The sequence below is a fragment of the Girardinichthys multiradiatus genome, chromosome Y (genome assembly GCF_021462225.1).
Source record: "Girardinichthys multiradiatus isolate DD_20200921_A chromosome Y, DD_fGirMul_XY1, whole genome shotgun sequence".
Lineage (NCBI taxonomy): Eukaryota > Metazoa > Chordata > Actinopteri > Cyprinodontiformes > Goodeidae > Girardinichthys > Girardinichthys multiradiatus.
Genome location: NC_061818.1, coordinates 39558631 through 39623559, shown reverse-complemented (window position 1 = coordinate 39623559; position 64929 = coordinate 39558631). Strand labels below are relative to the sequence as shown.

The 64929-nt window shown below is 43.6% G+C and overlaps 2 protein-coding genes and 1 long non-coding RNA gene across 5 annotated transcripts; 1 reads left to right on the top strand and 2 right to left on the bottom strand.

Annotated features, from left to right (window-relative positions):
• Positions 1–4917: 4917 nt before the first annotated feature.
• Positions 4918–48410, bottom strand: LOC124864133 (sodium channel protein type 4 subunit alpha B-like). Of its 3 annotated transcripts, none has more exons than XM_047358809.1 (31): positions 48302–48410; positions 23120–23303; positions 22888–23025; positions 22135–22253; positions 21397–21486; positions 20464–20592; positions 20226–20317; positions 18991–19242; positions 18839–18902; positions 18598–18739; positions 18074–18274; positions 17920–18001; positions 16887–17125; positions 16201–16272; positions 16013–16114; positions 15561–15917; positions 15271–15469; positions 14932–15170; positions 14764–14860; positions 12528–12682; positions 9781–9954; positions 9550–9672; positions 9173–9457; positions 9020–9073; positions 8679–8816; positions 8492–8596; positions 8111–8381; positions 7363–7984; positions 7134–7278; positions 6614–6691; positions 4918–6482 (listed from the first exon to the last, which is right to left on the bottom strand). In XM_047358809.1, the coding sequence occupies exons 2-31, from the start codon at positions 23249–23251 to the stop codon at positions 6081–6083; spliced, it is 5298 nt and encodes a 1765-aa protein (XP_047214765.1). In that variant the 5' UTR covers positions 23252–23303; positions 48302–48410; the 3' UTR covers positions 4918–6080. The 3 variants fall into 3 exon arrangements, with proteins under 3 accessions (XP_047214765.1, XP_047214763.1, XP_047214764.1); XM_047358807.1 differs by lacking the exon at positions 48302–48410 and adding an exon at positions 24501–24810; XM_047358808.1 differs by lacking the exon at positions 48302–48410 and adding an exon at positions 24501–24810 and having other exon boundaries at positions 17920–17998.
• Positions 48411–53767: 5357 nt separating this feature from the next.
• On the bottom strand, positions 53768–59225 carry LOC124863680 (E3 ubiquitin-protein ligase RNF25-like). Its single transcript, XM_047358111.1, has 10 exons — positions 58955–59225; positions 58669–58740; positions 58212–58308; positions 57795–57862; positions 57652–57721; positions 57494–57565; positions 57164–57310; positions 56992–57081; positions 56783–56920; positions 53768–54613 (listed from the first exon to the last, which is right to left on the bottom strand). The coding sequence occupies exons 1-10, from the start codon at positions 58969–58971 to the stop codon at positions 54002–54004; spliced, it is 1383 nt and encodes a 460-aa protein (XP_047214067.1). The 5' UTR covers positions 58972–59225; the 3' UTR covers positions 53768–54001.
• LOC124863682 lies at positions 58749–62390 on the top strand. The gene is made up of 2 exons (XR_007037187.1): positions 58749–58900; positions 61743–62390. It is a non-coding gene; the product is annotated as an uncharacterized LOC124863682 (long non-coding RNA).
• The last annotated feature ends 2539 nt before the right edge of the window (positions 62391–64929 follow it).

Here is a 64929-nt window from a genome sequence, read left to right as displayed (position 1 = left end):
CAGGCCTCTGCTTGGGGAGTGATATGTCCCGGGGTCTCGGGTCTCAGGGTCCATGGCTGGATCTGCTCGGGCGTAGACGGCTGCTGACGGGCCCTGTGGGTTCATTGCTGCAGCTTCCTGGGGCTTCTGCACTGTGGCTGCTAGGTGGTTGCTTGGAACTGTCCTCTGCTCTTCTCTGGGAGGTTTGCGGTAGCCCCGGCGATGATTTTCTTGGGGTTCCTGTGCTCTGGGGGGCCTTTGGATGTCTATGGCTCAGATATCCTCCATATCTGTCCTAGGTCCAGGTGTGCAGGCCTGGGGGTCCTCACACTCGCAATTCCATATTTTTATGGAGAAATCTTGTATACACAAGTGCCCTCACACTCAGACCCACAGGTATTTAGATTCAGGTGTTAAGAGATACAAAAATGTTCTATATTGAGCCGCATTTACCATTAAATACATTGTGCATTCATTAGTACTTAGCACTTTTTGGTAAAAGAGCTGGTAATATGAACGTTTCTGCAGGTGTAGAAGCAAGCAGGGAGTTATCTTGTATTCTCTTCATCCTTTTTTCTTTCTTCCATTCTTTTCTCCTTTTCTCCCCTTTCTGTTTTGCCCCCCCCCCTTTCTCTCTTTCGTGCTTTTTTTTGTTCGTTCGTTCGTTGTCTTCCGCTTATCCAGGACCGGGTCGCGGGGGCAGCAGACTCAGCAGAGACGCCCAGACGTCCCTCTCTCCAGACACCTCCTCCAGTTCCTCCAGGGGGAGCCCAAGGCGTTCCCTGGCCAGCCGCGAGACATAGTCCCTCCAGCGTGTCCTGGGCCATCCCCTGGGCCTCCTCCCGGTGGGACGTGCCTGGAACACATCCCGAGGAAGGCGTCCAGGAGGCATCCGGTATAGATGCCCGAGCCACCTCAACTGGCTCCTCTCGATGTGGAGGAGCAGCGGCTCTACTCCGAGCCCCTCCCGGATGGCCGAGCTCCTCACCCTATCTCTAAGGGAGTGCCCGGCCACCCTACGGAGGAAGCTTATTTCAGCCGCTTGTATCCGTGATCTCGTTCTTTCGGTCATGACCCAAAGTTCATGGCCATAGGTGAGGGTAGGAACGTAGACCGACCAGTAAATTGAGAGCTTTGCTTTTCGGCTCAGCTCTCTCTTCACCACAATGGACCGGCACAGCGCCCCCATTACTGTGGCAGCCGCACCGATCCGTCTGTCGATCTCCCGCTCCATTCTTCCCTCACTCGTGAACAAGACCCCGAGATACTTAAACTCCTCCACTTGAGGCAGGAACTCCCCTCCAACCTGAAGAGGACAAGCCACCCTTTTCCGGTCGACTACCATGGCCTCGGACTTGGAGGAGCTGATCCTCATCCCAGCCGCTTCACACTCGGCTGCGAACCGCCACAGCGCATGCTGTAGGTCTTGGCTAGAGGGGGCCAGCAGGACCACGTCATCCGCAAAAAGAAGAGACGAAATCCACTGGTCCCCAAACCAGACCCCCTCCGGCCCTTGGCTGCGTCTAGAAATCCTGTCCATAAAAGTTATGAACAGGACCGGCGACAAAGGGCAGCCCTGCCGGAGTCCAACATGCACTGGGAACAGGTCCGACTTAGTGCCGGCAATGCGGACCAAACTCCTGCTCCGCTCGTACAGGGACCGGATGGCCCCTAATAAAGGGCCCCCGATTCCATACTCCTGGAGCACCCCCCACAGGGCATCACGAGGGACACAGTCGAATGACTTCTCCAGGTCCACAAAACACATGTGAACCGGTTGGGCAAACTCCCATGAACCCTCGAGCACCCTGTAGAGGGTATAGAGCTGGTCCAGTGTTCCACGGCTGGGACGAAAACCACACTGTTCCTCCGGAAGCCGAGGTTCGACTATCGGTCGGACTCTCCTCTCCAATACCCTGGCGTAGGCCTTGCCAGGTAGGCTGAGGAGTGTGATCCCCCTGTAGTTGGAACACACCCTCCGGTCCCCCTTCTTATAAAGGGGGACCACCACCCCAGTCTGCCAGTCCAGAGGCACTGTCCCCGACCGCCACGCAATGTTGAAGAGGCGTGTCAACCATGACAGCCCTACAACATCCAGAGACTTGAGGTACTCAGGGCGGATCTCATCCACCCCCGAAGCCTTGCCACCACGGAGCTTTTTAACCACCTCTGTGACTTCAGCCTGGGTGATGAAAGAGTCCGTACCCCGAGTCCCCAGCCTCTGTTTCCACCACGGAATGCGTGATGGCAGGATTGAGGAGATCCTCGAAGTACTCCTTCCACCGCCCGATAATGTCCTCAGTCGAGGTCAGCAGTCTCCTGCCCCCACTATAAACAGTGTTGGCGAAGCACTGCTTCCCCCTCCTGAGGCGCCGGACGGTTTGCCAGAATCGCTTCGAGACCAACCGGTAGTCCTTCTCCATGGCCTCACCGAACTCTTCCCAGGTCCGGGTTTTTGCCTCTGCCACAGCCCGGGCCGCAGCACGCTTGGCCTCACGGTACCCGTCAGCCGCCTCAGGAGTCCCACAAGCCAACCACAGCCGATAGGACTCCTTCTTCAGCTTAACAGCATCCCTTACTGCCAGTGTCCACCACCGATTTCTGGGATTGCCGCCACGACAGGCACCGCAGACCTTACGGCCGCAGCTATGGGCAGCAGCATCGACAATAGATGCGGAGAACATGGTCCACTCGGACTCTATGTCTCCAACATCCCCCGGGATCTGGTCGAAGCTCTCCCGGAGGTGGGAGTTGAATACATCCCTGGCCGAGGGCTCCGCCAGGCGTTCCCAGCAGACCCTCACTATGCGCTTGGGCCTGCCAAGTCTGTCTGGCTTTCTCCTCCTCCAGCGGATCCAACTCACCACCAGGTGATGATCAGTGGACAGCTCAGCCCCTCTCTTCACCCGAGTGTCCAAAACATGCGGCCGAAGGTCTGATGATACGACAACAAAGTCGATCATCGACCTCCTGCCTAGGGTGTCCTGGTGCCAAGTGCACTGATGGACACCCTTATGTTTGAACATGGTGTTCATTATGGACAATCCGTGACTAGCACAGAAGTCCAATAACAAAACACCACTCGGATTCAGATCGGGGAGGCCATTCCTCCCGATCACGCCTCTCCAGGTGTCACTGTCGTTCCCCACGTGGGCGTTGAAGTCCCCCAGCAGAATAATGGAGTCCCCGGGAGGGGCACTATCCAGCACCCCCGACAGGGACGCCAAGAAGGCCGGGTACTCTGCACTACCACTCGGCCCGTAGGCTGAAATGATAGTCAGAGACCTCTCCCCAACCCGAAGGCGCAGGGATACGACCCTCTCATCCACTGGGGTAAACCCCAACACGAGACGGCTGAGCTGGGGGGCAACAAGCAAACCCACACCAGCCCGCCGCCTCTCCCCGTGGGCCACTCCAGAGTAGAAGAGAGTCCAACCCCTCTCAAGGAGATGGGTTCCAGAGCCCACGCTGTGCATGGAGGCGAGCCCGACTATTTCTAGTCGATATCTCTCGACCTCCCGCACAAGCTCAGGCTCCTTCCCCCCCAGCGAGGTGACATTCCACGTCCCTGAAGCCAGCCTAAGCATCCGGGGATCGGGCCGCTGAGGTCTCCACCTTCGTCCGCCACCCAATCCTCTTTGCACCGGTCCCTCACGGTTCACCCTGCAGGTGGTGGGCCCACTGGGGGATGGTCTCGCGTCTCTCGTTCGGGCTTGTCCCGGCCGGGTCCCGCGAGGAGCAACCCGGCCACCAGGCGCTCTCCGACGAGTCCCGACCCCAGGCCTGGCTCCAGGGTGGGACCCCGGCTCCGCCGTACCGGGCGACGTCACGTGCCTCGATATTTTGTTCTTCATGAGGGGTTCTTGAACCATTCTTTGTCTGACCCATCACCTAGAGCCTGTTTGCCATGGGAGACCCTACCAGGGGCATTTAGGCCCCAGACAACATAGCCTCTGGGATCATTTGAGCACTCAAACCCCTCCACCACGTTAAGGTGACGGTTTTTTTTGTTTTCAACTGAAATAATCCCACAGTAGTTTCTAATAAAAAGTTAAGTTAAAATTTCTTTTATAAATATCAAGCAGAACTTTAAAGTATTAGCCGTGAAAATAAGCTACTCTGCCGGACAGGACACGGTAAAAAAAAAAAAAAAAAGACCTGTTCCTTCCAGGTGCCAATGTTTATTTAAACATTCATAAATATCAACTGATAGCTGTGAAAAATGTGAGTTTTGTGACGTGACAATTAGAGACAGAGGTACCCATGTGGGATTAGATGTGTTTCTAACGTCCAACCAGATGCAACAATTTCATCATATTTGTTAAACTCCTATTTTAAAAATATGATCAACATTGCTTTTACTGTACCTGTGTTAAACTGCAGATTGTGTGTTTCTGGTAGAGGAGGTTCTCATGGTCTCCAGCTAGATACTGTTGGACCTCCAGAATAGCATGACCTCTGTAAACGTTTCCTCCACTGATTTATTGGGATGGGTTCCGGCCCAGTTGTGTTTGACAGAATCTTATCTTAAAACAGTAACTTTGGTCAACAATAAAGGGTTAATAAATAAACACTTGAGTTCAAGTAAGTGATTTATGACTTCATAGTAAATTAAGTCTTTGATAAATGAAACTGAAGTTTTCACCTCAGATGAAGACCTCCATGTTCTGTAAATAACCTTTGGTCTGTGAGTGAATAGTGCTATATAATTAAGCTTGCCTTGCCTCCCCTTACCTGTAGTGTGGAACCTGAAGGTAGAAAACCAACTAATCTGCTAATTGGTTGAAAAATGACGAGGTGGAGCACTTTTACTCTTATCAGTGCGTCTGTTTAAAGCAGAAACTGATGCAGAGAAGCAGGTGAGCAAAGCTAGCCTTGAACTCCATCACATACATGCACATAAAGGCGTTTCAACAAAATCTACAGAGATCATGCTCGTACAATCTGAAGCTTTAATTTTATACATGTTATTGCAAGTACAATATTTAAAATATACCAATTCATCCATTAACTCAACAATCACACGAAGCAACATTATTTCTTTTGAAAAAACACCTGTGATGACTTCCTGTACAGAACAAAATAACTGGTGTTTCATCTGAATACCAATCTGTGCATCGAGCAACGCTACATCACGGATACTTCTTAAAAAATACAAAGAAAGAAAGAATTTACTGCAGTTACACTTTTAATAGTACGTGTCTGATAAGATTTGGTTGAAACAGGACTAGCGCTGTTTAAACTTGTTCCATTTAGCCAAAAATCACTTTTACACCTGTGATGACATCACAGTTAGTTATCATCACCTGCAGAAAGAGAGACCTTGTTACCAGTCAGCTGGGTTATGACCCGGGTGATGAGGGAGGGTTTTCCTCTTACATGCAGGGCAGGGTGTTTGCTGGTGGAAGGAGGTGCTACCTTAAACCAGGTATGAACTGTCAGAGCTCTCTGAATTCATTACATCATTAACCGTTGATAAGATTAATGTGCAGACATACAGTCCTGAACTGAAGACAAACATCTACTAGTAAACGCTCAGCCTGGATCTCCCGGTGTTCAGCAGATAACTGGCTTTACTCGTTGATTTAAGACATTTTGATTCTCCATGACAGCAGCCTGGTTATATTTTCATGAGTCACGTGGTAAAAGTGGGCTTTCAGTGTTCTGTCTGATGGATCTGAGTGGTTCCTACAGCAACATGCTCCAACCGCTTGAAATGTCACATTATACAAACCTTCTCTGATTTGGTGTTTACTACTTCAGTCTCAGCAACCATGGGATCCTTCAGAGCTGCACCACATCAACATCCACCAATTAGAAGGAAAAAACGAAGGATAAGTGAAAATATATTTGATTTGAAATGGTGAGCAGTGAAGTGAAGCGCTGTTTGGGAACGTCATTATTATTTTTTTTTAATAAGAACCCAGAATCATTTTCTCTGTGGGTTTTCAAGTCAAACTGAGCATCTGAATGAAATTCTGCTAAACAGAGAAAACGTATCCGGGTTCAGGAGATGAAGGGATTGGGTTAGGCTCTGGACATGTCTTTGTGATGAAACCTTCATCTTCAGGGAAGCTGAAGCTAACAGAGGAGTCAGTCTGCTACATCTTTGACAAGAAACACTCCTGATTTGAGTTTGTCTGAGACTGAATCATCGACTCTGTCAGGCTCTCATCTTGTAGAAAGTTGCAGTCGCTGTGTGGAGGAGCAGAGTGGAGGAGAATGTCCCTCTGTGGCTCCACATGGATGCTCCGGCCTTCATCTGATGCAGCTGCAACTGTCTCGCTGTCTCCGTACAGCTGGTTCATTCGTTTACAGAGGAATCCTTCTGTCTCTGGTGGAGACAGATCGTCTTGCCGTCCCTCTGTCCTCTCTCTGTACTTGTAGGACGCTAGTTTGAGCACTCGCTGCAGGAGGTGTCTCCTGTAGGCTCTCTGGATCAATGTTGCAGCCAACTCCTCATGTTTCCTGCGCAAGGTGTTGCTGATTGGTTCATACAGCACCTGAAAAAAAGATGAACAACCAATACAGTTACTTTTATGATACATCAATTATATTTTGAAGGTTCATTTCTCCACATAAAAAACAGGTTAGATAAGTAAAGACTATAACAGAAATGAGATTAGGATAAAACCTTTGAGGGATTGCTGGCCATGAATTTCTCCTCTATGGTGGCCTTTAGAGCATCCATTGCCTCAGATTCACCCAAAACCTGGAAATATTTAAAATATACATGCAGAGGGTTGATATGATGCCATACACATTTCAGTTTCGCAAGTTTAGTGTAGTTTCATTTCATTGTCCAAAGGTTTTCATCCACAAATCCAGACAAGCACATCACATAAAAGTTAAAAGCTTGATATGGATGACATTGAGTGAAAAGGGGTTTTTGAACCCTTCTAACTTTACAAAAAATGAAATCACATTAAGGTCATCAAAGTGTGACCTAGCGAAGCCTCCAGACCTCAGTCCTGTAGAAAATTTATGGAGGAAGCTGGAGCTTTGGGTTGCCAAGTAGCAGCAAAGAAAGCTAAATGTTTTAGAGCTTCTCTACAGAGAAAAGGACTGAAATCTCTTCTGAGATGTCTGCCGACCTGCGGACAACCGAGACATCCATCTGTCTCCAAGAGAAAAGATAATATATGTGATGTTACCTCTGCAGTGAGGGCTAGCAGGATGTCCATACAGTGGATCTTGTCTCCTGGAACTAAAGGCAGATCCATTTGTATCAGTTTGATGGTATTGGGTTTGGGAATCCTCATGGGATCCTGTAGAGCATCACAGAGGTCTGACAGCTCACTGTGAAACACATCACATTCCAATCAGGTCAACGTGGACAGGAAGCCTTGGATCTTACGAGATCATTCACCTGCTGGGACTCACCTGTAGTGTATGAATTGCGAAGCTTGAGGGTCAAACTTCTCCCAGGTTTCATAGAACATATCAAAGTCATCCTCAGACAGTGGATCTGAGCTCTCTTCTGTGGCAACATTAAAGTTCTCCAGGATGATGGCAATGTACATGTTGACCACCACCAAAAAGGACATGATGATGTATGAGGTGAAGAAGACGATGCCCACTGCTGGGCTACCACAGTTTCCTTTGACAGGTGAGCCTGGGTTTTCAAAGTATGGATCACAGTCAGGAGGTGTGTTCATGATAGGATATAGCAGACCATCCCATCCAGCTGACGTAGTGATCATGAACATACAGATCATACTATTCCCAAAGCTCTCAAAGTTGAAGATGTCGTCAATCATGCCCTCCTTCTTCACGTAGGCAAAGTTAGACATGCCGAAGATGGAGAAAATGAACATGATGAGGAAGAGGAGCAGGCCAATGTTGAAGAGGGCAGGAAGTGACATCATTAAGGCAAATAACAGCGTTCGGATTCCCTTGGCTCCCCGAATGAGACGAAGGATCCGGCCAATGCGAGCCAATCGGATCACACGGAAGAGAGTGGGAGAAACAAAATACTTCTCGATTATGTCAGCAAGAAGAAGGCCTGAGAAGAGAGAGAACAAAGGAAGAAAGAAAGTTTTTCTTTCTCTGAACTGAAGGAAAATAGTTTAGGTTGCAAACACGTCTCTCGGTTATTTAAAACCATAAAAACCATCTGATTTTTCCTCACCAATGACGGACAGTATAACCACCACAAAATCAAATATGTTCCAGCCGACATTAAAGTAGTGCTTCCGCAGAGCGATCATCTTGAGGCAGCACTCTGTGGTGAAGATGATGATGAAGACGAGGTTGACCCAGTACAGAATGGCTTCCTTCTCCTGACTCTGTTCATCTGTTTCCACCATCATTGTCACCATGTTGAGGCAGATCAACACCATAATGAGGATATCAAAAAACTGTTTGGTCACAAGGTCAAAGACTAGACCCTGAAACTTGTTCTAGACAGAAACAGACATAAAAGTGTTTAAACCCAGTCCTGCTTATATCTGTCACACCAATATTTACAAGTTGGTTTTACTAAAGTTCTACAGAAGGTCAATGAACGTACTTTAGGTCGAGGAACAGGTTTCTGAGGCTTCTTTGAGCCCAGTTTCTTCATGGCATTGTAGTATTTCTTCTGTTCTTCAGTCATAAATAAATCTGTTCCTCCGAGGTAAACACCAATACATAAATATTAAATGAACGACAGAGAAACAGAAAATAACTCATTATGGGATAATTGAGAGGAAACTTATCTTTGCTTTCTGCTGGTTGAAATTGTCGATGATGACTCCGATGAAGAGGTTGAGGGTGAAGAAGGAGCCAAAGATGATGAAGCACACAAAGTACATGTACATATACAGGTTGTCCTCGTAATATGGCTGGGACTCCACCTAAACCAGTAAGGTTTAAACCAGGTAAACAGGGACAGGAGCGATCACAATATACCAGTAACAGTTTTACCATGTTTAACATGAGTTCCAGTTCTACTAAAACTTCTGGTTATAGTATTAGTATCAATAAAACCCCAAGTTCTAGCTCCACTAGAAGTAATAATACCGGTAACTGTACCAGTACCAGAACTAGAATTTCAGACCTGTCTGGAATCCACCGCTGAATACATGATGTTCATCCAGCCTTTAAACGTGGCCTAAAGAAGACAACATCGTCAATTTTATTTTTACAAATTTAAAGTCTTGTCTGGTCAGAAACCAGTAACCCAGTATCCTGTGTTGGCCTTCTGACTGACCACTTGTAGCAGTGATAGGTAGCCCATCCCTACGTTGTCGAAGTTGATCTTGCTGTTCTTCCAGTGGACCTCGGTGAAGTTTTGCTGAATCAGCTCGAAACACTCGGTCTTATTGTTGACTTGGTCAATGTGGAACACGTCCTCTGATGTTTTGTTGAAACAGTAATAAAACTTCCCTGCAAACAGGTTCACACCCATGATGCTAAAAATGAGCCAGAAGATCAAACAGACCAGCAGCACATTGAAGATCGAGGGTATGGCACCAACCAAGGCATTAACCACCACCTGCCGGCCGACAGATGCAGCAACAGTGAGTGAAATACCGAACCAACCAAAAACAGACGGTTGTCTGTCACTCTTTAAACTGCCTGTCTTACCCTCATGCCCTCAAAGCGAGACAAGGCCCTGAGAGGCCTTAGTGCTCTCAGAGTCCTCAGAGACTTGATGGCCCCCAGCTCAGAGTATCCCAGAATGTTTGCTGTCAGTGACACCAGAGACACCTGAAAAACAACTTCTGTAGATGAGCTACACCTGTTTGAAGATTCTCAGTGAAAATATTGAGTAATTATGTAGAAGTGCCTGCAGAGAAGGATTAATCAGGTTCTTACATCTACAATGAGGAAGTCCAGCCAGCACCAAGCGTTGGTGAAGTAGGTCTTGAAACCATAGGCAACCCACTTGAGAACCATCTCCACCACAAACACGTAAGTGAAAACCTGATCTGCATATTCCAGAATTATCTTGATGACCCGGCGCTGCTCAATGTAGATGTCCTCAAAAGCCTGTTAACAATATTTCAAATAAAAACCTGGGCAACTCTTTAGTGACAGTTTCAAATATAAAGCCTGGATAAACCTCCTTCATCTCAACTATGTTATGGTTTAATATTCACAACCTCCATCTGGTAGTGACAGAGATGGATGCTAAATGGATTACATATTTAAAATGTTGTCACAGCTAGAGCCTGATTATGAAAACATATCAAAGGTGAATTTTTACCATCAGGCCCATGTTCTCAGAATGGGCAACAAACCCCATTGAAAAGCCCAGATGAGGTAAACTATTGTAATTTTTTTACCTCTACAATGTCCCCAAAATGCAGTAAAATATATTAGCTTCCCTTCATTGGCTCCCTGTTAAATCCAGAATAGAATTTAAAATTCTCCTCCTCACATATAAAGCCCTTAATGATCTAGCTCCATCATACATCAGAGATCTGATTGGTCCATATGTTCCTAACAGAGCACTTTGTTCTCAGACTGCAGGTTTACTGGTGGTTCCTAGAGTCTCTAGAAGTAGAATGGGAGGCAGATCCTTTAGTTATCAGGCTCCTCTCCTGTGGAACCAGCTCCCAGTTTTAGTCCGTGAGGCAGACACCCTGTCTACTTTTAAGGCTAGGCTTAAAACTTTCCTTTTTGATAAAGCTTATAGTTAGAGTGGCTTAGTTTATCCTGAACTATCTGTGTAGTTATGCTGCTAGAAGCTTAAGCTGCTGGAGGACATAATGACCACTTTCACTTGCTCTGCTACATTCTCACACTACTCTCCAATTTTACATTATTTGCTGTTATTTCAGCTTTGACTTTATGTTTTCTCTCTGTTTTTTGTCGTTCTAGAAACTCCATCTGGCTTGGCTCTGTGTTTTACTGGGTCAGTAAAGGCTACAATTATTCATACCACTGGCAAATTTAGGTCTATAATAATCTTAATTTTACCAACGTGTTTTTTCGGAGTGAAAATAATATTAATGGTTTGGACTGACCTAGCAAGGTTCATAGCTTGAATCTTTGGAGGGAGCTAAAGATAAGGGTGATGTCAATTTGCCCTTTAACCCTAAAGACTATGAAAATTAACAATGACTTTCATATTGCCTAAAAATGCATTGCAGTTTTCATCAGGTTATGGAGTTGGATATAGTTTTGTATTTTACTATTACTAAGTTCACGGCCATAATGTGTATGAAGTGCTGACGGCAACTGCATATTCCATCTGCAATTACCATTTTTAAGCAAACATTTAGGAAAGTCAGATTCTAATCTGCTGGAAACTGGAACACTAGGTAGAGAACCTAAATGTTTTTCTAATTTATTTAATTTTATCCATAGCTCTGCAGGCTTGGAAAATGTTCATAGCAAACTTTATACACTGCCTGGCTAAACAAAAAGTGGCCACAAAAAAAAAGGTCACACACTCTAATATTTGGTTGAACCGCCTTTAGCTTTGATTACGGAATGCATGCGCTGTGGCATTGTTTCGATAAGCTTCTACAATGTCACAAGATTTATTTCCACCCAGTGCATTAATTTTTCACCAAGATCTTGCATTGATGATGGTAGAGTCTGACCGCTGCGGAAGGCCTTCTCCAGCACATCCCAAAGACTTAAATGGGGTTAAGGTCTGGAGTCTGTGGTGGCCAAGCCATGTGTGAGAATGTACAAGCCCACAGGCTTGTATAGTAGACACAAGGCATGATGGGTGCATCACTTCACCTGTCTCTCTTCTTACCCTGATGCCCCCACCACTTTGGACCAGGGTGAATCTGGACTCATCAGACCATATGACCTTCTTCCATTGCTCCAGAGTCCAATCTTTATTCTCCCTAGCAAATTTAAGCTTTTTTCCTGGTTATCCTCACTGATTAGTGGTTTCCCAATCCCTTGAGTTCCATTTGCATTGTGTGTGAAAATGCTCTTACTTTCACTATTAAACTATTAAACTTAGCCCGGAGTTCTAAGAAATGCGAAGCAACTAATTACACCAGTTGGGGTTAAATAACTTGTTGCCAGCTGAAACATAACCGCCCATGTAGTAGTTATCCAATGGAAGGCTCGTAACTATTTGCTTAGTTAAATCCAGGTGAAGACTTTTTTTTTTTTTTTGGCCAGGCAGTGTGTTTTCAAGGTGTTGCAATCCTGATTCCAACTGAGTAGTTATACTTGGCCCGGTCTATTACCCAAAAACATTCTTCCTGAATCACGTTTAAATTCAGAATAAAAGTCACAAGCCTACAGTTACCATAACACAGTTTCTCTGTTATTTATTTATCTATCATTCTCTCTGTTCAGAAGGGGTTAATAGAGTTAAATAATCTCACCTGTGCATGTTTAGCAGCTATGTTAGTAGTCACACTGTCAGCCATGTGTGTAGTCCACAGCTATCCATGCAACCATAAGATTAGTCTGCTGAGACCCGCTTCGTCCCATTGAACCAACTGACATTTGAACAAAATAAGTCTCAAAGTAAAACCCTGAGATGTTAAAGACATCATCACAACAGTAAAAGATTAAAGGAGATTATGGTCACAATTAGTGCTAAAATTACCGTATTCATAATCTTAAACATTGATCATGTTTACCAGCGCTCCACTGCTCAGCAGGATCATGAAGATGATGAACGTCTCAAAGTAGTTGTGCTCTACGATGGTGAAGCAAGTTTTCCTGAAATTATACCAGAACTTTCCTCTGTTCTGGGACATGTCTATATCCAGCCACGGACAGCGACTGTAACACTCTGAAATAAAACCATGAGCAAATAAGTCCAAACATAGTGGTGTTCATGGGACTGAATGATGTACAGTGGCTATAAGAGGTCTACACACCCCTGTTAAAATACCAGGTTTTTGTCTTGCAACAAAACTGAGACAATGATAAATCATTTTAGAGCGTTTACTTTGTACAATTCAACTGAAAATGAAGCATGTCTGTTTGAGGGGAGAAAAGCTGCAATAAGCTGTTGGCATAACTGTGCACTACCTTAAAGAAATTCTTCGTTGAACTGCTTTTGGTTTTATTTTTGAGCCTTGAGTCCTTTTGGGTCTGATTTCCAGTAAATAAAGTACAGTTGTCCTTGTAGGAACCTGTTGACATTTGGTCATTTAAATCTTTAAGCTAAAGCCATAGTTAGGAGAGACACTGCAAAGGATCAAAATAATTTCACTGGACAAAGGTATCTCTCAGGACAAGACCATAAATAAAAACATGATGAAGTGAAGGAAGTCAACAGTAATTGGGGTAGTGTGGAACAACAGGGAGATTACTTTAACTTAATGTTTCTCTATAACTGCTGATTAAAAGGAAACTGGTCAGGGAGGCTGCCATGACCTGAACAGCAACACGTGTGACAGCAACTTAAGTTCTCCATATGTCTGGACTAAGAAGGAGGGTCAGAGACAGAAGCAGGTATATTCCAAACCAAACTTTCGGTTCTGGCTAAAGTTTCCCAGAACTAGACACAAAATGACAGCACGCCAAGAAGAACACTATACCCAGAGTGAAACATGGTGGTGGCTGCATCATGATCTGCAGTTGCTGTTTCGTTACTAAAGCTTGTATGTAATATTTAACTGGAGGCATAACTGAAACACAAGAAAACGTATTCAGTCCTCTTTATTTGCCAATTCACAACAGATTTCATCTGAAGGCACTTTACGAAGTATATTTAATTGAATCGTACAGATTCCTACTCAGGTTGATCCATTCCAATTAATCCTTACTATCAGTGCAGCCAGATTCAGTTTATTATTCAAACTGATTAAACATTTTTCTATGTAAGGAAACCCAGCAGATTGCATCCAGTCGATCACTTGCAGCAGTCATTCCTGAAAGAGCATGTAGAGACAGTCACTTGCATTAACTTTGCAGCGATCTCTCATACTGAGAATGCATGTAGCAACAATGGAGAGGAAAACTCCCTGTTAATAGGAAAAAACCTCCAGCAGAACCAGAACCAGGATCAGAGTGAGCATATGTATGCTCTGTCTTACATCCCCAGTGGGTCATGGGAAATCGCTGCTTACACTGAGCCTGGGTCTGGTGAAGGATTTTCCTCTTAAAGGGTTCTTCCTCGGTATGAGAGATTGCTGCAAACCCAACAACACAATCCAAGCGACTGTCCACTGTCTCTACATGCTCGTCCAGGAGGAATGAAGGCTGGAAGTCACTGACTGGATGCAATCTGCTGGGTTTCCTTAGATAGAAAACGTTCTAACCAAACTGAATTTGACGGCATTTTTTGATAAATGGGATCAATTGGAATGGATGTACCTGACTTAGAATCTGTCTGGATGATTGGATTAAATGGACTTCTTGAAGCGACATGTGTCATGAAATGATGCTATAAAAATGAATTCAATTAAACTGAATCAGTGTACCCACGACCTGGTTAGCCCAGTCTACAGAATAAATGGCTGCTTTGAGGGGAGCAAGCCTAGAAACTGAGGGACAAATAACAGTAGAAGTATGCCCTGAACCACAATCTGAGATATTTGGAAAACGTTTACAGGTAGAGTGAGAAAATATTTCCAAGTCAAGATGATGACAGACTTCTGAAATTAAATCACGTTGCCTCCGTTTTTTTTTTATTTGATAACATTTTCCACTGATAGATTGATGGTTTCAGGGGTTTTAATTAAAAACAGAAAAGTACTCCAGAAGTGAAAATACAGAGACTCTGGAGATTCCAGAGTTTATTACATCTGAATATTTAGTAAATTTTTTACCCATGCTGTCAGAGTTTTGAACCCTTACTGGTCTTCAGGTAAAACTTAAATGATCACATTCTACATATTAGTTTTTTTCTGTCAGTGCACTTACTTTCTGTGCAACAGTCTTCAGGAGTGTCATCTTCTTCTTCTTCCTTTGGGACTTCAGGAAGTCTCTGCACGGTGCTGCAGACCGAACCCTCATCACCCTGAGCAAAAAAAGGACTTAGCATCCACAGCATATTTATTCAGGTCCTCAAACATTTACCAAAGATTGTACTTGATGGAGCTGTTCTTCTATATTATCCTCATCCTCCTCATCATCTTCATTATCAGGAATCTCAAAGTCAGACTCGGCCTCAGCAATGGGGACCTTGAGAGATGTGATGTTTTGGTAGTAGCTGCTCAGGTTGGAAACGTCAATTCTCGGGGTTTGGACTTGTACCATTGGCTGTTCTAAAGTTATGATTGTTAGAGCTAAAGCTTCCTTCGATTTACCGCCTTCCTCGCAGGTCACAGCTGAAAAGGTTTGTTTCAAATACAAAGACAAATTTAACTCTATTAAGACCAACATACAAACATTTATACATTAAATTTCTACATTAATATCTTCTCCCACCAGTTGTGTCTGCATTCACATTGTTCTTCTTTAACACCACAGTCCAGATATGTTTGAGGAACCAGGTCTTGGTCCAGGCTATAGCCCTGCTGATCCGGTTTATCGCAATCTGGAGATTGTTTTCTCCTTCGTCTTCTGGAGCAGAAAGATTGCCACCACTGAATGAGCTCAGCAACAAGGCCAGGAACAGATTCAGGACCTAAAACAAGGTCAGGAACATATTAATTTCTTGACGCTGTTAATGAATGAACCAAACATAGATTAGGAAGAGATTTTCTGCAGAGACTTACCACCAGGTTGCCAATCACCAGCACCATCATGAAGACAATCAGACACATAGACTGCCCTGCGACCTCCATACAGTCCCACATGGTCTCAATCCACTCGCCACAAAGAACCCTGAAGATGATGAGGAAGGCATGAAAGAAGTCGTTCATGTGCCAGCGAGGAAGCTCACAGTCGGATGAAATGCGACAGACGCAATCTTGGTAGCTCTTTCCAAACAGCTGCATCCCAACGACAGCGAAGATGAAGACAATAATGGCGAGTACCAGCGTTAAGTTTCCCAGCGCTCCCACAGAGTTCCCGATAATCTTTATCAACATGTTGAGAGTCGGCCATGATTTGGCCAGCTTAAAGACTCTCATCTGGACATGAAATGGTTAGATGAACAGAGACACATGAGGACAGAGGCATACAGAACTGAGGTCACAGTTTACTGGTGAGAACGTGAAGAACGAACCAATCTGAAGGACCGCAGCACAGACAGACCCTGAACGTTAGCCAGCCCCAGCTCCACAAGACTCATGGTGACAATGATGCTGTCAAAGATGTTCCAGCCCACCTGAAACCAGGACAACAAAAGCCTGTTACCATGGAAGCAGCCACCCAATCACATCTCTGTCAATATTCCTGAGATATAATCCTGACCTGGAAGTAATGATATGGATCCATTGCCAGAAGTTTGAGAACCATCTCGGCTGTAAAGATCCCTGTAAAGACCTGGGGTCAGATTTTAGACATCAGATGGTTACTCTGCTTCTTTAATACTACCCACACCAGCTTGTTACTCTAGCCTGCTACTGAAAGCTTCAATCCCAGCCTGTTACCTCAACCTGCCACCCAAACACAACATCCCAACCTGCTACCCTGGACAACCAGCTCAACCTATTACCCACACCTGCCACCCCAAGCTAACACTTATGCCCACAACCTCAACCTGGTACCAGAAGCTGCTACTCTTACCTGACAGCCCACCTTTTACCAAAACCACTATGTGCTGTAGAAATGGGTTAAACCTGCTGAAATATTAGTGCTGATTTAATGTGGGTGAACACATTTCATTATCAAACAGACATAGAGGTGTGTGTTAACCTGGGCTTGAGCTTTAAAGTAAGATGCAACCTATGTCTTACCCAGTCATATTTTGTGAGACACAACAGCAGCTTTTAAAGGCTGTTTGTGGTTCAAAGAACATTCTTCACTCTGCTTCAAAGTTAAATAAACTGGGGTAAATGCTACACCAAAATAAAATATCAACCTCAGTTTGGACTCGAAGGCATGTAAAAAGCTTCACTGCATGGACTCTGACTCAGTTTCTCTTCTCAGTTACTGACCAGATTTCCAATGCTGAGAAGCTCCTCGAACTCCTCAGTCATCGGATAATGCTCCATGGCCATGAAGACGGTGTTGAGGACAATGCAGATGGTGATGGTGAGGTCCACAAATGGATCCATGACAATAGTATAGAGAACTTTTTTCAGCCATCTCCAACAGCTGCAACAGTTCCACTTCAGGAAGATATCAGCAAACACATACCAGCATGGAGGACATGGTCTCTGGTCGTCATCAAAGTCTGAAACACAAGGCGGCTGAGTAAGGGGGCATTTCTGATTTATTACCACAGCTGCACAACAATTCTAAAGTATTTGGTTCCCAATGTTTGAATAATTAAGCACTAATTGTTTCTTTTATGGGCTGCACGGTGGCACTGTTGCCTTGCAGCAAGAAGGTCCTGGGTTTGATTCCCGGCTGGGGTTCTTTCTGCATGGAGTTTGCATGTTCTCCCCGTGCATGCGTGGGTTCTCACCGGGTACTCCGGCTTCCTCCCACAGTCCAAAGACATGCCTGTTAGGTTAATTGGTCAATCTAAATTGCCCTTAGGTGTATGAATGAGTGTGTGCGTGGTTGTATGTGTGTTGCCCTGCGATGGACTGGCAACCTGTCCAGGGTGTACCCCGCCTCTCGCCCATAGACTGCTGGAGATAGACACCAGCTTCCCCGTGACCCACTATGGAATAAGCAGTAGAAAATGACTGACTGACTGACTGTTTCTTTTATTTTTGTGAGACTCAGTTCATTTCATCTAAGGAATATTTGCAAAAAGATTTAAATGAAATCTAAATGAATAGAGCTAGTTTTAGAGTATTTGAGGAAACTGAATCAAATTCTTGATATCTCTGTAATCCCTCATCTTTACCAAGCATGAGGTGACAATAGAGAGGAACATCTCCTTTCTTTTAACAGGAAGAAACCTCCAGCAGAGCCAGAACAAGGCTCAGTATTAGCGACCATCCAACTACATGCCAGAAACCATAAAAGCACAGATCCAGAGTGAATAAGCCCAGTATCGTCAGTGTGTTGGTGTACCGTCCATCATAGTGTGCTCCTGTTCATGGCTCTGTGATGCAGAGTCTTCTTTTTCCAAGAGTGCTGCCCTGTTGGCCAACTGCTGTAAAGCAATAAACAAACATTCAGCTTTGGCCTGAAAGGTCATGAGAGGTTTGTTTCCATCACATCGTACCTCCTCTTCTCTCTTCTTCAGCGCCTCCAGGATCTGGGCGTACTCCTCTTCTTTTTGTTTGGCCTCAGCAATGTTAGCCTCGTTCTGCTCAGCGTACGCCATGGCAACCACCGCCAGGATGAGATTAATGAGGTAGAAGGAACCAAGGAAAATGATGACCACGAAGAAGATCATGTAGGTTTTGCCTGCTGCTCGCAGTGTCTACAGACATACACACAGGTGAGAGCGAGAAAGGTGTGAGGTGATGCTGCTTAGGCTCCGTAACGTACCTCTTGCACATTATCAGTAAACACTGGTTTAATTGTTTGAGTTTATTCTGTTTCCACAGTTTGTGTTTATGAATTAAATGAAAAACTACTTTGTTTATTTTCAAATTATAATTACATTATGATCACATGAATCTTTTACTGCAGTCTGACCGAAGCAGTTCTGATGGTCCCTCATCTCACCAAACATTTCAGCTGGTCTAACCTGAGGGATCAGCAAGTACTAGCCTTGGCATTAGGAAGCAATTCGGTACTGACCAGGTGGAACAGGTTTTCCCAGTAGTCCTGGGTCATGAGTCTGAACAGCGCCAGAAACGCCCAGCTGAAAGAGTCGTAGCTGGTATAACCGTAGTTTGGGTTTCTCCCGGTCTTCAGACACATGTAGCCATCTGGACAGGTTCTGAACACACCATGATCATCATTATCACCATCAATAATCATAATGATAATAATAACATTAATGATATTAATGAAAATAGTCATGTTTATTTGAAGGTACCCTGAATCAGAGCTGTTTCCACACAGCAAAGCATCAGGTTGACCAGGTAGGTAGTAGTAATTCTCTGTGAGACACAAAAACAGACTGATGTCGGTACCTGAGCATGTGAACAATTATGATTCGAGACGTAAAATACTTTAACATCCTGCTACCTGGGTCGTTAATGTGCATGTAGTAATCATAGTCAGTGCTGTTGTTTCCATAGAGACTGATGTTGGATGCTTCCTCTGATGTGTGGTTGTTGAGTGACTGTGGTGGGATCAGTACACATTTTTGTCTAAGGTTTCCCATGAAAAGCTGAAGACCAATCAGAGCAAAGACACTGAGACAAAACACGGTCAGAATCATGACGTCACGCAGCTTCTTCACTGATTGGATGAGAGCTCCGACAATCATCTTTAAACCTGCAAAGAAAGTTACAAACCAGTTACTGCCAATGTAAACCGTCAGTGTCACGATTAGTCGTCTATCAGGACATTCAGTCATGAGAGAAAGAAGGCAACAGTGGCACAGAAAAATCTTATCTATTCATTTCTTATTTTAAAACTGGATTACTGCAATATTTTATTCTCAGGTAGACCAAAAAGTCAATAAAACACCTATAACTTAAAGGTGATGCAGTAAGAGTTCTGAAAAGAACTAAAAGATTATTTTTTGTCCTAATTTAGCTCCTCTTCATTGGCCTCCTATTTAATTTAAAATTTCTGCAGGTTTATTGGTGGTTCCTAGAGTCTCTAGAAGTAGAATGGGAGGCAGATCCTTTAGTTATCAGGCTCCTCAACTATTCATTGTCCTCTGGAAACATTCTCCCTCCTGAGCTGTGAATCTCTGCAACTCCTCCAGAGTTACCAGTTATCTAATTAATGCTCTCCTTGCCCAGGCTGTCAGTTTAGGTGGACCTCCATGTCTTGGTAGGTCTGCCGTTGGTCCATCCTCTCTCCCTGTTCAGATGATGGATTGAACAGAGCTATGGGAGATGTTCAGAGTTTGGGATGTTGTTTTAGAATCTAACCCTGCTTTAAATTTCTCCACAACGTTCTCCCTGACCTGTGTGCTATATTCCCTGTTCTTCATGAAGCTGTTTGTTCTCTAATGTTCTCATACAAACCTCTGAGGCCATCACAAAGCAGCTGCATATTAGACTCAGATTCAATTGCACACCGCTGTAATTTTACATTTTAAGGGCAGATCAAAGCTTTAGGAACGACCTGTTTCTCTTTTAGCCTAAATGTAATGTAGACTGTGGTCCGAATCTTGAACAGAAGCCAAGAAGTTATGTTTGAGCTGCCTGGAACCAATCTCTCTTCCCTTCTAAGTCCTACTGGCCCCAACAAGATCCTGAATTCTACCACCGAACATGATTCTGTGATGAAACAGACATACTGACCAGGGATTACTGTGATCGTTTTCAGGGCTCGGAGAACTCTGAAAGTCCTCAGTGCAGAAACATTTCCCAAGTCAACAAACTCTGTCAGGTATCTGTAAAACGGACACATTCTTCATCATCCTTACATTTAGCTGCAGGCTTAGTATAAGACACAGCCATGAAATACAACTGGCTGATTTCAATAAAACAGTGAGATGAAATGCAGATGAAATGTTTTCAGGCATTGTTTGGTTATTACGCCATGCTGATGACCATGAAGTCCAGCCAGTTCCACGGATCTCTCAGGAAGGTGAAGTCTCCCACACAGAATCCTCTGGACAACACTTTGATGGTTGCCTCGAGCGTGTAGATCCCTGTGAACACGTATCTGTCCAGCAATAGGAAGACATGATCTGAGACAAGAACCCAACATCTTGATCATCAATTTACATGTTCCACAGAGGTCAGAGGTCACAGTGACCTCCTGCATTCGGTTTCAGTCAGGATGAACCAATATGAAAAAATGGATCAATATTGATACCTGATACTAATAATGTTGTAATGGTCAATAACCGATAATATAAACATATTATACATATTATCCTACCCTTTCAACACCGTGAGAAATTCATCACATCGCTGACATCACTTGTCTGTTTCAGTTAAACACCCACAATCCTGCGCTGCATCACTATCTTTGTCACATGACCAAACAAGATTCTTAATATTCGCCCAGTTTTACTTATCAGACCGATACCAATATTAGTGCCAATATATTGTGCATCCCTGGTTATTAAGTGTTGGTCACAAGCAGAAAACTATGGAAACCTTTTTTTAACTCTTAAAAAAAAGAAACAATTCCACGATTTCAGTCAGAATTATTTTCTCAATTTTGATTTATTTTGTATTTCTTAATTATGACTATTATATTGTATCATAATCATGGCTTTCAAAGTTTAACTTATCACTTCTCACCTAGTTTAGACTTTGTATCTCAAAGTTACGATTTTGAAAATTGTGATAATGACTTTGTTCTTCTTAATTATAAGTTATGACAAAAAGTTGATTTTCAAAGTGTTTTTTGCTCCCGAAACAGAAAAGGGCTTCTATAAACTGAGTCTGTGTTTCAGTGTCTTCATGCTTGGTTAGTGTGTGTGTGTGTGTGTGTGTGTGTGTGTGTGTGTGTGCTCACTCCACCGTCTTGCTCCATGCTGGAGGATCACTCATGGTCATGAACACACAGTTGGTCAGGATTGTCACCATGATGAAGAGACTGAATAAAGTTTTAGTTTTAAGGAAAACAGTCAGCTGATCAGTTTTCAGATCAATGACACTTTTAGCTGAAAATTAATCTGCAGGATCTTTCAATGGGTTCTGAATGCTGATTGGTTACACTAAGTCATATGGATTTCTTGGTTCTGGCTCTATTTTAGTTTTGTTCTGGGTCTGTTGTGGGTTTGTTATTACTCTTATCTGGTTCTGTTCTGGCTCCATTACAATAATGTTCTCATTCCCTTCTGGCTTTGCTCTGGCCATTTTCTGGTTTTGGTCTGGTTCTTTTCCAGCTTTGTTTTGGGGTTGTTCTTTCTTAGTTGTGGTTCTTTTCTGCCATTATCACATGCCTACAAACCCAGATCATCTCCACCTGCAGTGATGATGAATGTTTCAAAGGTAGAGTCAGCACAGTTGTGCTCTAAACATTTTAGTTGGTGTTGTTTGTCACAAGTTTACCACCTGTTGACAGAGGTTCTTCAGTTCTGAATAGGAAATGTGCCACTGTGGGATAACCGTTATTGCAGAGGTTGGTTTTTAAAAGGACGTGACCTCCATGTTACTGCTGTCTTCCTCCAGATGATTACAGAAAACTGGGAAGGTTCAGTTTGGCTTCTATAGAAAAGCTTCAGGAACAGAGTTACATGATAAAGGATATGAATGGATGAGGATCCTGATGGAGAAGATCCTCAGAGGGTTTAAAGGACTCAGCAGGTAACAGGCAGGATCAGCATTAAACCTGTAGATGATGTTTCCTTTACTGAGTATGATGAAGGTCTGCAGAGAAACAGATGAAAAGCAGGCAAATATGGATGGAGTCAAATATGTTTTCTCAGATGCTTTATAATAATTGTTTTTTTTTTTTTTTTTTACCTTATATTACTTTTTTAATCGAAACTTTTATTTTTATAAATCAACATGATTTTTTTCCAATTTTCACTTTTGATAACATCTGAGCAGCCTCGGTCTCAGTCGGGTTGACTGACCACCATCAGTGGTCATTATCGCGGTTTTAAAAACCAAATAAAGTGAGTTTAAACTCAATATCCTGATATAAATGTCTCAGAGTCTTTAACTATCACTTCTAAACAGCTGTGGGAGGGAAAAGACCATCAAACTTTAAACTTCTTGGTCAAAGCTTTACCAGTCAGTGGATGCACTGATGTGTGTCAGAAAACCACAGAAAAGCAGAAACATTGTGAATAATGGTTCCTGTTGGAAATCCACTGAAGGAGAAGGTGGGCCAGCATCTGTTTTAAAAGCGTCAGACTGTACTGATCACTGACAACAAACAGGGGTTTCTTGTTTTAAAGTCACCTTCCTCCAGTTGAACCTGGTACATCAGCAACAATTTAACCTGACATTGACTGATTGGAAGGTTGCACTGTCACATTTTAATGAAGAGGGACACCTTCTGTGATTGGTAGAAGGGGTCCAACTCCTCCAATGGGATGTTGAGAAACTCTGGGGGTGGGTCTCCATAAATAAAGGGCAGGGGCTTCCCAGCTTCCAGATCACTTGCTGGTTTAGGAAGATTTTCCTCTGCTATCTGTAAGAGAACAACCAATCAGACCAGGGTTACGGTCTGTTACTGTCATGTAGTGATTGATTGATTTTGTAATTGACAGCTGATCAATCAGTACCTCGATCTTCTGCTCCTTTCTGCTTTGCTGCTCTCTCTCTTCAGCTTCATGCCGTCGTTGAATTTCCTCCAGTGAAGCTGGTGTTAAACGTCTAAACACCTCCGCACCAACAGGGGGCAACAGAGGTGCCATATTGACATTTTGGAGTACCACCCTTGCTTCTGTGTTGCCTAGCAACCGTCTCCTGACAAAAAGAACAAAAAAAGGCTAAAATATCTGATAATGTGCATGTTAGTGCTGTTTTCCACACAACTGAACAAACAAAAGAACACAAAATCAAAATCTAAGTTCATCAACAAAAACATAAACACAGAAAGGAAGCTTTGATTGGTCCTACAGCAGCCAATAGGAGGGCTTGCTTTCAAACAGCTGATTTACAAAACAAAAAGCCCACTGCGGTCATCTTTGTCTGAATGACAGATAACACTGCTCCAGTTTTGGTGTATAAAGTACAGTTCTAGCGGGGTCCAGTTTTAGAGTGGTAAGACAAATTCTGGTATGGTCCGTCCAGTTCTGGTGTGGCAAGTTGTGTTCTGGTGTGGTCAGGCCAGGCCTACGATGGTCAGACCAGTTCTATTGTGGTGAGGGTAAGTCTGGAGTTGTCAGTCAAGTTCAGGTTTGGTCGGTCGTGTTCTGTTAAGATCAGACCGGTTCCGATGGGCTCACTTAGCCTGCTGCTGCATTGAAAGGTGATGAACTGGTTGGAAATCAGCCTCTTATTACCTTCATCTCCAACTGAGCAATCACCACACTCCACATTTGGTCTCCATATTCAACAGTCCGTTAAGTTATGGAAGCTTCAGTTATGGGTCAGAACCAGCTCTGTGAAGAATTATTGAGCCTCCACATAAGGATACATTTACTGAATTTATCTCAGAAAATTTAGTGGTAAAAATAAAAGTAATGAAGAAAAAGGCAAAAACTGCAGAACATCTTTAATTTCTGAGCCCAGAACTGATTAGGAACATTTTCCTGACAGGAGAACACAGGAGACATCTTCATGGCAGGAGAACAGAGAGGAACATTTTTCAGACAGAAGAGAGCAGAACAGAAGATGATGAAGAAAAGTGAGATGATAGGGTGAAACGGGATGGAATGAGATGTAGTTAGCTCCTCAACCGAAGTTTTATTTTTCTCAGCTGTAAGCATTTATTTTTATTATAGCTGGATTTAGTCAGTTACTGATTTCAGTTCAGTTGATCTCAGTCTCAAACAGAACAGGTTGATGACACTGAATGAGACATGACAAGAAATGAGAAGCAGTTTTCACTAACAGGATAATTTTTAGCTTTTCATATTTTCATAGATTACTGCAGTTCACACTGTTCTTTATTAGCTCATCTGTTGTGTTCCAGGAGATATTTGTTATGATCATACTTACAGGTGGGATGTTCTCAGTTGATTGGTTCTCTTTAGAACCGCTCCTCTCTCCTTGTTTCTCCTCCATAATTCAAAAAAAGATTTTCCTCTCTTCCTGGTGGCCATGGTTGTCTCTGCTCTCAGGTTCTACCTGTTTCTGGATGTCTTCACCTGACTAACCCTCTGTCTCTCTGTCCTGTTAAATCTAAAGGTTTGTTCTCTCTGCTGTAATCAGACTTGCTTGTTCACTGCAAGACTTTCTTGATTCTCTATAGCATTTATGCCCCCTCTTCACAGTGTAACACCCACTCGGACAAAAACAGAACAGAAAACAGAACAGAAAAGAGAACTTTGTTGGCTTTCATATAATTTGGGAAATAAAGATCTCTCTGTTTCAATGCCAGTGGTCACAGTGAGGATTGTTGATAGGAATTTTGTTTTTGTGGCCGAATGTGGAGTTTAAAGGCACTCCAGCTGCTCTTTGGAAATAACAGGAAATGATTAAAAGGTCAGACATTCTAGAGTTCTAGAGTTTCTGTTCTTTTGCTATATAGCAGACAATGTTCACTAAAAATGCCCTTCCTGCTGTTTTCTTCTCCCATCAAAAGCTAATGATCACAAACCCAGTGTCCTTTACTACCAAGCAGAATTAGTGGTTTATTAAAGAAGCTTTAGGTTCAGTATCTGAAAATGAAAACCTATCCTGCTTCAGAGCAGGTTAGATTTTTCTAAATTCGCATTTAGGACCATGCAGCACCATTATTCTGAGAAGAAGCCCGGCGTCGTCATCTGGCTCTAGAGACATAAGATGTCACCTCAGTGGCAGGTAAGGAGCTTGAGCTTGTTTGTATGATGAGCTATACCAGACAGATATAGTTGGGCTCCCCTCCATGCACATTCTGGACTCTGGAACCCAGCTTGTCAAGAGGGGCTTGGCTCTCTTCTACTCCAGAGATGCCTGGGTACAATCAGTGTGGGTATAATCACAAGTCCCCAGCTGAGTATCTTGGTGTTGACGTTCTCCTCAGTCTGAGGAAAGCTCCAACACGTGTTTTATTGAACTGGATAAATCTCACACCTGTGCTTCCCAAAACATTCTGTGAGTGTTGCTGCGAGAGTATTGGGAAGGAGCTGGCAGTCTGGAGTAGAGGGTGACACGGGAGTGGATTTTCTCTCCTGTCCCATCCCGCTCCCACAGAAAAATGTCTTGTCCCATCCCAATCCCAGGCCAGCATAATAAAAAAAAATCCTGTCCCGTTCCACTTCTGGTAAATTGACTCCCACTCCCGTCCCGCTCCCATTCAGAACGACTCCATCTCCTGTGACTCTCCCATTTTTGTTTTCTTCATTTAGTCTTTTGGTAATTTCTTTCTTTGAAGGACCAGTTAGGTCCCTGTTTTTAGCTGTAGTAAAGGCCAGTTAAAGTAAAAAGAATAATAATGAAGAAATAATAAAATATCAAACAAGGAAACAGGCCATGCCTATCTTAGTTGAATAAACAAAATGTACATAGTTGTATTTTACTCATTTATTAAGTGATTGTTTCCTTTGAACAATGACATCACTTTTATGTTTCAAGTTGCTGAAAAGAAAGAAAAATGCACCTAGTAAGAGAAATGTTCTTGTTGAACAAAAGTGCAAAAAGGCAAAACCTTCATAATTTAGAAACTGTACCTCAATGGTTCACAGCCCTGGTCCTCAGGGACCCCTTCCCTGCAAGTGTTAGATGTTTGTCTGCTCCAGAACACCTGATTTAAATTCTGACATGACCTCCTATACAGGCATCAAGAATGGAGGGTCAAACTGGACAAAATTAATACAATAAAATCATCATTAAATAAATAAATGTTGTGAATGTCCCATAATTCTCACGCAATAGTCTTTGCGTTTTCTCACAATACTTTGTGGGATAGTTTCCAAACCAGATAACTGCAAAAATGGAACAAACACTACACCCGTTTTGAGATTTATTGAGTTTTATTTTGAAATCGGCTTTAAATAAAATTATCTTCAAATCAGACTTAAAGACAGTTATTATCCACAAGCTGTCAAATTCTTGAACTCTGGACAATAATGCTGCATGAAACCACATCTGTGACACTTTGTTTGCTTATTACTGCTGCATGATGTGTACTTTTTTTTGTACACCATTAGTGTTTTTGTTTTTATCGTGATTTGAACGGTTCTTCTTATGCTAAGCATTTAATCGCATTGTTTAGTGCATGTTAACCTGCATATGACAAATAAACCATATCAATGACATATCAGTGCTGTTTGTTTTATGAGCAGTTTGTCATCTGTGCTGCTGTTCCAAAATGCCGAACGCAAAAGTATTGCATGGAGACGCAAAAGAAAAACAAAATCCCCCATGTCCCTTGGCGGGCTCCGTACCTTTCCCCTCTACTGTGGCAAAGGCTCTTAAATCTTTAGTGCAGCAGTTTTGTTGGTCAGATGAGACTTGACACATGATGATACTTTTCATTTGATGAATGAAGAGATGCAGGGTTGATTTAATCCAGAATCTGCCTTACAAGTGTCCCTTAATCACTGGTGAACTTGATTATGACTAAACACGTTTTACAAGCAGCATACTGTTAAAACCGCTACATTCAACTCTCCTGAAGTTCGGTAATATTTGCGACTTTCCTGTGAACTTGAACTGACGCAACTGGCCAACCTTCAGCTTAGACTGGGTGTGGTGAAGATGAAAATGACACTGATGGCTGATCAGCAGGAGCTGAGGCGTCCCAACAGGCCGACCCACAGTGGAGGCAGGAGCAGGAAAACCAAAGATCTCGGAGAGGATGCCCAAGAGGAACCTGAGGAAATGGGTCGCGAGGAAAAGCTGAGCCGCAGTAGCTGGAGGTTAGTCTGGGAAGGCTGAAACTGATGCTGGCATGTCTGGCTGATTTCCAGCGGAGACAGAAGCTGGAGTTTCTGCAGAACCCTCATAGACGGCTGAAGCAGGAGGTAAAGATGGTGACGGTGTTGGCACTAAGGTGTCTGGTTGACCTCCAGCTGAGACTGGTGCTGGATCGTCTTGCTGAACCCTAGCGGAGACAGAAGATGGAGTGTCTGAAAAATCCTCTGAGATTTGCTGAAGCAGGGGGTGAAGTTGGTGGCTAAACTGGTAACAGAGGTGGTACTGAAGCGGGCACTGAGGTGTCTGGTCAACCTCCAGCGGAGACAGGTGCTGTGGCTTCCAGCTGACCTCCAGCGGAGACTATTGCTGGAGCATCTAGCTGAACCCCAACGGAGAGAAAAGCTGGAGGATCAGCAGATCCCTCAGTGGAGTCAAGAACAGGAGCTGAGAAGGTTAAGGACGTAGGAGACTTGCCTGACGGCTGAGATGCAGGAGACTTGGAACCACTGAAACTCTGGGAAGCGGTGCGGGAACCGCTGAAACTCTGAGAGGTGGTACAGAAACCACTGAAGTAAGGGAATGCAGCCGGTGACTCCTAAAAAGCTGCTGGTGAGCCCTGAGATCTGCAACGGAGTCTTGAAAATCTGTGGTGGAGCCCTGGAGCTGGAGCGACCGGCTGACCTCCAGTGGAGACTGGAAGTGGAGCAACAGGCTGAACCCCAGCGAAGACTGGAGCTGGAGCGTTGGCAGATCCCTCCGAGAGGTCAAGAACAAGAACTAAGGCAGGTCGAACAGCAGCTAAACCCGACCGAATGCATGCAGGAGTGGATGGATGGCTCTGAGATCCACACACCGGAGGTAGTCCCTGAGGGTGATCATCTCATAACGCGCTGCTTGGTCCTTCTTTTGGCTGGTTCCCACTCTCAGTGTTGTGGGTTTGGTGGCAGGACCAAAACGCAGATCATGGCGAGGAGGCCGCATGGTGAGGAGAAGATGTTTTAATTTAAAAGCAACGACTTACAGGCAAGTAGACCAGGTGTACAGTCAGGAGACAAACAAACCATAAGGAGGAACTCGGGAACACAGCAAGTGTTGAAAACGTAAGGAACCAGCAGGGAAAAATAAAACTAGAGAGCTTATAAACTGAGGGAAGTGGAGTATGGACCAATGGGAGACAGGGAGGCAGGTAATTAAAGGAATCATGAAACAGGTGTGGACCAGGCTGCAGGGAACTGAGGAAATATGTTACTATGGAAACGGGAGCTAGGGAATGCAGACACTGGAAGGGAGAACTAAACTAAACTAGAGACAACTCTAGGGAAAGGAAACCTAAATATAAGCTAACATAAATATTAATTCTAAGAAGAACTAAACATGGGGAAACTAAGCATGGGGAAAAGCTAAACTAATGGAAAACAGACCTAAGGAAACCTATATGATATAAACCTAAAACACAAGGCTAAATCTGGAAGGAACACTAACTAGAGAAAGCAGGGACAAGAGGAACTATACTAAAGAGCAAGGCTGGGAAAGAACAACTAATCTTAAGGGGAATAAGCAACTGGGTGAATAATACCAAACGGGGGTCTAAGGCCAGAGGGGAAAAAGGAACTAATAAACTAGAAGAATGTAGTGGGGGTGGGAGGCTGCTGACCTCGACTGAGGACATTATCGGGCGGTGGAAGGAGTACTTCGAGGATCTCCTCAATCCTGCCATCACACATTCCGTGGTGGAAACAGAGGCTGGGGACTCGGGGTTGGACTCCTTCATCACCCAGGCTGAAGTCACCGAGGTGGTTAAAAAGCTCCGCGGTGGCAAGGCTTTGGGGGTGGATGAGATCCGCGCTGAGTACCTCAAATCTCTGGATGTTGTCGGGCTGTCATTGTTGACACGCCTCTTCAACATTGCGTGGGGACAGTGCCTCTGGACTGGCAGGCTGGGGTGGTGGTCCCCCTTCATAAGAAGGGGGACCGGAGGGTGAGTTCCAACTACAGGGAGATCACACTCCTCAGCCTCCCTGATAAGGCCTACGCCAGGGTATTGGAGAGGATAGTCAAACCTCGGCTTCAGGAGGAGCAGTGTGGTTTTCGTCCCGGCCGTGGAACACTGGACCAGCTCTATACCCTCTACAAGGTGCTCGAGGGTTCATGGGAGTTTGCCCAACCAGTTCACATGTGTTTTGTGGACCTGGAGAAGGCATTCGACTCTGTCCCTCGTGATGCCCTGTGGGGGGTGCTCCAGGAGTATGGAATCGGTGGCCGAGAGACATAGTCCCTCCAGCGTGTCCTGGGCCGTCCCCTGGGCCTCCTCCCGGTGGGACGTGCCTGGAACACCTCCCGAGGAAGGCGTCCAGGAGGAATCCGGTATAGATGCCCGAGCCACCTCAACTGGCTCCTCTCAATGTGGAGGAGCAGCGGCTCTACTCCGAGCTCCTCCCGGATGGCCGAGCTCCTCACCCTATCTCTAAGGGAGTGCCCGGCCACCCTACGGAGGAAGCTCATTTCAGCCGCTTGTATCCGTGATCTCGTTCTTTCGGTCATGACCCAAAGTTCATGGCCATAGGTGAGGGTAGGAACGTAGACCGACCAGTAAATTGAGAGCTTTGCTTTTCGGCTCAGCTCTCTCTTTACCACAATGGACCGGCACAGCGCCCCCATTACTGTGGCAGCTGCACCGATCCGTCTGTCAATCTCCCGCTCCATTTTTCCCTCACTCGTGAACAAGACCCCGAGATACTTAAACTCCTCCACTTGAGGCAGGAACTCCCCTCCAACCTGAAGAGGACAAGCCACCCTTTTCCGGTCGAGTACCATGGCCTCGGACTTGGAGGAGCTGATCCTCATCCCAGCCGCTTCACACTCGGCTGCGAACCGCCACAGCGCATGCTGTAGGTCTTGGCTAGAGGGGGCCAGCAGGACCACGTCATCCGCAAAAAGAAGAGACGAAATCCACTGGTCCCCAAACCAGACCCCCTCCGGCCCTTGGCTGCGTCTAGAAATCCTGTCCATAAAAGTTATGAACAGGACCGGCGACAAAGGGCAGCCCTGCCGGAGTCCAACATGCACTGGGAACAGGTCCGACTTAGTGCCGGCAATGCGGACCAAACTCCTGCTCCGCTCGTACAGGGACCGGATGGCCCCTAATAAAGGGCCCCCGATTCCATACTCCTGGAGCACCCCCCACAGGGCATCACGAGGGACACAGTCGAATGCCTTCTCCAGGTCCACAAAACACATGTGAACCGGTTGGGCAAACTCCCATGAACCCTCGAGCACCCTGTAGAGGGTATAGAGCTGGTCCAGTGTTCCACGGCTGGGACGAAAACCACACTGTTCCTCCTGAAGCCGAGGTTCGACTATCGGTCGGACTCTCCTCTCCAATACCCTGGCGTAGGCCTTACCAGGGAGGCTGAGGAGTGTGATTCCCCTGTAGTTGGAACACACCCTCCGGTCCCCCTTCTTATAAAGGGGGACCACCACCCCAGTCTGCCAGTCCAGAGGCACTGTCCCCGACCGCCACGCAATGTTGAAGAGGCGTGTCAACCATGACAGCCCTACAACATCCAGACACTTGAGGTACTCAGGGCGGATCTCATCCACCCCCGAAGCCTTGCCACCGCGGAGCTTTTTAACCACCTCGGTGACTTCAGCCTGGGTGATGAAAGAATCCAACCCCGAGTCCCCAGCCTCTGTTTCCACCACGGAATGTGTGATGGCAGGATTGAGGAGATCCTCGAAGTACGCCCGATAATGTCCTCAGTCGAGGTCAGCAGTCTCCCGCCCCCACTATAAACAGTGTTGGCAAAGCACTGCTTCCCCCTCCTGAGGCGCCGGACGGTTTGCCAGAATCGCTTCGAGGCCAACCGGTAGTCCTTCTCCATGGCCTCATCGAACTCTTCCCAGGCCCGAGTTTTTGCCTCTGCCACAGCACGCTTGGCCTCACGGTACCCGTCAGCCGCCTCAGGAGTCCCACAAGCCAACCACAGCCGATAGGACTCCTTCTTCAGCTTAACAGCATCCCTTACTGCCGGTGTCCACCACCGGGTTCTGGGATTGCCGCCACGACAGGCACCGCAGACCTTACGGCCGCAGCTATGGGCAGCAGCATCGACAATAGATGCAGAGAACATGGTCCACTCGGACTCTATGTCTCCAACATCCCCCGGGATCTGGTCGAAGCTCTCCCGGAGGTGGGAGTTGAATGCATCCCTGGCCGAGGGCTCTGCCAGGCGTTCCCAGCAGACCCTCACTATGCGCTTGGGCCTGCCGAGTCTGTCCGGCTTTCTCCTCCTCCAGCGGATCCAACTCACCACCAGGTGATGATCAGTGGACAGCTCAGCCCCTCTCTTCACCCGAGTGTCCAAAACATGCGGCCGAAGGTCTGATGATACGACAACAAAGTCGATCATCGACCTCCTGCCTAGGGTGTCCTGGTGCCAAGTCCACTGATGGACACCCTTATGTTTGAACATGGTGTTCATTATGGACAATCCGTGACTAGCACAGAAGTCCAATAATAAAACACCACTCGGATTCAGATCGGGGAGGCCATTCCTCCCGATCACGCCTCTCCAGGTGTCACTGTCGTTCCCCACGTGGGCGTTGAAGTCCCCCAGCAGAATAATGGAGTCCCCGGGAGGGGCACTATCCAGCACCCCCGACAGGGACGCCAAGAAGGCAGGGTACTCTGCACTACCACTCGGCCCGTAGGCTGAAATGATAGTCAGAGACCTCTCCCCAACCCGAAGGCGCAGGGATACAACCCTCTCATCCACTGGGGTAAACCCCAACACGAGACGGCTGAGCTGGGGGGCAACAAGCAAACCCACACCAGCCCGCCGCCTCTCCCCGTGGGCCACTCCAGAGTAGAAGAGAGTCCAACCCCTCTCAAGGAGATGGGTTCCAGAGCCCACGCTGTGCGTGGAGGCGAGCCCGACTATTTCTAGTCGATATCTCTCGACCTCCCGCACAAGCTCAGGCTCCTTCCCCCCCAGCGAGGTGACATTCCACGTCCCTAGAGCCAGCCTAAGCATCCGGGGATCGGGCCGCTGAGGTCTCCACCTTCGTCCGCCACCCAATCCTCTTTGCACCGGTCCCTCACGGTTCCCCCTGCAGGTGGTGGGCCCACAGGGGGATGGCCTCGCGTCTCTCGTTCGGGCTTGGCCGGATTTTTACAACTTTCACATAAATATTTTATGTAACATTTTTAAAAATAATTTTACTGTACATTTTTGGAGAAATAACGGGTCAAAGTATTTACTAATGCTCAACCAGTATATGCTTTTGTTGCTTTTAATTGTGGTTATAGTATAGATGACCCTTTACTATAATCTGAAGAGATTGTGTTGTCACCTCATGGTTTTGGAGAAATAAAATTCTGAAAGTAGGACAAAAGCATATAATGGTTGAGCATTAGTAGATACTTTGACCCGTTATTTCTCCAAAAATATACAGTAAAATTATTAAATATTTATTTTTTTACATAAAACATTTTATGTGAAAGTTGTAAAAATGTAATTAATATAAATGTTCTGTAGGTTACTTTCCTGTTTTCCTCTTATTTTCTCAACCATTGCCAGGATCTGGTCCTTTCTGCTCCATTATCGTCACTGATCTTTAAGAGAGAGCTGGTGTCGGCTGGCGGGGCCGCGCATTTCTGACTGTCGGCTCACTTGACCGCAGTGCAGTAACATATCTATAGGTTAATGCCATCTGTTCTTGGTTTTCGAAACAGAAAATACAGTTTCCCTAATCTTATTAAGATTTACAAAGCTTCCCTCATCCCACTTTCTGCTTACTCATCGTCGGTAAAATGGCAGAGTACACAGTGTATAACAAGAAAATAAGGACACTAAATAATACTGCTGTTGAATGACTTCCGTTGTGGTTTTTGTATTTGTGTTGTGGCTTTTGTATTTGACCTGACACCTCTGGGCCACCGTACATATAGGATACCAGTGATGCTTTTAAGGGCTGGGTGATCCTTGTTTGAACAAAGCAAGAGATGTGTCCAGATTCCCGGGATAACGTCAAGCTTGTCCCCGGTGCCAGCAGGACACTACCTGAGTTTTTTATTGTCACCAATCCTGTCTCTGGTGTTCATGGACAGGATTGTCAATATGCACTATATTTTCCTCTTGGACAGGAAACACTGTGAGATTCCACAGAATGAGCTGGAGACTGTTGCTGGGTAGAGGGGACATCTGACCTTCATCATGCAGGATCGTGCAGGAAGATGGTTATATCTATTGGGTCCTCGTCAGAAGTTGTGGGGGCTACTCCTGTCTTTTTTATGAAGAAAGAGCTGAGCCAAAAAAAGAGCTCTCAATTTACCAGTTAATCCTCAATCCAACTCTCTCCTCTGGTCATGAGATATGGATCATGACTAACAGTGGCGGCGGTAGTTACGGATCATCCTGTAACTGGTGGGTTGCTGGTTCGAACCCCATCTCAGTCATAGTGTCCTGGAGCAATACACTTCACCCGCCGTGCCTATTGGGAGATTAACTCCGGCTTGGGAACATTTTGTGTTCCCCAGGATAGGCTGGAGGGTTTACCTGGGGAGAAGGATATTTGGGCTTGTACTTCCTGCCTCCTGAGGTACCTCTTGAAACTTGGCATTGTTTGCCTTGATTTAATCCGCTTCAGATAGCTTTGCAGAAACAGAGAGAAGTAGTGCTGGAAAGGAAAAGTTTGTCAAAATTCCTCCACAATGATGTGAGAGTCTGATAAAATCAAACAGAAAGCCATGATTGAGAGTCACTGCTGCTGAAAGTGGTTCTACAAGCTGCTTTATCAGAGGAATTTAATAAGGAAAGTTTTTTAACTGCAGAAATGTTGATGGTTCACATTTTCTCACCATGTTCAAACCAAAGGATAGCTTCAGTTGACTTTGGCCAATCTGGGTTTGTGGAGCTCCTGATGATGGATGTCTGATCAGAAAGTGTTGTGTTGTGATGAGTACAGCTGTAACTGTGGTGGCAGATTCAGCCAGTATAAATCCCACACACACATTCACACAGGGCCTCCTGTCTCTGGTTTCCTCCTCATTTCCAGGTTTTACTCCGCCCTCTCATTGCCATGGCACCAGCAGCTGTTGGGAGTCATCAGTTTTACTTTCTGGTGTAAAATTACAGGGAGGACGATGATCCAGCCCATTCCAACACACACACACACACACACACACACACACACACACACACACACACACACACACACACAGTTCATTCCTTCATGTGTTCCTACATGGCTGTCTTTCAGCTCCTCCTCACCTCCCTCTGATCAGCCGCTAACCTACTCCTCTGACCTCCACTCCGTTCCTCCCTCCCTCGCTTCCCGTCTCCCCGTTTTTCACCGATTATTCTTTTGATGCTTTCTCTGAAGACTCAAACTAGACTGAGCTCAATGTTTAACAGATGTGTAAAAAATGTAGACCCATGTTTTCTGATGAAGAGTTCACCTGAAACCTGATGGTGGTGTTGGTGTTCTGATGAGTGGATCCTGCCACACAGTCAGGGAAGACGCTCAAGATCAGAACCATGAACACAATGTGTACTATGTCATCGATGGGAAACCGTGACAACACATCCAGTGTTTTCCACCTTTCTGCTGATTTATTGTGACCCTGTGAAGGAGTCCTTTAACTCTAATCAGTCCAGATCTATCCTTCAAGTCTCTGATGTTGCCACAAATATTGGACATCAGAACCTTAAAAAAGCAATCAACAGCCAGGACTGTTTCAGTTGCTGTCATTAGACATACCAGACAGGAAACAGCTTCAGTCCCAGAGCTGTGACATATTGGAAGCTTTATATGGAAATCTTTATGAGCTTATTTTTCCTGCTTCAGGAAACATGTGGTGTTGAGAAGGAGACAACGATTCAGGGGCCGATGGGTACGGAACATAAATTGTTTTCTTTATATAATTAAAAAGTTGTCATCATGATGAAGTTCTTCTAAAACAAATCTGGTTTTGAGGGTGTTTTTACACCTGAGGTGTTGAGTCCGTTAAAAACGAACACTGGTTTCTTTCCCTCCGGTAAAGTTAGTTTGTGTAGATGTGAACACAGCAGTCGCTCCAGGGTGTGGACCCAAACAACTGTACCGAGACCACTTGGAGGAGGTGCACTTTCAAGACATCTTCTCAAAATAGTTCGCTGTACTTCTCAGATAATTTTGCCTGAAATATTACCCAGATAAAACTCTAAAAAGAGGATTAAATTTTCCACATTTTCTACCAGTTCAGAACACAGCATCTGCTTCCTGTATTTATATTAGGTTCCCCCGCCCCAGATACATCCGACCAATAAACAGACTGAACGTTCTTGCATGGTTTGTAGTGACAGATTTCGGTTTGCTTGGAGTTTTCGGTGTGTGAAAAGAAATCGAACCATCGGAAAACTAATCAACTGATTCAGACCAAAGTAAGCGACCTGTAGAGGTGGAAACGTGTAAAATACCGTGGCAGAGAGTTTTTATGTTTTCACATAGCTGAATTTGTTTAATAAAGACAACTCTATCTTCAGGTCTGAACTTTCATTTCATTTCTTCAGTACTCCAACATGGCCTCCTCAACATCTAAAGTGACAGAAAAGATTTTAAGAAAATCAAGAGAAACTCCAGTTGTGTGGAAAAGCCTGGAATGAACCCTGGATTTCACACTCTGCCCAGATCAGGAAGCTGTCTGCAGGAGTCAAGTTTTACCACTAATAAAGCACGAGGTCAGGGGAGTCACGACCTTTAGCCGCTTCTCTGTAGAGGTCAGACCTTTACATGCAGCAAACCAAACAACAGCTTCAGGAGAATGTGGAGAAACATAGAAGAGAAGCATCTCAGAAGAAAACTTGGTTGTTAACCTGAAAAGACCTGATAGACTCTGGAGAACAACACTGCCAGTTATTTCACATCCTTTTCTAAATATTTGCTGAAACAACAGCAGATTGCACCTTTAAAACAGATATGGTTACTATGGCAACCAACTAGACCCCCCCAGCAGTTGACCTCGGTTTACCTTCTGTCACATTTCTGACAATATATCTGACATGATGGTACTGGTGTTCATCACAGCTCTCGTTTCGACCCCGTTTTTTACCTCTTAAGGTGAAGATCATTTTACCATCTTCATCACTGGTGTTCTCAGTAAGGTGTTGATAAATTCACACAATCGGAAACATTAACATCACTTTCCAAAACTCCCAAAGCGCTCACGCATGGAAGACGAGATGTTCATGGACGTATTTAAGGCGCACCTGTGAACATGTCCATGATGAAACTTGAGAGTCTGCTATGGCCTCCTCCACTGCGTTAACTTATTGCAAGGCTTAATGTGTGTGTGTGTGTGTGTGTGTTCCTGTCTTGGCATCACAGTGAGAACCATTTTCCCGATTTCACCATCAAATTGAGGACCGTTTGTACCAAAGTGAGGACATTTTGCTGGTCCTCACGACCTATTTTGCTAACGGTTAGGTTTAGGACTAAGGTGTGAATTGACTTTAGGTTAAGGTTAGGGTTAGACATGCACTGGTAATGGTTAGGTTTAGGGTTATTGTCAGGGTTAGGGCATAGAAAGGGTTGAAAATGACTGAAAATCAATGGAAGTCAACACATGGTCCTCACTACATATAGCAAAACAAGAGAGTGTGTGTGTGTGTGTGTGTGTGTGTGTGTCTGTTAGAGGGGAGTGTGTCTTGCAGCATGAGTGTGTCCATCACCGACAGGTCACCGAGCCTCTTGTCTTGGTGATAACCGGCGCCACAACACAGACTCAGTCTGCTTTAATGCTCATCATGTTTAGCTCCTTTTCACCACTAGATGGTGATGTCACACCTACAAAAGTATCCATTTACGGTTTAAAATACCTCTACTTCCTGCATGTCATCCAACCCTAACCCCCAACAATTCTGTCTTTGTAGATTTTAAATGTCCAGAAACATTTGTTAGTGTTAGTTGTTAATCTCAAGCAGCATCAGTTAATCTGGGATCCACCTGATGGCCTGTAAGGACAGCTGTAGTTGAGGACTCAGCAAGATCACTGACTCAGTTTAGATGCTCTTCTGATCTCTGAAACATCAGTAAAAACATGAAGTCACCTCTGCGGTTCCCATCCATTTAGAAGAAACAATCTGAAAGGGTTTCTGATCACTGAAAAGAAAGCCCAGAAGCTGTGTTCTGTCTGTTGATATGTGAGGACGTAATGAAAACAACACTCATCGCTCTGAGGGAACATACTGATGACACCAACATGCTCCCTGAGCTGTTATCAGGCTGCTGTTCCAGCTCACTGGGATGTTGCTTCACACTGATAGAGAAAAGTCTTCCTGTTTCTAATGGAGCCACACACTCATGCATGTGAGTGTGTGTAACTGTAGACGGCAGAATGCTGCTGGACCAGGTCAGAAACGTTCGGTATTTCCGGCCTTGCAGTTGGATTTTCATGCTAAAGTCAGCTGCTGAGTCTGAGCAGGAAGTGCAGAAAGGGGGCGCTGCTTAAATAACTGTCAGTGGTTATTGTTTACATGATTAATTAAAATCTTTATTAGTGTATTTCATTACAATAAAATAATAATAATCTTTTATTGGTTGAAAATTGATTGTTATTGTTGTGAGTAAATAAAGAAATCCTTCTTGTGCAGATCAGATCCACTCAGTCCATACACACATTTCTTCTTCTACTCTAATTCTATCATTTATAAACAAAATAATAATTTTACGAGGTTTATGCTGGAGAAAAAATCCGGCAGCAGGCAAGTGAGTGTGGAGCGATTTATGTTCAAGCAGAGTTTATTGTTGTGATGTAATACCTGACCAATGTTTTATCACCACTCATCTCTGTACTACAGTAATAAAGTGGCCTGATGGAGGTACTGAGAAGCCTCAGGACTGCTGCAAAGCAACAAACCGGACCATTTTGAAAGATGCCTCAGCTTCTGCGAGAACGTGTCTTCCACCAGAAACATTGATGAGGAAAAGAGAAACAAATACAGCTTCAGAGGAAGAGTGGGAATAAAACCAACTGCAGGCTGAAGAAAGAAAGAAAAACATTCAAGATGACTTCACAATACAAAAAAAGCCAAATATCTCTAACAATTCACTGCACCTCTACTTTGTATCAGATGCACCTGTACTGCTCAGTCTACTGCCGGACTAAAAACCCTGCCGATCACTGTAAGCACTGCAGCCATGAGACCTGTTGAAGCACTGGCCTTAGCCCTCTAGAAAACCATCACTGACCTGTTGCTGCATCACCTGCAGTATCTAGACAACCCATGAACATATTTGTTGTGCACTGCAGCTCTTCTTTGACCATGGTGGTACCAGAACCCCTGAGGACTAAATTCTTCCTCTGGAAGCTTATGAAATCTTCATCATTCTTCATCAGTTTCTTAAAATAAAACAGAAATAACACTGGAGCACCAATCAACTCATGCCTAAAAACACACATCTTAGCGTAATCAGTTTAAACATGTTTTGGTAGCTGTTGTGTTTCCAGGTTTTTCCTGAAGACTGAAACAGCATGTGGCATTTTTAGCTTCTCATCGAGCTCCTTCCTACACTCAACGTTGAAACTGGTTTTAATTATTAACTGAATGCTTTAGATGTGCACAGCAAGGAAGATTGGAATGGGATCAGATAATTTATGGTTAAGTTTATGAACAACTTGGTGCATTATTCGAGCATTCTGCAGATTTTTGTACTTATGATCGTGAAGGTAGAGATGTGTCCTGGTAGGAGAGTTAATCTCAGAACATGATAAGATGTTAACTACTTTCTTGTGGGGAAGTTTAAGCTTTTTCAGATATGATATTGAGAATGTGATATTGCAGTAGTATAAATGAGTTTCAAAAGTGTTGAGGGTGGCATGTACTAACTTAAATAACACATTTACATGTTTTTGTTAAAATCATCAATATAACATTTGAAATTAAGACATTGAATATATAATATAATAAAATATAATATAGTTTGTTCTGCTGATCTTGAGGGAAAGGTTTTTGCACCTAAACTAGGTATCTTCTGCTGCTGGATCACTGACTTCATCTCTCAAATACAACAAACATCTGGAGGTTCTGGAGTACCTCAAGGCTGTGATCTTTCACTCTTTTTAGTCTCTATGGCAAAGAATGCATCGCCAGAGAGTCGACTGTGGAAACTACAACGTTTGCAGATGACATGGCTGTGGTTGATCTCCTAACTGTTAGTGACACGTCTGCTGATCGACAACTTAATAACTTCACTCAGTTTAATGACTGTTCATGCTATGAAGGTGGAGTGAAGGATTCACTCTGTGCACCATCAGAATGTTTCACAAGATGTTGACTGTATTTATCTGTGTAAGAATCATCACTGTAAAAACACACCCAGTGCATAGCTTCCACCACTCTGCCCACTCTCCACATCCCTCTCCATCTGGTTTTCTCCACATCGCATCATAGAAGAGGACACTAGACCCGACAGACGGATATAACATCAGCAGCAGTTTCCTGCAGTGCTAAAATGCTGCTGATGCTCATGGTTGGCATGAGGTGCAGGTAACTGGAGAACCTGAAACCAAATTCTCACCACATCACTTTCTGCAAGTGAGAGTAATCACTACAAAGCTGGAGTGGATCGTGTGCATGATGAGGCTGAGGTGTAAGGAAATGGAGAGCAATTCATTCAAAAGATCTACATGATGAGACGAGTCTGTGGAGCAGACTAGAAATGGCTTGCTGGGAGGCCTCTTTTAGAACCTGGGATCTGGACTGGAAGTGTTGCAGAGTTCTGGTAGCCTCCTCAGTCCCAACCTAAAGGTAAACCCATGGCTTCTCGATCAATGAGCACTGTTTATTCTTTTGATTTTTAGTTTTTACACCAAGCTTCTTCTAATGTTTAAATTCTCGTTTGTCAAATCAAATTAGATCTAATTTTTTTATAGCACATTTAAAAACGACTGCCATTGGCTAAAGTGCTTCACACAAAAACAACAAATAACAATAATTCAAAAGAACAAAACAATAAAGAACATATTCTAACTAAATAAAACCATAAAAATAATCCCCCAAAAAGCAGCTTTTCCTAAAGATTCAACAAATCCTCCAAATGAAATAATGAGTGAATGAGTCTTCTATAGTGGACAGGTGAATGTTTCAAACACACGGACAGATTTCTGTTCATTTCAAAGTTTTGTTGGGTCACCGCCATTTTGGTCGGGTAATCGACTGTTAGTACGCAGCTCAACAGGGGGCGCAGCTCTGATGTCACCAGAATTTATAAAAATCCTTTTAAAAAAAACAAAAAACGTAGCTGTGGTGTTCTAATACTACGCTCGGAGGCCATCTCTGGAGTAATAGAAGCTCGCAGGCGGGTTTGCTTTTCCTCCACACTGGCCAATCCCGGAAGAGCTTGAGAAGCTGGAAATCTGTCTGATATAAGAAGATCAGAAGATCCATATTCGCAGATTATCAGCTGACACGCCGGTGAAGGTGAAAACCCCAGAGGGTTCCCCAAGGGGACGAATTCCCTCCTTGTGTTTTAGTCAACTACAACAATTGATTATAAATTCCCTGTTTTGGACAAAAGAAGAGAAGGTGATCGTTGAGAGTGTTTGTGGACGTGCGACATTTGCTGCTCATAACTTCACCCTTCCTTGAACGAGGCCCAATTGCTAGCACCCCCTTTTCAGAGGATTCACCAACAAGTAAACTCGTCTTGTTTCCTATTTTGGGCCAGTTTTGGTCTCTAGTTTGGGCAGGGTGAGACATATAGTAAAGGTGATCTAGAATCACCATTAGTTAATCCGATTGAAGTTATGCTGAACTGTTTTGAATGTTTTGTTCGAATACTGTTGGACTTTAAAGCGCGGCTGTGCAGCAAAGTTTGAATCACCGCGTTTTGATCAACTGAGCGCTGACTCAGATGGAGTTAAAGTGGACTTTAAAGCAGACTGAGGCTACGAACTGAGCCTCGTGTTCATCTACATTGTTTCACAGGTTATTGCCATTGTGTTTTTCCACTGGGTTCCCATCTCAGAGTTTTATGATCATTTGTTTTGAGACTAGCCCGCTATCAGCTGTTAGTGGCCAAGAGGCTCACTGCTAGGTGCTTTACCGCATCTAAACTGACGTGGCCCTACCATGTAACAGCTGACAGCCGCTATTGAGAAGCATCAACAGACCAAAGAAGGTTTCACCATTTATTAATTCTCCTCCACTTTCCGAGTCAACTCAAACTGTTATTTTATTCCCATTCTGTCCATAAACTGCTGGCTTGATCTATATCTACACTCAGTACAAATTTTCATTTTTTGTTATTCATTTACTCCCTTACGTAGAATTATGTATGCTTAATCAGGTGAAGGTTGTTGGACCAGAATAGTGAACCGTAATGGTGGACTATCGGTTTAATAAATTTTCATAGATAAAGAGACAGCGTTTGTGTTTATTTTGTGCAAGAGTGATTCGCCTGTCAACTAGGGTTAGTGTTCCACACCATTCGGTAAAACAGTGAGGTTTAGTGTGGTTTTGGTTAATAATTACAGTTATTATTGACAATTAACTAATTATCCTGCTTTCTATTTGTAAGAAATGATTTTTTGTTAAATGTATTATTTCTGAATTATGATTTTTAATTATAATTTACATAAAACATTTATAATCAATATCATAATCCCTTACAGTTTCTTGATCGTTCCCACCTGGCTTCCATCCTGTTGGTTACTCTCTGGGATTATGTATATTTTCTGAGCTGGATCAGCTTTATCACATTTTTACAGAAGCATAGATGGAGATTTCCTCTTCCTCAAGAGCACAGGTGTCAAACTCCAGTCCTCGGGGGCCAATGTCCTGCAACCTTTAGGTGTGCCTCTGCTTCAACACACCTGAATCTAATAATTAGCAGGATTCTGGAGAACTTGACTGCGTACAGAGGAGGAAATTCGGCCATAGATTCAGGTGTGTTGGACCAGGGACACATCTAGAAGTTTGAGGACACCGGCCCTCAAGGACTGGAATTTGACATCCCTGCTCTAGAGATTTCTTAATTTCCTCTGATCAATCGATCTGGAGCTATTTAGGTTTTTGTTTTGTGTTTTTTGATCATTCTCCTTGTTATATATTTTAGCCCGTGCTATGTTCAGTTTATTATCCGGTGCTTATTTTTGTCAGGCGTTTTCTATATTAGTTTATTCTAGGTTTCTGTCCTTTTGTGTTACTGGATTTATTTCTCCTAGATCGCAGTCTTTTCCTCCATGTCTTGTAGTTTCCTGCATCTCCGTTTTGATTCTGCTCAACTAGCATACCTCATTTCTCCATTTCCTGCAGCTGTTCTTTGACCCTTATAAGCTCTCTGCTGGCTGCTCTTCCTCGTCAGATTCTCTGTTCTGGCCCGTTTGTTTGCCATGCTCTATGTTCTGATGCCATTTTGTGATTCCTTGTGTCAAGCTGTAAGTTTTTGTTTTATTTTTTCTATTTAAATCTTTTAAATCACCGTGCTGCTCCTGGCTTTCTCTCTGCACTTACTCCGAAAAACACACTTCTGGACAGACCGGGCTGCTTTTTGATACTCCTGTTTGTTTATTTATGTATTTTTTGACAATTAAACATATTTTTTCCATAAAAGCAACTATAAGATTATTAAACACATAAATGGACTAAACCTATGGAGTGCTTTTCCAGTCTGAGCACTCAAAGCATTTTACACCAGATCCAGATTCATTCAGTAGCACTCACATTCAAACACTAATACTTAGATTGGTAGGCAAAGTGTGGTTAAGTGCCTTGCCCAGAGGCACATCGACATGTGGCAGAAGGAACAACTCTTCCCACTGAGCCACAGTTGCCTCTAGCTTTGTCAGAGGCAATGATCTGATCATTGATTTCTAACACTTTGACCTCTAGGTTGATGAGGTCAGGATAAAACCACTGATCCACAGACGTCTTCGCCCTCCACTGAGTGCAGTCTTCTGCTGACACTCACTAAACAACAAGCTGAGTATTTGTGCCAAACCGATCCAACACCACGTGCATCAAACAGTTGCATTGACTTGTAACAGATGCATGTTAAAGCCAGACTAGTTTGTATTCTCAGGGGAAATGTTGGCTTTAAATGCTGGTGTTGTATTTTGCTGTGTTTGCCTCTAATTGAGTCGTTGTTAGAGACAAACTCTGACAGCCCACTTCTGTTTCTCCAGTTTCCCTCGGAAATCTCTGTGGACAGAAACAGGCCGCAATGCCGAACTGCTGCCAAACAGCGACATACACACACACAGACACACACCACCGTACCGACTTGCACAAGGATCTCATTGCAATTCAGAAGCCAAGAAACTTCTAACTCCTTAAGCATATGTGCTGCAATCACACGTGTGTCGGAGAGACGCCAGTTCAGTTTAACTTCTGAGGAAATTGCCTGAAAACCTGCAGGGTCTGCAGGAGCAAAACCAGCAATAAGACCTTCTAAGAGACATAAATATAGATTTACAAACTCAGCTTTGGCCATCATGTCAGGAAGAGGCTAAAATCAGACACAGAAAGCATTTATTGTTTTATCTGAATACACAAATTATGATCTATGGAAGTTAGAAATGTGCCGTTCAATTAAAAGAAAATAGATGAGAGATTTCAGGCTACAGAGCCAATCACAAACAATAGGAGGCGTTCATAAGGAAGGACGTTGTGGTTAATTTGTCATTGGAAAGATGGAAAATGTCCAGTTTAATACAACAAAATACAACTGTAACACTAACTGTAAGCAGCTGTTTTCAGCAGTCTGGGTATTAATATTACTGGGATCATATTTATTCAATACAGCGAAGGACAACAGAAGTCAGATATTTGAATATCCTTTAAGCTGTTGGCATCATAAAACCCATTCCGGTGAAATATGAAGGTTCTGGCTCTGAACTCCTGTAGGTCTCTTATTCTGCCACCATTCCTAGTGAGGAGGAGTATTATTTTTGCAGTAGTGAACGTCTAGTGGTAGAGAAAATAACTGCCGCCAGTGTTCCCAAATCAACATGGATAGAGTTTTTCGGGCCTCATCGGTCAAACCCGGTTTCCTTCATCCTGATCATGTGGCTGAATTATTGATCCTGAATAAACACCTCCCTGTGAGCCATGTGGGTTTAATTTGCTCCAGGCTGTTTTACTGTCATGTTATTGAGACCAGGTCGGTTCCCTGATAAACATCACTTTCCCATTCATGAGGAACCCTCCTTTAAAAAGACCAACTTATGTTTGACATTTGTTACTGTTGAAAATACATTTTTCTGTTGAGAAGACATTTTGTTTTTTGCACTGAGGTTAATTGATTCAGGTCCGGGTGTTTTGTTAGTGTGAAGAAATATAAATCAGGACCTTTGAGAGTTAAAATTTAAAATAACTGAACATTTCATCTTATTTAGTCGCAGAGCATCAGCCTATTCTTTCATCCTGATGTTTCCTATTGCATCAAATCGGACTCTATTGAATCAGAACATTTCATTGGACTGAATTGTGGTTGATGGCAGAATTGAACTGCAGTAAATTGGTCCTCCTTGCTCATCATTGGCTGTGTGTTAAGGCGCATTTTGCATTCCCAATTCTACTCATTGTAACTAGAAAAGCATTTATACAGAGCAGATCTCTGCCAAGGCAGCAGGGTCACATGTTGGCTTGTTCCTAAACTGATGAGCTTTTCTCTGAATGACTTCTGCATGACAGCTGCTGACTGGGTGAGGAACCATGTGGAATTCCAAGTTGTTGCACCATGGTCTGGCAAAGATAAAGAATCCTTCAAAAACATCCTGAATCCAGACGGCGCTCCGCATAACTACCAAAATCCCATCATCTGTTGCTTGTCCTAATATGCACCTTGTTTGAAAATGTCATCCAAATCTGTTCATAACTCGTACTCGTCGTCTTCCGTTTATCCGAGACAGAATCACGTGGGCAGCAGTCTCAGAGACACCCAGAAGTCCCTCTCCCAAGACACCTCCTCCAGCTCCTCTGTGGGAGCCTGAGGTGTTCCCAGTTCCTCTAGCATGTCCTGGTCTGTCCTCTGGACCTCTTTCTGGTGGGACGTGCCTGGAAAACCTCCAGAGGGAGGCCTCCAGGGGGCATTTGCAAACAGATGCCGGAGCCACCTCAGTTGACTCCTCTCCTAGAGGGAGCCAGCAGCACCAGGTCATCTGCAAAAAAGGGGAGGCGAAATCCCCTTGTCCCCAAACCAGTCCCACTCCGGCTCTTGGCTGCACCTAGAAATCCTATCCATGAAAGTTATGAACAGGATTGGTGACAAGGGCAGCCCTGGTGGAGTCCAACATGCACTGGGAACAGGTCCGACTTAGTGCCGGCAATACTAACCAAACTCCTGCTCCACTTGTACAGAGACCAGATGGCCCCTAATAAAAGTCCCCAAATCTCCTTACTCCTGGGGCACCCCTACTGGGCACCACAAGGGACATGGTTGATTGCCTTCTCCAGGTCCAGAAAACACATGTGGACCAATTGGGCAAACTCCCATGAACCCTCGAGCACCCTGTAGAGGGTGTAGAGCTGGTCCAGTGTTCCACGGCAGGGACGGGGTTAGGGTTAGGGTTAGCTCCTCCTGAGACCGAGGTTTGACTTTCAGCCGGACTGTCCTCTCCAACACCCTGGCTTAGGCCTTCCCAGGGAGGCTGAGGAGTGTGATCCTTCTGCAGTTGGAACACACCCCCCAGTCATCCTTCTTGTGCAGGGGGACCACCACCCCCTGTACTTTGCAAACAGACAGACAAACGCCAACTTAAACATAACCTACAAACTGAACTTGACTGCATTTTTATAACAAGGATCAAACCAGAACGTATGCAACTGAGTTTAAATCTTATTTCTGTAAATAAATCTGCTCTGTTTCTCATGACAATGACATTTATGGTGTGAATTGAAATACCAACTGTGGAGCCTGCTCACCAGCATGTTCCAGCACACAGCAACGTGGTGAACAGCTGCTGCTCTGCCCTTTGTGTCATCCCTGTGGTGTCCTGCAGTGCTCACCTGTGTGATGCCGCCAGATGCTGTGCAGAGCTGCACTGGCCTGGAGTCAGGCTTCCAATAACTTAGCTGCAGCACAAGCTGCTGCACCAACTGGACCATCGCGATAATTTGTCCCGATTAAAGGTTTCCCGAGGAAGAACCTGCGAGCTCATCTTCTAGCTTACATACCGTGCGAATGTAAAGCCTGCCGTGCTAATCTGACCGGCTAAATGCTGTTTCCTGTGGCAGATGGTTAACCTTTTAGGGTGACCTGTTCAGTTAGCGGTTAGCCTGGCCACAGTCTCACTGAGCTAATTTAAACCCCAGCAGTTGTCGTTGGCAGCAGTTGTTAATATCTGATCTCTGATCAGTAAGTTGAACACAGACAGCTGGCCCATAAATACAGTCTACTAGTTTATGCTAAACTACAACGTCAGACTGGAGAATGTTGCATAAAACTGAATCTGTAGCTCATCATCAAGCAGCTCCTTAAACTATTAAAAGTCTGAGTCATATTTAGTGATGGATAATGTAGCACGGTAATGTTAACCGCAATGGGTGTAGATCTTTGCTGCAGTCTTAAGTTCACTGTCACAAGATCATCCTGCTGATGTTGGTTCAGATGTCTGGACCAGAATCATCTGACTCTGCCCTCTATCAGACAGCTGAAGCTTCAGAGCTGCTGATGGGATCCCAAACTGTTGCTCTGATCAGTAATTAGTCAAAGATCAGGAGAAAACGACTCCTTTTGGAACAAAAGTATAGCATTCTTTTTTCAAACCATCAACCATCAGTGTCCAGGTCCAGATCCAGTGTTCCCAGTTACGCAGCTGTGAATCTAACTGGTCAACACTTTCCTCATTCAAGTTCAGGTGCACAGTTCCAACTCTGAAGCAAAAAAAAAAAAACATCTAAAGGGAACTTTACAAAGAAAACGGAACCAAATAATCTCCAGTCTGGTTCAGTCCAGTCCCCTACAAACAGTGGTTCTCAAACCTTTTAGTCCAAGCACCACTTCAGCAAATGCCGAGCTGTCCATCATCTCTGCAGACATTTTACCACAGAAGGACAACAGCATTTGAACTTCATTACAGTTTACATTTCCAGGTTCTGAGTCGGGAAGAAAATAACAAGAAGGTTCTGTGAAGTCAGTTGGAAGCTTAAAGGATTCTCACCAACCCCGATTTCAAAATCCAAAATGGCTGCCTTGGATTTAAAACGTAATGGCTGCAGTACGTCTCCATTTTACATGATTTATATCTCATCAGATCTCTCACCCAAACATCTCCTTGAAGGAGATTTAAAGGACAACTCCAAGAAATCCATTCTCATTAGCTTGTATTGCTAACAGTAGTTTAGCCTGGACAGCATACCAAGCCCACATTTCTCTGCTTTTTGAACTTGGACCTGGAACCCAGTTAAGTTGGGCCCAGAACCATTTTAGAGGTAAGCATACCTGCACATGTGACCAGCTGTCTGCTTCATTTGAGAAGTTTCTGATGAAATTAAGATCAAAGTACTCAAACAGTTTAGCTGCATGTCAGCTGTACATCACAGGTAATATGTTTGTATTTACCACAGCCAGCCCAAATATTACAGCATCTTCCATGAATTGGAGTCTGGCGATTTTACGTTTTCATTAGGAGTAGGGTCAATCAGAACCGGTTCTTCCTGGTTCAGCCTAAAAACAAAACCTCAAGGGATGCTTTTCTACTTTTACTTCAAGAAAACATAGAAATGAGACAATATTAAATCATAAATGTGGAAAACAAGTCATTTGAAATAATAGTAGGATCTGGATGAAAAGCTCCACTTGGAGCAGTTGAGAAGCTGTTTTTAGAAACCACAATCATCAAAAACCCATCCAACAGATCAAGGTTTGACCCCGCTGTGTAATCTCAGCTCTGCATTCTCCACCAAACAGACACAGGTTTCATTTCACACCTCGTGCCATCTGAAATCCCAGATCACAAACACTTGAGTCAAGCTTACCTTCTTCTGTTTATTCCCAAATGATTCCAGTAAACATCTGAGTCCCGGCAGGGTGGCTACCTATCAGTCTGTTTTCCAGCCCGTCTTCTTCTCTCTGGGTCCGTCTGCCGGCTTCAGCTTTGCTTCTCTGACTGAAACATGAGAGGTCAGGTAGTGTGTCTTCACACACACACACACACACACACACACACACACACACACACACACACACACACACACACACACGAGAAGCCACATGGTCATCAGTTCCCAGCAGAAACTGTTTAATTCATCCAGTCCGATGTGGGCCGGGTTCAATCCGTGTCATTAATGTCTGTGTGTTGGTGCTGAAGGAGGTTGGTTTCACTCAGTCAGAACTCAAAAACCCAAACTTTACCAGTACTACCTGGCACAAGACCTCCTCTGCACAGTTTTCCCTGTTTTGGAGGTTTTGGAGGCTCTTTCTTTGCCCGACCGTAAATAAATGATGGGTGCAATCTCATCTTCAAGCTGCCCATTCAAGTGCTGTGAGTAACCATCTGGTCCTGCTGTCTCCTCTGCTTCATCGTCTCTTCTGTATGGTTTGGAGCTTCATTGGGGTTTCTGCTTCCTTCGGTTTGGGTCACCAGTATTTTAGTGGAAGGTTCTGTTATTTCTGTTGCTGTGTTGGCTCCAAAGCGATTGTAACTCACACTCTGCTTTACATGTGAAGAAATTATGAGTCTTTGGTGGTATTAAGATCTTGCCTTTATGTGGCGTTTGGTCTCTTTTACTAGAATATATATGTATATGTTTTATTGGCTTTGTCAATATAGTTATTTTCTGTATATTTCTTCCATTCTGGACTTTATCTGGACCATTTGAGGGAAACGTTCTGTCTTTATAGTCTGGGTTGTTATTCTTCTAAATTCACCGACAAACCAATCGACTGTGTGTGACAGTCTGTGATCTAATCTGCAATAGCTTCAGTGTCTCTGCAGGTTGTTCCTTTCAGGTATTATTGCAGTGAAGTCAGGTTTAAGCATTTAGCCGTTAGGCTGGCTTCTCTATGTAGTAGGTAAATATAAAACTTCTGTGCCTCGTAAAGTGCTTTGAGTGGCCTGGTTGGCTACAAAGGAGCTATATAAGTAGAGTCCATTTACCATTTGTTGGTCTGGATAGCGATTTGTGAAAGTTGTGAAATGTATTAACTCAATTTGACCACTACAGGTCTCTAAACCTAAGGTTTTACATTAAATATATAGTTTCATACCATAAATACCATACAATAAATTCAGTCAACATACCATAAACACTATGGTATGTCGACAGGCAACAAGCCCTAAAAACAAAACCTTAAACTCTAAACTATTCGAGCCAGTAACAAATAGGACACATCTCAACAAGATCAATGGGGTAAAAACTGCATAAATACATTCTCTGAACAAATACAAATATAGTTAGAAAATAAAATAAGCAAAATGAACAAGTATTTAAAAAATAAAGGACAATGAGCAACAATAAAACCTTTCAGAGTTAGAAAATAATCTAAATAAAAAAATCTAAATAAGTAAAAATGTTCAAATATAGCTTCAAACTCTAAATAAATCAAATAAAAACTGCATCAAAATCACTAACCTTTTAAGATGTCTGTTCCTTTTAACAGAACGTATCAAACTGTGGGTCTCCTATCTTTTTTGAAAGCAAAATCTGCTATAATGTTTTCATGTGAAATGTGACCTCCGACCTCATTGTTGACAATGGCCAGTCTAGTTATCTCTCTGGCCCAATGGAGGACCTTAGCTATGTTTTCATGAGTTTTAGCTTTGATGACTTTTTAGAAAATAGTTTGCAACAAAAGCAGTAAACTGCACCATTCTTCCTTGAATATGTTAACCAACTCCGTCTAAATTTCTGAGCATTTGTATGAAACGTAACGTAGTGAAAGCTTCTGTTTAACCTGGACTTGGGGAATTCAAAGTCTCTCTCAACCTCCACCAGGCCCCTGCAGACCAGATCGGATCTTACTTGGTCAGACAGATGTGATGCCCACTGAGCAGGATCAATCAGTGATGGTGGAGCAGATGGAGCATTTAACTCTGGATCTCAAGAGTAAAATCAGATACCTTCTGTGGACAGAACTCATTTTTAACTTTAAATCAGTGCTTTGTATGTCTGAATTAATCAGCTGAAGGGATGAATCATTTCGCTTTCTTGCAATCTGCAGATGTGGAAACAAATCTTTTAACAACGATGTTAAAGTTCTGAAGAACGTCTCATCCAGTGAGGTTCTGGAGTTTCCTCGTATCTCTTGGGCTCCAAATATGTTGTGCTGCATGTGTCTATTAGACACGTTAAAATGCTCTTTTAAGGATTGCCATAAAATATTATAAATCATGCTTTTAATTAATTGCCTAATAGACCTCAGATCTCACCATACATAACTATTCATGAATGACTTTTTAACTCTTAAATGTCCGTTTAATTGTCCATTGAAGAATTTAAGAAAAACAGAACAGATTTTCCCCCTTTTACAAACTAGCAGCTTTATAGTACATGGAAGAATATGTTCATTTAATAGAAGACAATATAATAAAAATGTGAAGAAATTACAACTAAAGGGGAAGAAAACAAAATGAAAAGATGGAAAAGACATTTTATTAGGACGCTGTTCAAACAACATATTTAAATGGAAGTGGATGGTACAAAAATACTGAAAAAGAAACTTTCTATTTCAATTAAAAGTTTTAAGAAAGAGTTGAAGAAAAACATCCTGACAGATTAACTCACCCCAAAATACACTGGCTACATGTTATGCTGTCCAGCTAAGGTTACCCAAAAATGAAAATCTGAAACAAAATTGTCCAGGGACCTAGAAGGGTAAAAAAGTTCTTCTTGCATCTTCTGCATCTGTTGTGTTTGTTGCTGGGAGAACTAATGTGACCCGATTAAAAATAGGTGCAAATTGCTACCATCTGCTGGACTGCTCCATGTTTTCTGTGCAAACCACTTTGTGCATCCAGTGCAGAAAGAAAGCAAATAGCACGAGCAAATATAGAGACCAAAACACATTTTTTTTAAATATTTAACCTGGAATTTCAATGCAGTGAAGATTTCTTCTCAATTTTCTTGCATTCAGGGTGCCATTACAGGGATGCCTCAGTAGGAGGTTTATGGAAAGAGCTGAGCTTCAGTAGATGACCTGAGGTTTGCTAGTGCAGGTTCTGGTGTATTATTGGAGAAGAAGCTGGCCAAAGCCGTCCACTTGTATCTGGAGGCCAGGATCCTATTAAGTGGGACTCTTAGACTTGTGGTGAAAATAAAACCGATGACTGGCTTCTGCACATTAAACTGGTCACTGAAACCTTCCCAGAACAAGCAAAGGCATAAACTGGCATCATGGTAAGAAGCATGAAAACAGAGATTCTGAGCCCTCATGTGCAAAAACTTGCATGGATTTCCTTCAAGATCAATTGATTTCAATTAGGGCTGCACGGTGACGCAGTTGGTTGCACTGTTGCCTTGCTGCAAGAAGGTCCTGGGTTCAAATCCCAGCCTGGGGTCTATCTGCACAGATTTCCCATGTTCTGCCGGGTACTCCGGCTTCCTCACACACTTCAAAACCATGACTAACTTGCCCCTCAGGTATGTACATGGTTGTCCATCCTGTGGGTCTGTGGCCTGCCCAAGTCCAGAGCTACAATCCTGCAGCTTTTAGATGCATCTCTTCCAAACACACCTGAGTTAAATGAATATCTTGTTACTGGGCCTCTGCAGAGCTGAATGACTGTTGGGGTAGTCATGGAAAATATGTTTTATTACAGTGGTCATGTTTGACCTGCGCAGAGCACAGACACGTAAGTCTACATGATTCTTATTCACGACTGACCAACAGAAGGTCAAATATTCTGGCTTTTGGTCCAGAATACCATCTCTGGTTGGGGGGACCATGTCCTTTCAATGGCTTTCAACGACCCTAAGGCTTTCAGACCCACATAAAACTTACTCCTGATGTTGGGTTTTGTTTAGGCCAGTAGCAGTCTTCAGGCACGTATCTCCTACATGTCTTAGGTGTTATCTCAATCCAACGAATAGTTTATTAGCAGGGCTTTAAAGAGGTAATTCAGCCATTTGAATTCAATTCGATTCACTTTATTTATATAGCGCCAATTCACATGTCGTCTCAAGACACTTCACAAAAGTCACATTCCAATTAATCCTTTGAAATGAACATTTTTAATCTGGCCTTCCAACACTTCTCAACTACACTTCTCTGGGCTGAAGTCCATCTCAATATCAGTCTGCCTTAAGACCTGCAACATTCATATATTTTATAGCATGTGTCTGAAATGAAAGTGTCTATGAAACTAAACCACTTAGAGTGGTTTGGACACCAGAGGCTGATTGTGGGATCCTCCTGGTTTTCTCTCTGCCTTACATTAAGGTTTTGTTTAATCTTGAATTTTAAGCTAAGAAAAATGCTACATCCTTTAAAGTTCTGAGAATTTTAAACAGTCACCTCAGTCAGACTTTTTCATTTTCTTACTCCAGTCAAATGATTCTTGGATCTTATCTTCATTTTATGATTTTCTCAATGTGCATCACTGATGTTTCGACTTTTATTAGTCTTCATCACGTTAATCAAGTCTACATTCCTCTTTACCATAGATGTCTCTCACTAAATGTAACACATCTGATAAATCACTGCGGCTTGTGTCTCAAACCTAAAGTGAATGTTAGTGATGCCTAACAGATAATCAAAGATTTGTCTCAAAGGGTGAAAAAACGTCAAGGGAGGAAGTTCAGTCACTGCGCTGTGGAAATACTGCCTGAAAAACATAACACTGAATCTGTTTCTGGGCGTTCTGCTCCGAGCCAGAGGTGATGGTGATGGTATTAAGGGATAGGGCGGCTCAATATGATGGCATCAGCTGAGATATCTGCCTATTTCCTTCTTTCCTCTCTTTCTCATCTGTGCTTCCATCACTATGTGACCTTTAGATGTTTGGGTAATGTCCCACTGTGAGAATCTGCTGCCGTGGCTGAATATTACATACATGTTCATAACACTTTGAATATATGTGATGACCACATAACTGCGATAAGTTGTGCAGCCCTAGTGAGGAAGGACTTGATTCTAGGGTCACAACGTAGCCTGAATTAGTAGATCTACGATCCAATGCAGCCTCTCCGCTGGTCTTTGCACTGACATCATGATTCTCTTGAAAAGTACTATATAAATTATTAGCTTAAGACCTTTTTCATTTTTAACTGTTAAATAAGCATATTTCCTAAGGTACACCAATAATACAATTTAAAAGGAGAGTAAAGGTGACAGAAAATGAATTTGATCGTATTATTTTGGAAGTATGAGCCTCTGTTATTTAGTCAACCGTTGTTTTTCTTTGTGTTTTTCTTTCATTGGACCAGATTCTGATAATCTGCAGTAAATTATAAAATCTTAATTTTTAAATGGACCAAACTGGACCCCAGAAAGAGACTACAACATACCGACATCCAGAGGAAATTTAATGTGTAGATCTTTAACTCATTTGGCATCACATCACAAAGCAGCAACCACCTGGACAAAACTTCAGCGAATATGAAAGTGCGTCTGAGACAGCGGCATGATGGGAACAAACAGGAGCATAAGAGACTACGTTGAGAGTCCTTTCTGTTGCAGGGCTTGAATCTGATGGAGGCACACCTTCTTGTGTTCGTCCACCCTCCTGTCACCCTTTGTCATACCACCTCCTCTCTCCCCCTCTCCACCACTTTCTGTAGGAGGCCCCTGGCGTAATGGCCCCGCCGAGGCGCGCCTCCTCGGCTTCTGGTCCGGCTGTCCCAGTGCTGCTGTGGAGGTCCAGGGGCCCCAGAATGTGGGGCAGGCCGGTAGGGGCCCCTTCTTCTCCCTCGCTGACCCCAGCCGCTACCAGAGTTGGCTCCATCTTTTGGGTCGTCAGTTTCTGAAGCTGACAGATGATTCGGATCAACCTGCTTCTGTGGTTTCTGACCCGTTCTGGTCCGACAGGACTCTGGGTGTCTTTGCATCTGTCGGCCGCCGTCTTCCTGAACTCTGATCATCTTTGAGTGATCAGAGCAGTCTGACGACAGAGAGAGCTGCTCCAACTGCTCTGTGATGGGGGCACCCTGCCCTGAATGGGGTTTGGGCTTTCCTCCTCTTCTCGGTCCCCTCGCCTGGTTCCGATACCTATGGGCCCGAAAGTCACTAAAGTGGGACAGTCCAGGAACAAAGTGCTCCGCTCGGATGGCAGAATCATTAGAGGAGGAGAACACTGGGGGGCCAGCAGAAGCATCGACCTCCGGGTTTCCACTTTCAGCCTCAGGAGGAGCCTGCAGGAAACAACGAACATCAGAACCTGAGTTAACTCACCACATTCATCCAGAATCAGCAGTTTCACACCTTCAGAGATCCATTTCACAACCGTCTGCTCTGATTCTTGTTCACAGAACAGGAGGCTTTGCTTTCAAACCAGTCTAAAGCTTCAACGATGAAGTAGCAGTTAGTTTTCACGATTCATTTGATTTAGTTTAATCATTAGTGTCAAAGTCTGTTTATTTGTCTCCTTTGGGAGAAATTAGCCTTGGACAGAGGGGTTGGTGCTCACATCACACTCTTCCGTTACATCACAGATAATTAATACATAAATATATCAAGAAAACTATTTTAAAGAGCACCGATTTATTTAAAGCACATCATCGAGTTTATAGGTTAAAAAAACTGAATAAAAAGTCAGTTAAAACAGCGCCATCTTCTCATGATTAGAAATAACTGAAGGAAACCTTGCAACCCTAAAAAGCACACATGGTGCCCCAACCTCTGACCTGGAGAGCCTAACTATTAATATAATCCTTGATTGTTTGTAATTTAATTAGAAATAAAGCTCAGTTTTGATAAAATCAACGTTCTTTCTCTGACCTGCAGTTGAAACCAGGGGATAAAATGCACAGAAAAAAAAGGCAGTCGGACATTAAATCAGTCGGGACTAGCAGAATTATTTCAGTAGCATAAAAGCCAGAATAATTTGATTATTTTGATATTTTTCTTAACCTTCTTCAGACTTCATGTTCTCAGCCTTACAAGCTTCTCATTTTTCCTCCAAACGATGGAACGAACCACAGGACATGTCTTCAAAAATGAGCTTCGACTTACGTTTTCTGTTGCCTTTGGTGTAATGCAGCAGTGTTCAACGTGTGGTCCAGGGGCCATTTGCGGCTAGTGGAATAGTTTTGTGTGGCCCCCCGACGGCAGCTCAAGAATTTGGCCCTCCAGCAAATTGGGATGAAGCAAATGGATTTTTTTATAAATTCTTTTTAGGATGTAAATGTTTTATTATAAATGTAGATCTTCTGATGTTGGAAGTATTTGGAACAACACATCGAGGGACTCCAGGTTCAATGAAAGGACACAGCCATTCATTAAACCTGGATGAATACAGCCAAGTTCCTGCAGAAGGTTCTGGTTGCTGTGAAAATTACTAAAAACATTTCATAGACCAACTAAATATATTCCAACCAGGAAGTCAGGAAACTGGACACCTTTCTTTTATTAAGCAAACGTCTGACTCCCTTTATCAGATCTACAATAATATGTTCTTTTCTGCTTCATTTGATTAAAATTTAGATTTTTTAATTTATTCCTGGGCAGATAAAAGCAGAAGAATTCTTTATTAAATTATTTTTTATTGGACAAACTGAATTATGGCCCCTGAGTTCTTTCAACATGGCAATTTTGGCCCGTGGTGCACAAACTTTGTACACCACTGTAATGTCTTCTTCTTCTCTGAGTGGCCTTTGAGCCCCGGTTGGTCCAAGGCTTGTTCCACTGTGGACAATAACACTCTCTGACCATCTCCAGCAGATATCTTCAAGATATCAGGACCTCCTGATATCTTGGCTGACCTCTATTTTTTCCCCATGATGTCACAGGAGGCAGCAACTTGTTCGAGTCGTTGCCTTAAAATACTTCCTAAGGTTTGCCTCCAATTACACCAAATGTTGGGAAATAACTTGAGACAAAGCATCTTCATCAATATCTGGGCTCTGAAGGTACAGTGAGCTTAGTGTATGTAAACTTCTGAATTTTATGGAAGTAATAGACATTATTTTGATATTAAGCAAATAAAAATAACAGTGATAATCCTAACTGACCTGATATTCAGACGTTGAGGAAAAAAAAAGGTCCTTTAATACAGTGAATGTAAACATGTGACCTCAACCGTATGTCATAAAGCTCCCTGATTGGGTCAAGCATTTTTCAACAGATAAGACAGCTGATTGCTCCACTTCCTTACCTGATCTCCTCTCACTTCCTCAGATCCTTCTTCTCTACACTGCTTCCTGTTCCTGTTTTAATCTGGTTTTATTGTTGCTGTTTTTTACTTTTTATTTGTACAGTGACCATGAGGGTTATGAGAGGTGCTTGTAAATAAAATGTATTATTATTGTGATTAATGCAGGTTAATATTCCTTATCGCTGAACATCACTGCCTTCATCCCTACCTCCTGGATGTGGATCAGGAAGCGGTTGGATTCCTCCTCAGGGTTGATGACCCCACCGCTGCACCTCTGCTTCTCCAGAAGCTTCTGGAGCTCCACCCACTTCCTCTGAAAGTCTGAGCCGATCGCTGCCTGATCAAGCTGAGAGAAAACACCGGTTAGAGTTCTGACCCGCCTGCCCAGAGCTGCTCCTTCATGAGAGCTGGGATTACCTCAGGCAGCTCTGGTGCAGGAGATGATAAAAGCTGACTGACGTCATACGTGAGAGGCTCTCTGCAGACGGGACACACCACCGTCAGCTCCTGTTGGAGGAAGCAGAGTCCAGATTTAGGTAGAGTTTGATTAAAATCTTTGTTTTTTTCTGTCCAGCTGCTGTTAACTGACCTGACAGCTGCTTCCATCTCTGGTTTTATCCTCCATCAGCTCCTTCTCCCTCTGCCGGAGCTCCCGCTCAGAGTGGCTGATGTAGCGGCCGAGGCAGTGCGAGTGGAAGTAGTGGTAGCAACTCGTCTTGGTGAAAGTCTCTCCCTCCTTAGAACCAGAAACACGAATAAATTCACTTCAGGATTTCAGAAACAAATATCTGCAGTCCAAACTGAAAGAAGTCTGAATCCACCAAAATGGCTCCTAAACCTTCTATCCAAACAGCTAATTTAATTTAATTTAATTTAATTTAATGCAGGAGATCGATAAACACCAAAATAAACAGCTTACCTTAAAGCCATAAAGGCAAATGACACAGTTTCCATGAGGAATATTGCTTTCAGTCAGGATTTCTTTAGCTTTCTGCATGGAGGCAAAGAAAACCAGTGATCACAGAAATGACAGAACATCTGCAATATTCGTACTTTTACGGCGCCTCATGTTCTGACCTCGATGAGCTGATACAGAACCGGTGAACCGAGCCACGACTGAGCCTCTGCCTGGAGGCATCTCTGGACGCTAAGCAGAAAGAAGAACAGATTATTAAAAGATCCGAGTCTTTGGCCTGATGGCGATGCAGGAAACTTTTTACCTGCTGAGTTTATCATCAGAGAGCCCACGTGGGTTGTGGATGGAGATGACTGGAGATGACGAGGGATACTGATCAAACAGTAGAAGGAAAGGCTGTCAAACGTCTTTAACCACGAAAACGGATAAAAAACTGAGAATATAGAAACTTTTTACTTTCTTTGTTGATTTAGTCAAGTTATAACCACAACCTTCAATGTATTTGGGGGTATTTAGGATGATAAACCAACACAAAGTAGAACATAACGATCAAGTGGAATGAAAATGAGCCTCTAGCCTTTTGGGTTATGTCTCTACCAGGTTTGCACATGTACAGACTAAAACTTTTGCCCATTCCTCTTTGAAGCAGCTCCAACTTAGCCAGACTGGATGAAGAGATGGACTGAGAGAAGGAAGGGGGTAGGGTGGGAGGTGTACATACCTGCTGATCGAGGGTCAGACGAAGAGTGAGACGGACAAACTGAGAGACAGGGTCCTGAGCTGTGGAAGGATACAGAACCAGACTCACCTCCCAGCCCCTGCAGAACCAAAAAACAAGAAAACAACAAATGAAGCTTCAGCTTAAACCAACCTGTGCAAACAACAGCTTATTGCGCCAATAAAGCCATTAAGATCAGCTGTGTGCTGTCACTGAGCTACAGCTGATGAAGGATTCTTCTTGCTGCAGATGAACTTTGACCTGATTTCCCACATTTTCCTGAAATCAATTTCCTATTTACGGATGTTTCATGAAATGTCACCGAGACAGCAATTCCATATTATTTTGTGCCTTTTATTTCTATTGTTAATTACACTAGTTTCCTTTTAGACCATTAATTCCTGCTCGTAAATATTCCCAAATCCCAGGCAGGATCCCAGCAGGAATGTTGCTTCCTCACCCGTCCTCTCTCCTGTCCACCTGCAGCTCCTCCAGGTAGATGGACTGCAGCACCTCGATCTCAGACTGAACCCTGTGGACACAAACAGCCAAACGTTCAGGTCGTTTACCGTTTTAGAATTGCTACAGCTAGCCTGTTAGCTTGTCATTAGCTAGAGTCTGCGACATTTTTCCAGATTTTCCTCTGAAAATAGCGGCCAACTGGGAGCTGGAGGAGGGGAAGCCGGATCTAAGTATGTCGTTTCTAATCTGTGAAAGAAACTCAGAGATGTTAACAACAAACTCACTCGGTCTCCGCTGCCATCGTTATGTTTCTGATGTTAGCTGGAATTAGCCGGATGTAGCCTGAGACTTTCAAAATTATGGCTTCAAAACAGGAAATTAAGAGTTAAAATGATGTAATAATAATATATAAAGAAGAATAGACGCTGCGTTGGGTTTATTCAAGATCAACTGGCTGCAGAAATGTTATCTAGCGGACTCCGCTGGAGCTCCTCTGCAGCCAGACCCCTCTCTCCTTGTCCCGTACAAACCATGCGTCAGCGCGTCCACCATATTGTGAGTGGCAAATTGGCTTTGGAAATTAAGATACCACTATTTCTGCAAAACGGTATATTCCCTTTAGAACAAGTAATACATATCATAGACACAGAATGATATGTAATCCTCTGCAATAAAAATGTTTTTTATTGGTCTGTTGTAATCTCCTAAAATTTCTTGTTTTAATTTTTGTAAACAGAAAATCATCATAATTAACAGAAATAAAGACTTGAAAACATCAGTCTACTTTTTTTTTAAATCTGTCAAAATCCTGAATCTCTTTTACAAAAACAGTATTTCGTGTGCAGGTGAATTAAATATTTAATTAAAAACGAAAATCTCCCATGAAAACAAAGTCTAAGGATTAAAAATCACTAAGCAACCCATACGTGGGTAAATACAGCTACTGGAACTGGCTTGAGTTCAACTGACGTTTATTCGTGTAACGTTAAATCTAATCTCAAGGCAGTGTATGTGCATTATTTTTCCCTAACTGTACGGTCTCTTGTTCTTAGTTTTTGTTTTCAATATTTTTTGTTACCTTTGCGTGAATCTGCATACTTCCATTTGACTTTCACATTATCACTAATACACCTGAATTTCTCCACTGTGGGATAATAAAAAATATTTCTATTTTAATCTGTTCAAAGAGGTTCAATTCATGTGCTCTGAATTAGAATCCATTTTACCCTGAATTTTATTTAGGTTAATCAAATTAATTCAATCCAATCATTCGGCCACATTCAGATCCAATGACACGATATGTAATTTGATCCAAATTGTACAATCAAATTCATAAAACTTCTGTTGGAAGTTAAATATCTGTCTATGGAAGCCCAGCCGATCACTTTGAGATCTGACTTTTCAGCTATCCCTCCTACCAAGCAAGCATCGGGCGACAGTGGGAAGGAACAACTCCATTTGAATAGAAATAACCCACAGCAGAACCAGAACCAGGCTTGTATAAGCATCTGTCTGTGATAAGAGACATTGTTTTGAGAGGACAGGAAAAAATCCCACAGATTCACTGATCCAGGGGTACCTTCTATGTTAAAGACAAACAGAGGATGCAGAGATAATGGCTCCAGCAGCTCAGTTAGTGGTTCTGTCTAGGAGAGAAGTACTTATTAAAGGTTGATTGACTGATTGGAATCTGATATCCACATTTCTTGTTACATAAGATCTGTAGCTCTGATGAGTTCAGTGGGCTGCAGAAGCTCCAGACAGGAAGGACAGGGAGTGCAGATATTCAGCGTACTGCAGAGAGGCAGCAGCACTTACAACAGCGGACTGGGATGTCGAGTGGGTGAAGATTGGCATTATGAGCACATTTGCCTTCACTGCTGACTGTGTAGGCGGACGCTCCATAGAAACCAGAGCTTGTTGCAACACAGATCTGTACTGAGTGCTGATACTCTGATATCTGGAGAGGCATCAGAGAGAAGATTGGCTGCAAATCTACTGAAGCTATGCCTGGTTTCTAATTGTTTTCTCAAATAAAATCTTTTTATTATTATTATTAAGCCTTTATTTCACCAGGCAAAACATTTTCTTCTTCTTATTATTAGTGTTAGATTGAAAGTGTAAAAACACTTAAATGAAAATGGGGAGAGGGCAACAAACATTTCCAAACATGCAACAAGCATTCTGCAGTCTTTTATTAGCTGATCCCTCAGGGCAGGAGGTCACTGGCTGTTAATATTTTCAATGGAAACCTGTTCATCATATATTCAACTCTTTCCTTGTTAGATTATTTTATATTGCATACAACATGCAGAAAAACTGCCTGACAACGTCGGGGCATGCTCCTATGAGATGTCGCATGGTGTCCTGGGATATCTCTTTCCCGATCCTGACCACGGCATCACTGAGCCCCTGGACAGTCTGAGGTTCAACCTGGTGGACCTAAACCTGATGTCCCAGAAGTGTTCTATCAGATTTAGGTCCGGGGAGCGTGGAGGACAGTCAATGGTATCAGTTCCTTCATTCCCCAGGAACTGCCTGCATATTCCTGTCACATGAAGATGGGCTACATTTTACTTTGCAGGCAACCTCTTACCTCAACTGTATCAATGTAATTATTCATTTCCAAAAACAGTGCAAAAACACACACGCTTCAGGATGGATTATTGCAGAGTTATTAATTATTATAACTCCAGTAGCAGCTTGTTTTCTCTGTGTTGTTGCTGAATCGACCCTCTGCTGTTTAGACTGTTTGGCTTGTTGTTTGCAGGTCCTGATAAGTGGGATTATTCAGCCTCACTGGGAGCACTGGACAAGTTCTAACTGGATCTTCTGCTCCTGCTTTTGCTTAATTGACTTTTGGTTGCGCAACGAAACATCTCATCTGATCCACACAACCTGAATTGTTTTCATGTTTTGTCCTAAAATTTTCCTCCTAATGTTTTGCATCGGGTTGGGTGTCCTGTGCCTATTTTGTTGTTGGTTACTCAGTTATGAACCATGCTGCTGTTTGGTGCTTCAGTCACAGATGAATTTAACACATTTTCTACATTTATGCCTTTTTTGACACAGCAAATCAACAACCTGATGATTTCTGTTGACGCAGTGTTTACTGCTGACCACATGATGGCAGTGCAGCGTAGCGCATGAATCCCCACAGACACAGAGCCATTGGAATAAAGTCCCACCTGCAGGACAAGATAGGACTGTTGAAGCTCCAGCAGAGGTGCCAGCCCCTGGCCTCTGATCTGCCCACAAACATCTGGCAGCTGCCAAGAGGGAGAGAGGGACATGTAGGTGGTGTGGAGCGGAGAGGAAAGGATGTTCTACTACAGGAGGCTGTGTGGGTGTTTGCTGCTGGCGATGGAGCGCAGGGATGATCCGAGCTGCTGGTGGTACCTCTGTGGAGCCTTTCCACATGGATAATTTCTGGAGCAGATCCCATAAATACAAGCCTCCCTCTGTCTGTTTGAAAACCTCTCCAACAGCGAATGGATGCTGAGAGCACCGAGGCGTTTTACTGAGAGGCCTCAGTTCGCACAGTCGCCTGTTAATATTTACATGTTAATGGGATTCAGAAACACTTGATATGTAAAATATGAGCTGCTTTTAATCTGTCAGCCTCAGGAAGGCTTAAATAGACCAATACAAGTATAACTGTAAGGTAAACGGAATATGACACATGGTTTTCAACATTTTCACAATAAAAAATCAACATTGTGACATGCGCTTGCTTAAGCAACATTTTGGGCCAACAGTGTTCTGAAAATGAATGTCTACTTCTGACTTTGTTACATTACAACCAAAATTATTGGGATTTTATGTGAAAATAATGCAAAAACTGAACTGGACAGAAAAATATCTGATAACCTTAATCAGAACCTTAATCAGAACTTTGTAGAACCACCTTTGGCTGAAGGTCCAGCTGCAGGTCTTTTGTTGCTACCAGATTTGAACATCTACAGACGCAAATCTTTGCCCATTTCTCTTTGTAAAACAGCTCAAGGTTTGCCAGATTGGATGAAGATCATCTGTGAACATCCGTTTTTAAGTCCAGGTCACAGATTCATGGCTGGATTGTGGCCTGGCCTTTGACTAGGCCATTCTAACACATGGATCTGTTTTGATCTAAACCATCCGGCATATCTCCATCCATCTTCCTATCACCTCTGACCCGTATCCCTGTCCCACAGCATGATGCTGCCACTACCATATTTCACTAAAGTGATTGGGTGTTCAGGGTCATGTTTGCTGTGACTCCTACATGGTTTGTGGCAAACTGCAAGCAGGTCTTCTTATGGATATCAACAAAGGATTTCTTCTCACCACTCTTCCATTAATGTCAGATGTGTGCAGTGCATGACTAACAGTTGTCACATCAGAAGATTCCCCCACCTGAGCTGTGGATCTCTGCAGCTCCTTCAGAGTTATCATAAGCCTCTTGGCTGCTTCTCTGATTAATGCTCTGATTGCCCAGCCTGTTAATTTAGGTGGATGTCCATGTTTTGGTAGGTCTGCAGTTGATCTCTTTGTGTTTAGATGATAGATTGAACACAGATCTGTGAGATGTTCAAAGCCCGGGATATTGTTGTAGAATCTAACCCTACATTAAACTGGACCAGAATGTTCTCCCTGACCTGTCTGTCGTGGTCTTCATGGTGCTGGTTGTTTTCTAATGTTCTCTAAAGAACCTCTGAGGGCCAGAAGCAGGACAGCTGCAGTTACACACAACTGCTAGCAGTGTCAGAATAAAGAGCTGAATAAGAGCTGGACTTTTTATGATTTTTTTGTTACAGTTGTTTAAAGTGTTTCACATCACATTGTTGCACTTCGCTGTTGGTTTGTCACATAAAACCTCAATAAAATACATAAAAACAGTTTGTAGAACATTGATTTTGTTGCTGTTTTTAAAGAGCTATAATGTTCCCCCTTCTGTGTGTGACTTTTGCTTTCTCCAGTAGATAAGTTGGAATATCTGTCCACTTGAACCAGGTGTTAGAGGATCACGCTACGTCACCGGTTCATAAAGAGGCTGTGAGATGTGCTTTGCTTGGCATGAGAGGCACCTCAGAGAGAGAGAGGCAGCTTCATCTGTCCAGTCAGGCCGACAGAGAGCTTCACAAGCATGCCTGATAATATGAGGGGCTGATTTCTACTGATTTCAGATAGCTAAACATGCAAAACACAGTGATGATGATTACACAGCCAGGGGAGGTGTTCTGCTTAAAAAAACAAGGGGTTCTTAGATTAAACCACAATATTTGCTACGTCCATTCAGTCATGGTAAAAAGGAAGAACAAACCTCTTCGCTTAATTAAAAGTCATTTGGTCTGTAAGAGGTAATGATTCTGAAAATTAAGAATTGAGCTGTTAGGTACAGAGACCCCCACTAATATTTAGTTACTTAACCCTGAGCAAGTTGCATGCAGACCACATGCTTGTTGTAGCCATCCATGAGCTTCTGAAATCTTTCAGGCTGGATATTTAAGCACTCCTCTTGGCACAGACACTGCTTTGGGATTGGTCGGGGTTTGAATGTGAGCCTCCTTTTTCCGTTCAAAAACCAGTTTGATGTTCCAACAGAATCATTATCCAAGTTTCCACCTTCAAGTAGTTGATTTAAGCAGAAGTTTTGGATGTAGTCCTGTTCCTTGGTGATTCCATCTGTTGGGCTGGGACAGAAACAGCCCCACAGCATTACACTACTTCCACCATGCTTGACAGCTGCACAGAGTTCTATGAGAGCCTTACATTGACACATTTCTAACACTCTGCTTGTTATGTCCAAAGAGCTCAATCTTTGTCTCCTCTGACCATCAAACATTTCTACAGAATACATTTGATTTGTCCGCAGGACTAACCACAAATTTTAGCCCAACTTCCAAGTTTTGGATTTCTGACTGGAACTATTTTGTTGGTCAGCACCTTTTCTGTCCATGATGATGCTGAACTGGTTCCACTGTGAGCAGTGACATTGATGTTCCAGCAGCTTCCATTTGAGGCCAGACCTGACACTTGATGGTTCCTTCGTTGTTCCTGCCTCCTGAGGATCCTAGTCTGTGGGTGTGAGATCATTCCCAGAACAGAGGATCTCTGCTGGAGGGCATGGCTGGCCTGCTGCAGACTGTACACCTGTCTGCAATTACTTCATCTTACCTTTAGGGATTTTAGGAGCCTTTGTGGTTCAGGTAAGCCTCCATGTGTTTTCTCCTAGTCATTGCTTACCTCAGCTTTGCTGGCTCCTAACGTGACACTGGAA

Coding starts and splice junctions, on each gene's coding strand:
- LOC124864133 (XM_047358807.1), bottom strand. CDS start 24,604: ATGGCCACCAGGAAGAGAGGAAAATCTTTTTTTGAATTATGGAGGAGA. Junction 18,903..18,990: donor CATGCACATTAACGACCCAG/GTAGCAGGATGT, acceptor TGTGTCTCACAG/AGAATTACTACTACCTACCT. Junction 15,171..15,270: donor TGTGAATGCAGACACAACTG/GTGGGAGAAGAT, acceptor AAACCTTTTCAG/CTGTGACCTGCGAGGAAGGC.
- LOC124863680 (XM_047358111.1), bottom strand. Junction 58,309..58,668: donor GTGGACAGGAGAGAGGACGG/GTGAGGAAGCAA, acceptor TTGGTTCTGCAG/GGGCTGGGAGGTGAGTCTGG. Junction 56,921..56,991: donor CTGCACCAGAGCTGCCTGAG/GTAATCCCAGCT, acceptor GTTTTCTCTCAG/CTTGATCAGGCAGCGATCGG.